Source organism: Mytilus galloprovincialis, chromosome 6, assembly GCF_965363235.1.
Source record: "Mytilus galloprovincialis chromosome 6, xbMytGall1.hap1.1, whole genome shotgun sequence".
Taxonomy (NCBI): Eukaryota; Metazoa; Mollusca; class Bivalvia; order Mytilida; family Mytilidae; genus Mytilus; species Mytilus galloprovincialis.
Genome location: NC_134843.1, coordinates 59,017,321 through 59,074,943, shown reverse-complemented (window position 1 = coordinate 59,074,943; position 57,623 = coordinate 59,017,321). Strand labels below are relative to the sequence as shown.

At 31.9% G+C, this 57,623-nt stretch overlaps 1 protein-coding gene across 2 annotated transcripts; it reads left to right on the top strand.

Moving 5' to 3' along the window:
* The first annotated feature begins 9,477 nt into the window (after positions 1–9,477).
* On the top strand, positions 9,478–41,883 carry LOC143079990 (immunoglobulin superfamily member 10-like). 2 transcript variants are annotated; one of them, XM_076255631.1, is made up of 19 exons: positions 9,478–9,599; positions 13,285–13,369; positions 16,359–16,682; positions 19,093–19,350; positions 20,241–20,495; positions 21,391–21,648; positions 23,684–23,938; positions 26,625–26,882; positions 29,123–29,383; positions 30,735–31,001; positions 31,243–31,533; positions 31,763–31,873; positions 34,209–34,278; positions 35,625–35,698; positions 36,879–36,915; positions 38,192–38,277; positions 38,740–38,776; positions 39,919–39,995; positions 40,591–41,883. In XM_076255631.1, the coding sequence occupies exons 2-19, from the start codon at positions 13,318–13,320 to the stop codon at positions 40,707–40,709; spliced, it is 3,090 nt and encodes a 1,029-aa protein (XP_076111746.1). In that variant the 5' UTR covers positions 9,478–9,599; positions 13,285–13,317; the 3' UTR covers positions 40,710–41,883. The 2 variants fall into 2 exon arrangements, with proteins under 2 accessions (XP_076111746.1, XP_076111745.1); XM_076255630.1 differs by having other exon boundaries at positions 35,610–35,698.
* Positions 41,884–57,623: the final 15,740 nt, after the last annotated feature.

Sequence of the window (57,623 nt, the reverse complement as noted above, 5' to 3'; positions counted from 1 at the left end):
AACACAAGTTGAGTAAAATGTCATTTATTCAGAAATTAATTTAAAATGCAACTTACATCTTAACAATTATAATAGTACTGCATAAATGACAATGACTTTAATAAGCAAAGGTGGCGTTGAACAAGTGCCACACCGTAACAAAATTAACATCATAAAAATGACAAAAATAAAAGTGAGTTGAAAAATTAACTCACCAACATATAGGTAGATACAAATTAATTCATGTTTAAAGAAAAATAAATGTCCTATATGATAACACTTAAAAGGGAGGGAAATGGGAGTGTTTTCAGGTAAAATAATCAAAAACGATCTTTTCTCTCTCCCAAAACAAAGGCGAATGACCGCATGTCCAAGCACATGTAGAAATTTGATATTAATTACCGATCTCAAGAACTGACCAATCACATAATGTAATTAGATGATCATGCATTGAACATGCTGCAGTCCTTGACCTCATGTTGATATACTTAAACAAAGAAATGCCTTCTTCTTCTTACACAAATGGCATTAATAAAATCAATATTATCGGAAATTCCAGCCAAAAAGTCTTTTATTTACAATGAATGTTAGCACTTGATTTCGGCCATTCAAACCCCGCCCATTTTTTAAAATCCATGGACTTCTTAAAAGGCGCGAATATCAGTTATACAATATTCATCGACAGTAATGGAGCGTCAAATATCGTTCCCAACGAAATATGATAATACAGAAAGATCAAGATGATCGTTATATGTGTGCGATGAAAATTAAGACATTACCCTGACACAAATATGTGAAGATTTTAATATATAGGAAAATACCCAATTATTGACAGTGATGATGACAGAATTTAACGGATTACAGTAAATTGAAAAATAATTTCACAAGGACAGTTTTATGAATGACGGTTTAAAGAATGATATTTGTCGGACTATAATTATACTGCATTTGAGATTTAAACATAAACAACATTGACGTTTCCTAGTTGAAAATTAAATTATGTTACTGTATAGTGTAAATATTTGTTTTATCAATCAATATTGTTAAGTTAAAAATATGAATACTTATCTTTTAAGATTTTGAATAAATCATATACCATTTAATTTATATCAAAAGCCAAAAACCATAATTGCTGTTTTATTTCTAGATTAATAAAATTCTACGAAAATTGGCCTAACATGTAAGTTTCGTTTTTTGTAACTCGACCTTTCCTTATCATTACGGTCTTCCATGACATTTTTTTTAAGTAGGAAAACTTTTGTCGAGTGGTAAGCTTCAGTCTAAATCTTTTTATACAAACTACATTAAAATTTCAAACATGTCACCCTAAACGTATAATTTTTATTAGGACTAATATATTATTGTCATAATAACAAAATATGAATGTAATTGATTATATATAATTCAACCTTTCGAATAAAAACAATATTTCTAGGCAAGAAGTCTCGTTAATAGAGGGGAGGAAATACACAAAAGATGTCGAAAGTTTGTAATTGACACGAAACTATGTATGCACATTTTATGATTTTGTAGAGCAGCAAGGACGCGTGTCGGGAGAAGAAAATAAATCTTGCCAACGCAGAATTAGAAGATAAAAGCTGATGTTCAGTTAGAAAACAGCTTTTGCTAAAAATCCCTTTTCAGGGCCAAACAAATATTCAAAAAAGAATCTTAATTGTTGTGACATCATAAAACTATGATATAATAGTGATCAAGGTCAATTCTAAAAAGCACAGTTGCTAAAAATAAACGATGGTATAACTAAATTAAACCATAGTTTGCTGTGGTATAATTGAAAATTACACCATTTTGGACCCTTATGATTTCAACATGATAAATTTTCCCTATAATAAACAAGTTCCAGGTAGAGTCTGATACCGATACAAATAGTATTATGTTTTCTGTTACTGAACTTATATGTACGTTCCGGATCTATCAGGTGCACCACCAAACAGTGTATTTGGGATGAGGTTTGCTATATACACGGGTCATAATCACACATAAACTTTGTCATAATACAGGGTTGACGCACTGTTTTAATCAATTGTTGGTCACAATGTAACCGGTAGCAGTATTTAAATCAGCATAACTTTATAAGATAAATAGGAATACTAAAAATCCAAACTTAAAATACAGCGTAGGAAAAGTTTCTAGTTATCCGGCATGACATCAAAACGACGAATCAAAGAGTTTTACTTTATGTATATGTAATATACATGTAGGACAGTCAATATTGAAAATAAAAAAAAATATACCATTCCAGGCCCCAATATTTAATAAGTTCAAGGTCGACGGCCATTGTTTCCCGTTGTAGTATTTAATTAGTTTGACTTTATATTAAGACAACAATATATACAAATACTAAAAATCCAGACTTAATAAAAGGCGAAGGTACAGTTATCAATTTGTTTGTCTTAAAAACGGCGAATTAAAGACTTCCCCTTTATATTTGACTAATAATACGAAAATGGCGTTCATTAAACATTCAACATTACAGGCCTTTTTTTAAAATATAACAACATAAATTTACCAGTTTGTAATAATTTCCAGGTCTACAGATTCAAACTGAAATATTTTAAAAGCAGAGAAAAGTGTGCATCTTATAATAAGCATGACTTTATCAGATACCATTAAAACATATTAAAATTCAGGCTAAATTTAAAGCTCATTAACAAATATTAGATACTTCAATTCCGTCACGGATCCACAATGTGGCGGTTGTGTTGTAGCATAATTTAAACTGATCGATATTACCTACAGCAGGAAGTTTAAATTCAAATTTACAATAAAAATGTACCCTGTTTTAAAAAAGCATCAACAGCGGTAAAAGATAACTATATACGAATAATTAAACCCAAAAATGACTGGGGGATTTACACATTCTCACTTGAGTCTTCTTCTGGTCGACAGTAAAATCCTTGCCAAAGTCAGTAGTTCATTGCACTGTGTGGAATTGACAAGTCGAACGCACGTCCACTCAGATTGTGATCTTGATATCAGATGCGTTGTGTAAATAGTGTTCCACGCTATGTCTACGTAAATAACCCTTGTTACAGCTCTGAAATGGGTTTCGTAGGTGGTATGTTGCAAAACAACAGATGTTTGCTTGTCCTAAATACTCTCATTTACCCTTCACAAGGGTATCTAGTGAATAGAAAAGGGGTCACCACAACTAATCTTCCGACCGGAGGTATAATCCTTTACAAAGTAGGGTGTCCGTTTGGCTGTGCGGGATATATCAAGGACACTGCAACGTCTAGTCAGAATGAAAACGTTACATTCGATGCCTTACGTACAGAGTGTCAATCTGTCTGAAGGTATAGAACCTTACAGGCAACCCAGGCAATTCGGACCTACTTATTCATTGTTTATGTGTTCTCGACCTAAACATGCAAACATTTTTTGCCACTGGACGACAAACAACCAACAACAATAAATCGTTTCAAACATGCATGAAATATTAGTCACTTGACGATAGTCAATCTAGAACCAAAAACCAATCAATAATATACGAAAACGGTGACATGACATCGTATTGACAATTATGTTGGCAATTAAAATGGCCTTTGTCGTCATTTATCAATTATCCACACATCCCAATTTCCAGTGTTCATATTTACAGTTAATCTTAAGGCGAAGTGTACGTAATTAAACTACACAATGGATTTTTTTAAAATTTTACATGTAGATTCTGCTTGTAAAAATAAATCGGAAAATAAAATAAAAAAAGGGGGTAACCGTTTTCGTTTTTGAGATACGAGCTGTTGAAGTAAACAGCATCATACACCAAAATTACAAAGGTTATATAGGGAAAATCGTGAAATTCGACAGGAATTGTTACATTTTTAAGATTTTCTATTATATTAGACAATCGATTTTTTTTAAATTTTATGAGACGATTCTAAAATGTCTGAGGAATCGATTGGTGCAAAGAAAGTCCTTAGCAACCGTGCTATTTTTCAAGCTATACCCTGTTAAAGTTGAATCTTGAGTGTAAAAAAACAAAAAACAACGACAACGTTATTGACGTCGCCGCAACAAGGTGCGACGCTTCATATCTAGTTGTGCTATACTTGTATGAAATATATACCGTTTTGTTTGAGTTCGTGTTGCTCGGTCTTTAGTTCTTTATGTTACGTTTTGTGTACTATTGTATTGTATTTGTCTATTATATTCGGGTGCGTGCGGAGATCGCCAAGCTAGAAAACGGTTGACATTTTCTTCAATATGAACTAGAACTATTTTCGACCTTGGTGCCTTATTTTTTTGTTAAAATCTAAATACTGCGACGTGTTTTCAAAATCTTTGTTCCCATAAAACTTTATTTCATCAAGGTCTCTTCTCAGAATGTCAGCCATCTGTCTGGCACAGGATAACAAATCAATATTTAAGTAAATATAAGTTGTGTGGTAATTCTTAGTACATTTGGGTAAATTAATCTTATCTTTGTGCCGCATAAGCATCTCTATAATTCAACACATCCCTGAGCCACGACATTATATATTTTATGCATTGCATGCGCTTCTTTTTATCACAATCCAGACCGGCTAGTAACCGTTGTATAACTTTACACGTCTGAAGACGAATATTTGCGTGAAACATTTTTGTATGAATTTTATTTCTGGAAATCAATCTGAAATCTACAACAGTCCATTTCCGAAAGTCGGGCTGGACCTTTACTTTTATGTGCATTCGGGATTTACACAAATTGGAACCCGAATAATTCAGTCGTATTATTCAGCTGATGTACGAATGCTACATTTCTCGTGTGGGAGAAAATCGGACATGGAAAGGGCTTTAATTATTCGAGTAACTCAAATTGAAACTCGGGAATATATTTCTAGCTGTTCGGAATTTGCTAAAACAAATGATTGTTTTTCGACATTACGGTATTGAATCAATACTATAGAGATACCAATTATTTCTTTTAGCAAATTCGAATACCAGTCAGTTTATAGGACTTCAGTTTGAAATAGGGGCGGCAATCCATTCATTTTATCCAATCAATTGGAAAGGGGAGGGGGGGTCAACATTGATAGTCAAAAAGCCTTGAAATATTCGATAAAAAACGTTGAATGTAAATTATATGAACTCCAAAGTCTCATATTATAAGACTAGTAAACCACAGGCTTCTCAATTCTTGTATGATCATGAACTAGGTGAAAACCTAGAGCTGACCGAGTGCGAGATCCTCATGGATAATCATCGAGGTCGTTAAACAGCCCTTGCAGTAAACTTTGGTTAAATTTAAAAAAAAAAATAGAAATGTAATAGTCTGAACACATTTCACCTCTCATTCCATCAAATATTAAATTGCAGTTACAATTATCACAAAACTTCCCTCACCTCTTTTCTTTAACCATAATAGAGGGAGGAGGGTAGGAGGGATCCTAATCCCTAAATCCCGGGCTAAAAAAACACGAAATCCGGCGAGGTCCCGAATTAAAAAAAATCCCGACTACCCGAAATTCGGAAATAGAATTCCCGGATCCCGAAAGGGTCAATCCCGAAATCCCGAGCTTAAAGACGCCCGATCCCGGAGTTCCGATAAAGATCCTACCCCCCCCCCCCCCCCCCCCCCCCCCCCGTAATTCTATATTCTATTTATTCATAATCTTGAATTGAGACTTGATACTTCAAAAGTACATTGATTCTCTAATTTTGAATGATGCACACAGGCACATTAAAAGAAACAGATTTCGCTATATATCTCTTCGAAATTGGAATTTGTAAAAGAAGAAATGACATGTTATATTTTATCTTACATGTGTACTTTCAATTTCAATATGGTTCTAAATTTAGATTTAGTTTTCCCATAAATTGCGGACGGAATAGAAGACACCTGTTTATTTTCTGCACATGTAGAAAAAGTTGAAAACTTGGAGTTGAATGAAATAATTTTTACTTATTTTAAGATAAATGTTAGAGTGGGACGATTTTTAAGTTACTGAGTAATTTTTGGGGCATAATTTGTTTATTTTTTGTTTGTTTTCCGTCTTTGTTCTTCCGACTGGTAAGTTTTGCACTAGTGGTCAAATTATTCTCTTGGTATCGTCTGATTTCTCATATGAATATAAATCATGTCCTTAAATTTTCAATTGCACAAAATACGAACATTTCAACGTCTTTTTTATTAAACAATTAAATTCACACGTCTTTCATTAATTATTTGTCACCTATTATAAAAGTTTACGTTGAGTACTGTGTTTTTCGTTCAAGACTACGGCTTTTTAAAACGATATTGTTGGGTCAATTCAGGTTTCATTTTAATTAATTTGATATCAATAGAAGAAAAATTGTTACATGTTTATTTGTTTATTTGTTTATAATTTTGTTGTGAGGCGTTTTTTTCTTTCTGTTGATATAAACACGAAATGCCTTCTCCTACGCGTCTAAAACAAAAAAAACAAAAAACAGTGTTTTTAAGGCAGGCTGCACACAGAACAACGTACAGAATGCTGTGATTTCTAATTGGAGTTATTTAGATAATTTCTATGAGGTTTAAGACAGCACAGACGTGCTTGTTGGATTCATTATAGACCGCAGAAAGTAGTTTTTCTTTCGTGTGTCCTTTCTTGGAGTAAGGGAGATAACTTGTGTAACTAACGACGAACGTTTTTAATCCCGTATTCCGCTAGAGGCGTGCAATTACGTACACTTCGCCTTAAATTAAAATCAAAATACTAAACTGCTATTCAATTTCTTCAATTCACGGTTGATATAATTACTTTTTAGTATATTCAACTGTGGTAAAGTTATCTAATACATACATATATATGTTGACATTTAGTGCATCTTTAAGGTAATGTAATATGATATACTAGTATATAACAAGTCTCTTAATAAAATTTACTGCAAACATGACAAAAATTGAAAAAATAAATAGCACAATAATACTGAACTCCGAAGAAAATTTAAAATGAAGGTCCCTAATCAAATGGCAAAATCAAAAGCTCAAACACATCAAACGAATGGATAACAACTGACTTGGTACAGACATTTTCCTATGTAGAAAATGATAGATTGAACCTGTTCAAATAGCTAATTAAATCTCTCACTTGTATGCCAGTTGCGCTATATTCCTTTATATTGACAGCGATGCGTTAAAAAAAAACAAACAGCTACAACAGGCAAAAATTTCAAAAAAAAATGTACAGCAGTCGACATGGTGTCATCTCAATCACCATCAAAACAAACAAATGTAAAAAAAGAAGCACAAAAAGGCATACATCAATTTTAACAACTTGATTTGCCTATTTATTATACGTTCTCTGTAAAATCTACCCATACAAAATTGCAAGTTGTTAAGTACTAGGACCGAATCCTTACCCTACATACATACATACAGATATATTTCCATATAAAAACCACACACTTTAACGTGACAAAAAAAAACTATAACAACTTCTTTTTTGTGGCTTAAGCGTTACTTTACCAAAGAAACCAAACATACAATGTATTATCGCTATTTTCAAAAAAATTACTTTGATCTTACTGACTGATTCTTTCCTTTCTCAGCACAATTTAGCAAAGTACTAGATTGATATAAATAAATTATCGCAATTAACTAAGGGCGCACGAGATCTTTGTCAATAAAATTAACAACGCCGTGATAGGTAAGATAGCGATAAACAGAATATCATTGAGCATCTTAACTCGATTGCTTTTCTCACACTCTCCGTACCAACTCAAATAAAGGCAACAGTAGTATGCCGCTGTTCAAAATTTATAAATCGATAGAGAAAAAACAAATCCGGGTTACAAACTAAAACTGAGGGAAACGTACCAAATATAAGAGAACTACGACACAACAGAGACACAACACCGAAATGTGAAAAACACACTCAAACGAACTTTAATGTAACAATGGCCATTTTCCTGACTTGGTACAGGGCATTTTGTGAAAAAATTATGGGTTGAACCTGGTTTTGTGGCATGCCAAACCTCCCGCTTTATACCTGCTTAAATAGCATATTTTGAGTAACAGAAAAAAATAGTGGGTTAAACCTGGTTTTGTGGCATGCCGAACCTCCCGCTTTATTCCTGCTTAAATAGTAAAAAAAAAATTTAAAAAATATGCTATGAAATATTGTTGAATTTGTACCAAATAGACTGCCAAGCGAGATAATCAATCTCGTTGACTCCAATGTAATTATAGCGGACAAATCAACGATCATGAGCAATTGAACTTAAACAAAAGTTGTACTATATACAAGAACCATTTCTGAAAATTATCGTCATATTGGCTGTAAGACGAACTATATGATTCCGTCATATGCTTTAGTATAGTATGAATACAACCTGTGTCGTATTAAAGAGCACAAAAGTCAGTATCTAAGAATTTTAAGCTTATCTTCCTTATTCATGCTTCTCAATCAACGAATAGTCGTGTGCTTTGTACAAAAGATCATCTGTACATCTTTACATTTATGAGAATAAGAATTGAATGTCCATGCTTTATGCCAAATTTGAAGGAAAACAATCAATTACAGTGGAGTCCCCAGTGTCCGAGCGGCCGGTGATATCGCGCATTACCGAATATTGACATATCAGCAATGTTTCACAAATAAAATCGTTCTTGTAAGAATTTTATTCTTCCGAAGGGACAGATAAAAAAAATGTTAAGTTCAAGAGTGAATTAAAATCTGCAATCCAATTATTAACCATTTGAAGTCAATTTCAATTAAAACAAACGCATTATGTTATAAAATTTGTTTCATTAATGTCACACTTTATCAGATTGAAATAATTTTGCTCTGCAGACTTGGCAGTCTATTTGGTACAAATTCAACAATATTTTATAGCATAAATTCTTTCTTTATTCAAAATATGCTATTTAAGCAGGTATGCGCGAAATCACTGGACATTTGAAAAACTCTCAAAACAGGTGTTTTCCATATTACACAATCTCTATAGGGGAACTATACATACAGAAGACTGTATGAAATAAAAGCATGTTATGAATTTGTTCACACAATATTATCCGATTATTTTTTTATTCAGTTTAATAAAGTGACGAATACAGCTTAATTCTGTAATACACATAGACTAGACTGTGGTTTCTTATGGTTTTTTTAACAGACGACATTCTAATACCCGTAGATAGGATTAAAACGAAATTAAGACTCTCCCTACTACCTGTATGTTCAATTTGATGCATATTATGTATTGTTGTGGTTTAAAAATAAACACAATGATGAAGATGTGGATCTGATAACAACTTTGTATTGTTTCCCCCTACAATATCCAAACATGATTTCCCCATCAATATTCTCACATGTGTTGGAAGAAAGTTGTAGAATGAATATTTATAGTATATTACATAAACTGTAGTTAATAGTGTTTGATAACAGATTTAAGATAATTAACTTTTATACCTAATAACTCAAGCATAACATACATGTTTAAAAGTCACAAGGAAGTGTTCACGTTTTGATGGTTTTAGAGGATTTCCTTTAAATATTATTTTGTCAGGTGATAAAACCGTGAACATTTACTGTCGTTTCTAGATTATCGGGCGTATAAGATAAAATAACGTATTTTATCTTTTTTCATCTCTTCAAGACAAGTATGTCAAAAAAAGAAACTTTGACATTTGACACACACTTTCTGGCATACCAGTGAGTATAGTTTTACCTTATATCTCTCTTTTCGTACTTTAACAATAATGAAAATGTGTCACAATTTTCAAGACGAAAAACACTTTTCTACTAATTGAATAAGACACAATGTATTTATACGGTTTTTTTTTTACAATTTTGCATTATTATATTTTTTCCGGACATGAAGTTAGCAATCCTTTCCTGGCATTTTTTTGGCATTAAATTTATGTATCATTATTTAATATAGTAGTTTTTTCTCTAGTAATATTCTTTGTTCAAAAAATGCTCAAATACTTCGACCATCAAAGCTATACATAATACAATGAATTTGGTTTTCAGTGCATTCCAACATTATCAAGGCTAAACTGCTGTTTAGATTTGGTTTGTAAGTAAACGAATCCTGCATCTTGCTCACACAAGTATTTGTTTCTGATATATTTGATAAGTTTGGGTTTTTTTTTCCGAATTTGTGCCAGCGAAATGTACATGATGTAGAAACGGAAGTGTGAAAATGTTAACGAAGCGGGATTTTATTTAAGAACCGTGTCCATCAAACCGCTGGGTTTTTTTTTTTCTTTACATATTACACAGTTATACAACTGATTTATTAGGAATTTGATGCGAATGTCATAAAACCCTAGTCGTATTAGGCACAACTTTTAGGAACTTTTGGTCCTCAATGCTCTTTCAACTTTGTAATCGTTTTGGCTATCGAACTCTTTTTATCTGAGCGTCACTGGTTAGTCTTGTGTGGACAAAACGCGCGTCTGGCGTATTAATATAAAAAAGAAGATGTGGTATGTTTGCAAATGAGACAACTGTCCACACGAGACCAAAATGACACAGAAATTAACAACTATAGGTCACTGTACGGCCTTCAACAATGAGCAAAGCCCATACCGCATAGACAGCTATAAAAGGCCCCGAAATGACAATGTAAAACAATTAAAAAAACCTGGCAACTTTTGTTAGCTATTATTTGTGTGTTTCTTTGTCCTATATGTTCTCCCAATTATTTTTATTGTAGTCCTGTTATGTAATGTTGTTATTTAATGTTATATTTAACGTTATATTTAACATTGCTTTAAAGCGGTAGGTTTGGTTAGCCACAAAACCAGTTTCAACCCAACATTTTTTTTTGAATGTCCTGTACCAAGTCAGGAAAATGGCCATTGTTATATTATAGTTTGATTATGTGTTTGTTACATTTTAATGTTGAGGCGATGTTCTCCTCTTATATTTGATTGTTTCCCTCAGTTTTAGTTTGTAAATAAAGGCAACAGTAGTATACCGCTGTTCGACATTCATAAAATCGATGTATGAATGTCGAACAGCGTTATACTACTGTTGCCTTTATTTAGCTAGCTATAAAACCAGGTTTTATCCTTCATTTTCTACATATGAAAACGCCTGTACCAAATCAGGAATATGATAGTTGCTTTTGACTTTTATTTGCCATTTGATTAGGGAATTACCCTTTTTTAATTTTCCTTGGAATTCACCACTATTGTGATTTTTCATGTTTTTTTCTTTTTTTAAAGAAAACCAATTCTAAAAAAATATGCTTATCGAGTCTGTTTTTTCTATCATCTCCATACAAACCGATATTGAAAATTATTTTACCAAGGCAATTTAATTAGTTATTGAAATCAACAAAAACAAATCGATTGTATTGGCATTAAACTTTTTAAGTATGGTTGTAGTGAAATAAATGTATACAACAAAAAAATCAATAAACCCGAACACCAAACACATAAGTGTAAATTTACGATATCCAATAGAAATGTTTACGAGACGTACAATGTATGCTCGCGTCAGTGTTAATGACATTTCAAAAAGATGCCAATAGTTCTAACATGTCTAAAGGAAGTAAGATTTTCTGTATAAAATACTATTTAATCATCAAGGAAATAAATAAAATATTGTTATCTGATTTTATATGAACAAGGATGAAGAAATAGATTTTGTCTGATATTCTGGATCGTCATGTATTTCAGAATTTTAAAGAGAAGAACTTTATTGATTCGGCCGATTTTGCAAATTTTTTTCTAGATTACTTTTAATGTAACGATCATTTTCTATTTCCAGACCATCTTCACTTCTGTGAAGTTTTGTAAAAGAAAACTCCAGAAATAAAAATCATTAAGCAAGGGATATCATATCATTTCAAGTGAGGGTGTTATTTTTTTCATACAGAAAGAGTTTGCTTTATTTTTTTTATATTTTCTTTTCTATAATTCTTTATATGTCATTTATTTTATTTGTAATTTCTTATTTTAAATGCTTTACATCCATTATATTCTTACAACTGGCCACCTTAGTTTTATTGTCCGGTAAGACGTTCTTGTCATTATGTATAGCAAGAATATATACAATGTGAATCAAGCGATTTCTAGAGTTCGAATTTCTATTTCACAAAAGATTGAAATAGTCCACAATTTTGTACGAAAATAACAATTGACATGTCCGTTGTGTCTTTTCTAAACATTGATGCATATTACAAGTTATCCGGATATAACACGTCAAACTTAATGATGTTTCGAACCGTGATCGAATTTGTGGAAATACGTCTTTGTTCGGCAGTACTCACAGAGCTTTTTTAATGTTTAAGAATGTGGGTCTGCCTTGCATAACATCGCTGTAAATCTTGACGTTTCGTGCTTTATTTAATATATGATATGAAAAGGAAGATGTGGTATGTTTGGCAAAGAGACACCTCTCCACAAAAGACTAAATGGAACAGAAATAACTAACTAAAGTTCACGCCTTTTACAACGAACAATGCCCTTATCGCAAATACAGATATAAAAAGCCTATATTTTTTAGAGACTGTGAAACAAAAGCATATTTTGTGCACAAAATAGTGAACAAAAATTAAAAATGTGATACAGCAACAAATTAAATGACATCCACTGAATTACAGGTTCCTTACATGGGACAGGAACATGGATGATTTGGCGGGGGTAAATTTAATATAAATGTTAAATGGCACCAAACCCTCCAGGGACAGTTGTGTAACAGTACAACATAAGAACAAACTATAAACATCAGTTGAAAAGGCTTCACTTATCAGATAGATACAAATAGAAATACATCTAACAAAAACATAGAATGGACTTTGACGGGTGCTTGGACACCGAAAAAAGAAAAATACCATAAGTATAGTTCATAAAGTACTCGCAGGTACTGACAGCTTATTCTAAGCCAATAACAACTACTAAATAATATCATGCATATCAAACTTTATCAATCAGTTCAAATCAACATCCGTCGGTTTTAGTGTAATGATGTCATAAACAATCGGAGAGACACATCACCTTGTGCAATGCCAATATACTGAAATCGACAGATTGTTGAGCAATGAATGTGCATATGGTTATAACAAACAAAAATAGTTTGGATTTTAATTTACTGAAAACAAAATTAATATTAAAAATAATGAAAATATACAAAGATCTTATTACAGTGTTGAATTCGTAATTTTTTATAATAAGTTAATTTAAGGATAGAAGAGTTTACCCGGATTGTTTCTGAGTTTCCGTACTCGGTAAACAATTACTTCGTATAAATGAGGATTATAAGCTATCACATGCTAGTATTTTAATAAATATGTTTTTTATTATGATTTATTTTAATAGTATTACTATTAATTAATTCATTGCGGTATAATTTTATCATAACTACTATCATTTTATTATTTCAGTATTTCAAAGCACTAGCTTTGTCAATATTAAGAATGGCTTGTGCTACATGTTTATTATCATCACTAATTGCTTGTATACTTATAGGTAAGTACATTTACAAGTTTAAAAGTATATCAAGTTAACGCATTTGTCTTGTCATTGATCGGGACAAAAATCTATAATTATCTGGGGTAAAACCGTGGATGCTAGAACAGAAATGTAAGTTCAAACATTTGCTGTTTCGTTGTCTAATATGATTTGTCAAATGTTCGAGTCCATGACATATAATTGAGTGAATGTTTATGAGGGCAATTTGAGCCGTATTTTTGCGGAATATGACCTTATTATAACATTGGCCTTCATTTGTATATAAGCATTTTTTTTCAACTATTTTTAACTTTAGAACTTGTTCAAAACTAGATACGTTTAATATAATAAATTAAATTTTGAAAACATGGACCCAAACACATGAACAGTTGACTGACATTTTACGTTTACCAAAAAAAAACAGATCATTAGCTTTACTAAGTCACATTTCTGTCATTTCTGTAAACCAAAAAAAAATTCTAATGCAATTTGTATGTAACAATTTTTTTCATTGGCTAAAAGTTGCCGTCAAATCTAAAGTTGACCAGGCGTAACTAAGGAGGGACAACCATATTGAAATGATTGAATCAACAAATGTTCGATTACTACTATACAATCCAAAATAAAACAAAACCTACCTCGAATTCGACGTTTCAAAGTTATTTTATCCGAATTTGAAGCGTACAGGTAATGTAATAACCTCCAGTTTGTAAGTTTTCATTTGTATGACGTCACGTTTACCCATGACGTCTTTGCGCCAAAATCATTCATGAAGTTTCGCGGATTTTTTTTTTATTTGTCAAATTTAGACATTTTTCCAAGTTTAACCTATTATTTCTTTCTGAAATGCATTAGAATCGGAATAACAGTACTGTAGTTGAAGAGTTGCCACCATCAATTTGACGGTGGCAACTCTTCAACTACAGTACTATTAATCCAGTCAGGATTCTACTTCGTCAAAATTATCTCCCCATTACGCCAGTTCATTTTCACACTCGTAGAAATGGAAGCCATTGTAGGGATGACGCGCTGCAAATTTTGCTCTCGGAAACCGATAAATTTATCCACATTGCACCATTACGATCCTTCTATGTCAGTTGTATTTTAAAAGACAAATGTATCAACTAGCTTATGAGCATCAGTTAATAATCTTGTCTGCATTGATTCAACTGAAAACTATTGTCTGATCGGTTGTCAGGTGGAATTTTCGAAAATTCATAAACATTTAAAAAAATTCTAATTAAATATTTCGTGGATGGGCAGTCTAGATTTTTTTAGTGGTTGAAGACTATAAACCCTAGTTTTCACACACAAAAAATTATAATTTTTCGAAGATGTGCATTTTCATCATCCAACTTGAAAGACTGTCGTCAAGTACTTTCAGTAAAAAAAATAGCTATTCGAACACACCTACTCTGTTTTTTGTGATTCATTAGATAGGTATTTCACTTGACCCATATATTTCATCTTTTAGTACTGTGATTTTTTTAAATTATAAAGTTAACCTGTAGCTTTGGCATATAAAAATGATAGAATCTGAAGCGAGACTATGTATGAAATATTCTTGCTTTCTCCGATATCAAGACAAAATATTCAACTCAAACAAGCCCTAACATAAAAAGGTGCACTCAATTTTCTCTTTTCGATACAATTATTACCCATTTTTTGGAATTTTTTTTTTAGTCACATAATGGAAGGGCAGACACGAAAATTACTGAACTATTAGATTGATATGTTTTCCGTCCGTGGTAAATTTTTTAAAAAAATCTGAGGTTATGCATTTTCTACATCCAACTTGAAAGATACCAATGTCGTCGACTTGATATCTAATTGTTATGCTTAACTATGTACTAAATAAATTGAAAACTTATGCAAATGGTGTTTTTAAAATAAAACACTTCTTAATTGAGAAGAAAATTGTAATTTTGTTTGTTTCTATTAACTTTTGAAATTTTTGTCACTATAGTAAACATTACAGTAAGCATTTATGGCCTTCTCTAACAAAGAGCTTCGATTCTTTTATTCTATTTCAACCGGGTTTCCGACTGAATCCTTTAATCAAAATCACCGTTATTTTGAAGTTAAAAAATGACACCGAATACATTTTTAATTTCAATTCTATATAATGATGTTTTACGTTTATATCAATCAAACACAAGCCACATATATTGTATATTAATTGATATTTTAAATCGTGTATCCTTTTCTTATATATGATAAAATACTTTTAATCAGTAAAGAGTGTCTATTATGCATGCATTTCAATTTGATAAAATCTAGTATAATACTCAGACTTCAGTCAAGTAAAACAAATCAACAACGCATAAATGATTTGCGTATCAATTAGTACTAAAGAAGAAGGTTACCATTAATCTAAATTTAACCGCATAATTGGCCTTCGTCGGTGATTTTATTGATCTACTTTAAAAGTTTTTTTCAAATGAGGAAGTTTTTACGTTTTATTAGGTGTTATTATATGTTATCCGTAGTATTCACCATATTCTTTCTTGTTCGTTATATTGAAGTTCTTTTCTGCATGTCAGTGTTGAGGACATCAGATATTTCTTTCTGTTGTATGTGTATGTTGTCTTTTGACTACGTTTCCCCCCCACCCCACCCCCCCCCCCCCCCGCAAAATTAGCTGAAAAATATTTAAAAGTGTCCTACATGTATAGTTATGTTATATTTCATATTGTGTTTATTTTTTTTCGGCTAATAATGACTGAATTTGTTACATTGATTTTCCCACAAATAGTTCAAAAAAATTGTTAATATTTTGTGTCATGATGTAACACACCATATCTTTATCCCACAGGGTGTCTCTTTCTATAGAAAGGTGCATACATTTGCGCCGATGGAATGGGTCCCTTTTTTTGATAAGTCAAATATATCAATTCGGTGCAATGTTATCGAGGAAACTAATTGACCAATTGTGATATATCAATGGGTCATAATTTTTCAGTTTATTGTGTAACCATCTTCATTTCAATCTTGATTTTTATTTCAGGACATGGAAATAGTATAAGATTATCAGTCACGCCAAATTATATATTAGGTGGCACCGCACTGGCTCTGAGCTGCAGTTTAGAAAAGAACGTTTTTGAACCATGGGTGACATTTCATAAAGACGCAATATTGATTGGCTTCATTCGAAATTGCACTGAAAATGGATTTACACCATGTTCATTAACAACTAAGTGTGATTGTGATTTAAACTCAAAAACTTATATATGGAACTACACGACGTCGAAAGAAAACGTGAATGCTGCTGCTACTTTTAACTGTACTATGGACGGTTCTCAAAGTGACGAAGTAACAGTACAAAAAGCTGGTAAACTTTAGTTATTTCGTATCATGGAGCTAACTGATAAAATGGTAAAATAATCTCAAGATTTCATTAAGAAAATCACTTAGTTGCACTCTTGACGTAATATGTTCCATACGGCCCTTATCCAAGGACGGGGAATGTTATGTAGTATGTATGAAATCAATCCCAACGAGTGTCTCGTCCCTAAATAAGTCACCCGAACTTGGAACAAATTACTTTATGAGTATTTTCAATTGATGGGTTGCTAAATATTATCAAGGAAGTGATTTATCAGCTAAAATATTCCAATATTGTGCGATAATCATCATAAGTTTTGGACGATAACAAGGCTGTGTATGTGTCAAATGTTATAAGACGTATTTGCGTCAAAATATCTATTGATTCTACTGGCTTTAACCGATTTTTTTTAATGAAAATAGTATGAGTCTGTATGGAAAATAAAGTTTAATTTGATTTCCCTAACAATTATATTGAATATAAAAAGTTTTCCAACTTAAACATTTCACATGACCGTTGATTTATAGAGTACACAATGGGGTTTATACAAGGTTTGTTTGTAAGGTCATCAAAGGAAATATTTAAGTTTCAACTTCCTGATCAACAATCAACAACTGTGTTATTGATGGGGTTGATGAATTTTTATCATATATTTTTTTTTATCTACTGTCTGTACACAGCGCGAAAGAGATGTAGCTTTAAATATTTCCGTCATTTGATATTAGTATTAATCTTCAAGTATGAGGAACTACAAATTATAAAACAATCACAAATCATCGAAATTCATAAAAAAATAGGTCACCTTGACTTCAATTTTATTCAGAATGATTTTTTTTCTCGCTGTGTTGAAAACCAGTTGCATAATTATGCATGTATACGCTTTGTGCTCGGCGACTAGATTAATTCAAATTCAGTTTTGTTTTGATCAAAATAAGAATAGTTATACAGCAGAACATATTAACAACTAAAACTAAATGATTATTTCTTTTTGGAAATAAAAACAAATTCATAACTGCTTTTTAATTATTTCATGATAAATTTACTTTATGAAAAAAGTTTAGGCATGCAACTTGTAACTTGACTTCACCTGTATAATAATGAGTCATGGACTTCTTTTGCATTGCATGAAACATGTTGAAAGTGGAAAAAACTGTTGACGCGAGGCAGAATAAGCATCAACCCTCATGCGCATCCACACTCAGTATAGAAAGACACAGTTCTGAATAGATTTACTGACAGCTAGTTCTAAGCCAATTACAAATACTTAACAAATCATGTATGTAAGACTGAATATATGGTCCCTGTGGTCTTCCTCGAACCTTGCAAAAGTGGTACGACTGTGCTGGATCATAAATATGATGGAAGGAATGGGATTGTTAATCCGATGTCTCGCGAAGTGAAGATGCACCGCTCTCTGCACTTGAAGAACCATTGTAGCATTTATTTAATAGATCATTAGATGGAAAACTTTCTACCTTTATCCAAAATATCCCTATTTTCGAGTGGCAGTGCGGTTTTTCCGACCGTCATGCTTGTATACCTTTAATGCACGACTTACCTTTAGGATTTTATAATATTTTTTTGTCTTAAACATGTATGAACTATAGCCCAGTAGAAGTAAAAGAAAGGAAATGTGAATCTAAGTATGTCATACACTGTATTACTAGCTTGTCAACACCGATATTGTGAATTGACCCCTGTAAGAAACAGTACACTCGACACCAACCTGTTCATCGATCACTTTGTTCTTAACCGAAGTTTCATCAGTTCTTTCCAAGGAAAACAGAATTGAACCTGCTACTTTAAAAAAAAGTTATCAAAATTAAAAAAAGACATAACATGAATGAAATTGATTTCAAAAATATTTCTATGAGACAGCATCTCAATGACACGTAAAACATTATTAAAAACAGTGATATGCCAACATACCTAATACTGTTCTTCTCATGCGTAGTAGAAAGAAAAAACAAGACGATTATAGTACATTTTGATAATATGAAAAATTGAATATTATGTAAAAAGAAGGAAATTACTTTAGCATACCTAATTCTGTATTCAATAAAATATAATAGTAGCCTATTGTTTTGTTTGTGGAGAAATTTAAATTTACTGAAAAAGACGTCACAGAGCAATGGACTCCTAAAAAAGAATGTCGTTGTCCAGGAATCTGCATTGTAGCCATATTTTAATTTCTAGTGAATTTCATGTGTATTAACAATAGTGGGAAGAAATGATTATTTTTTTTTTACAACAAATAATAATGAAATTGATTAAGAAATGTTAGACTTGAATAATTAAAAATCATAAGATAATTGCAACATTGTATGTAGTAAAATATAAACATGTTACAAATTATACTTACGCATATATAGTTCTCATGAAATCTTAATTACAGAAGTGTTTTTGTTTTCTTCAGAGTTGTCAGGTGTAACAATATCACCTGCTGCATCAGTTATTAATGCGACAGAGAATACAACTGTTGCCAATATCAGTTGCACAGCTTTATGTTGGCCAAAATGTAGTTTTATATGGACTGGGCCAAACGGGTTTATAAGCTATGGGAATGAATTAAGACTGAGCAACATCCAAAATTCTAATTCAGGATTATACCGATGTCGAGCAACAAATGTCGTAGGAACAAATGACAGTAGTTTTATTGAGATTAAAGTTCAACGTAAGTTTACTATTTTAAACTACTTATTTGTTTCAGTAATGAAAAACATGAACGATTAGGGTCCTGGCAGTTTTACTATATTACATTCAGATATATATATATATATATATATATATTTTCATGGCGTAAAAATATCTAACAATTATTGTTAAAATGTTGGTTTTTTTTTCTCAATTATTTTATGCTTAAGATGTATCTTTGGTACTTTTATGTCCATGCAATCATGGAAGAAGCATAAATGCAATCTTTGTAATAAACACGTTTCAGAAACTCAATATTGACTTAGACGTGAAGATATGGTGCCAACTGGTAATTTTATCATAAACTTTGAAGAGTTACATTATTCTGCACGATGCCCCACTTTGTCTATTGCATATCCCCTGTTGCCTCTGTTTCTAGAAGATAGGGAAATTTAGACCCGGTGGTAGCTAATATTCCTTTTTTAGAACTGCATCTCTATGAGGGAAAATTATCAAAATGTTTGTGTTTTATACATGTTATAGACAATTAATTTTATTTTACATTGACTAGAGATATAGTGGAGGGTTGAGATCTCACAAAACATGTTAAATCCTACCGCGGTTGTGCGTATGTTCCTAGTCAGGAGCCTCTGGTCTTCGATAGTATTGTATGTTGTTTATAATTTTAGATCATTTATAGGTTTCGGAGTTTAGTATATGACGTTCATTTTAACTACTACACATTTTCTTTTGAATAGGTCCCAGCTAACGACGACCTCCGGGTTCGTGATTTTCTGGCTGCGTTGAAGACAAATTGGTGGCCATCTTCTCTTTGGTTGGGTTGTTGTCTCTTTGACACATTCACCATTTTCATTCTCAATTTTATGACATTAATTGTATTATATTTAAAATAAATGCATTTTGTTACAGATAGCCCTGATAAGATATCACTTTTCCCATCAATTACAAATTACACAATGATAGAGGGTCGTTCCATAAACGTCACATGTTCAGCTGTATGTGAACCGGCGTGTTATTTTGAGTGGACTCACCCAAATGAAGCAAAGTACCAAGTTAGCACGTTACAAATAGAGTCAGTAAAACGGACTGAAAATGGAACTTACACATGCAGAGCATACAATATGCTCGGATACAAAGAATCAGCTATTGTGGTAACGATCAACTGTAAGTAAAAGTTCTCAGACAGTTCAACAAGGTTAGAGTTCACAAATTTGAGTCGCATCGCAAATGCTACACCATGAAACTTTCCCATGCAGATCAACTGTGTAGTCGATTAAGAATACATAATGGGTAAATATTTTCAGCTACCACTACATTGGTTGAATTCTTCAAGTTTTAGGTGCAACAACCTATTCTCCTTTGTCATTGTAATACGATCGATAATATAGGATAGCATTGTAGTCAGGAATATTGTCCCGATCATTGTATCAGATCACACGTGCATGCGAGTCGCTCGTGCAATTTGCTTACCTGTTTGCGAAATGACATTCCACAATATAAGCGCATATATTTAAACAACAATGACGATGATATTTCGTCTTTTTGGTGCAGCTCTGATACCTGCAGGAAGGACTTAAGCATGTCTACCATATTGCCACCCTTCATCTTCCTTGCATGAAAACATCGTCTTCCGCCGTTGCTTATTTTACAGAAGCAGTAGGGATAGAAACCCGATTAAAATGCTATATGTTCAACACATAAAAATTGATACAATGTATTTGGATATCTGAATAAAACACAGGAAGCAAATGTAAAAATATTGCATCGTTATTTTACAAGTCAACGTACGTGAAATACTTGATGCAATGTTAAGCATGTTAAACCAAGGAATACTGCACGCTAAAAAATGATTAAAAACAAATTCTCAGTTTCATCATATAATTTTTTGTTTATAGTAGCATTGTGTGATGAAATATGTCGGATTCATGGACCTCAGTGAAAGGGCTTGCTAAATGTTTTAGTTTTTTTGAGATGTTAACAATTTTAATCACAATATTCTTCATCAAAATGACCACAGATAAGTGAGTGTTACCATAATTTTGTATTATTGATATTACAGTTGGTCCTAAAGCAATTTTTCTATCACCTTCGAATTCCAATTACACTAAGAAAGAAGGAGATGTACTTGGTAGTATCATGTGTTCGGCTGATTGTAATCCCGCATGTAGTTTTACATGGACATATCCTGATGGCACAAAACATCATAATGCATCTTTGAATAGATATCAGTTACAAAAGAATCATGACGGAATGTACACGTGCAAGGGATTCAATGATATTGGATATAAAGAAAATACAATTTTGCTTACTGTTAATTGTAAGTAAATTTTTCAACATTCTCACAATAATAAACGTATATATCTTTTAAAAAGCTTTCATTCATAAACAGAGACAGGGAGTTCAGGAAGAAGCCCATTATAATATGTACGAATTTGGCTTGTCGTAAAAAAAATCATGTAAAACAGTGGAAACAATAACAGGAAGAATTTCAATTGTTATAAAGTCCTTAGAATATATTCTTATGATATACAAAAAAAAAGAATCAACATGGAATTTTAACTTATTTTTCAGTTTGACTTGTCATTTAAATATTTTCGAACTCTTAAAGTAGTTATCAAAGGTGCCAGGCTTATACTTTTTACGTCAGACGTGCGTTTCGACTAAATAAGACTTATAAGTGACGTTCATATCAAATTAGTGAGAGAGCCAAACAAGCATAAGGTTGAAGAGCATTGAGGACATAAATGCAAAACAATTGTGCCAAATATGGCTAAGGTAATAAATGCCTAGGATACGAAGATCCTTAGTTTGTCGAATAATCCATTCTTTTGCAAACAGCTAATTTGTAAGGATGATCGAATTAGGTCTTTTCACCTTTCCGTGGAAAGATCTTTTGATTTTGTTCTGATTGTTATTATTATTATTATTATTTTATTATTTTTTTCTTCCGCCTATTTCTTTTTTTTTCTTGCGTTGTATTGCTGTTTCATAAGATGTCGCTTAGATATTTGGAATATGATATCGTATAATTTATACGCTTTCAAAACCGTGTAACAAAGTACTTTACGTTGTAAACACTATTATTCTTGTGGCCACTTTTCCTTCGCAAACGTAAAAGATTACGGTTTATTTTTTTACCAAATTGCTCGTTACATCTTCAGGATTTGGATATTCATTTTACCTGAAGCTTTCCGGAGACTCCATACGAGAGTTATTTCCCTTTATGCATTTGGTATAAGTAATATGCATTTCTAACTGGTAAACCATAAGTGATATAGACCTAGGGTCTATTGATTTAAGGTCCTTGGTCCAAAAAATTGATTCTTCATTTATAGACACTAAAATTCCATATGTACCTCGCAAATAAATTTTCCTTTTGGCTTATTTTCACTTATTTTCAAATACTGTATAACATATCGACAAATTATTTTCTTAATTGTTAGTCGCGACATGATGTTACTTATACATTTTGGTTGAAAGGATGCGTAGACATGCAATGAATATGTGTTTTCACCCCTTTTATATTTAGAATTATACGTAAAGTGATATAACTCATTAACCATACATAGTAAAGACCTAGGGTCAATTGATTTGGTGTCCTTGGTTTGTGACCTTGAAATTTAGGTCAAGGTAATAGGTTTATAGGACGTTCTAAGTTTTGTACTTTGCTTTAAATTAATTTGTATACATCATAAGGCCATAGGAAATGACATTTTAGACTATTTTTTTATATTCTATTATCGAAATATATCTGTAGTGGTGGAAAGACCTTCAATTGTTCTCTGAACAATTGGTTTTTAATTATCATTGATATTCATGTCAACCCCGAAGTGTTGACTACTGGACTAGTTAGTGATACATTAGGGGACGAAACGTCCAACAGCAGTAAACTATTGGCGTAAAAGGTTCAACAAATTCAAATAAATAATGTCATCTGAATAGTAAGCATCTCGTCACAAAACTGGGTTTGCGAACTTTCTTTGTTTACTTTTAGTGCAACTGATTAGAACTTGAGAGGTATTCTAATAATACATCATTATGTAGTACGCTCATATTAAATAGATTTTTCCTGGTTAATTGATCTCTCAGTCACATTTGAATCTTTTTGTATTTAATTTAATTTACCCTGTTACATGTAAGAAACAAGCGTAGATTCAATATTTAAAATATTATAATATGTATTAGATATTATTCACTATAAAATTCATTTCAACTTTTAAATGATGGCCAACAAGCGTATTATGTTATACCGCTGTCGTTCGTACGTCTGTCTGTCGTCGACATGTCGGACAATAACTCAAATTAATATATATAATTAAATGATTTTTTTTAATAAATGCATTTTGTTACAGATAGTCCTGATAAAATATCACTTTTACCATCAATTACCAATTACACAAAGACAGAGGGTGATTCAATTAGCGTAAAATGTTCAGCTGTATGTGAACCGGCGTGTGATTTTGAGTGGACTTACCCAAATGGAACAAAGCACAACATTAAAATTTTACAAGTCCAATCATTACAACAGACTGATGATGGAACTTACACATGCAGAGCATATAATATGCTCGGATATAAAGAGACAGCTATTGTGGTAACGATAAACTGTAAGTTAAACTTCTCATTAACTTAAAACAAATGTTTGGAATGCAATAATAAACTAAAGTAAGACTTAAAATTTGAGTCACATCCCAAATGCTACATGATGAAACTTTCCCATGCATTGCAACTGTTTAGTAGATGAAGAAAAACTATTTCCAGATACCCTTACATCCGTTTAATTCTTTTTAATTTTAGGAGCAACAACCACTCCCCTTTTTTCAATGTAATGCTATCGATAATAATATACATGATAAAGGTTGGCATTTAAGTTCAGGAATATTTTTCCAAGCAATGGATTAGATTGTACTAGCATGCGAGTCACATTATTCAGTATAAGCGCAATTGCTCTATAATAATGTTTTATCAAATATCAAACATTTATCAATTATCAGATCTGATAGATGCACGGAGGACTTAGTGATTGTGTCCACAATTTTACTAACCTTCCATATTCGTGCATGGGAACATTGTTTTCATCGTTCCTTATTTTAGTAGGGTTCGAAAATCGATCAATATGCTATAGTTTCATCTATTAAAAAAGGCACCACTGATACGTGAATTCATATAATGACCAAATCATAAAATATTGCATCAATAGTTTACAAGGCAAACTATTTGATATGTTTAATGCTGTTCAGAATTAAATGCTTCTTTTTGTAAATTTATTGGTGTGTAAAAGGGTTCACCGAAGTATATTCCGGATGTATCGCGGAACCGATTCGTTCTAAAATGTACACACGTAATTGCTTTTTTAATTTAGCTGTGCACTTTATTGTAGAAGCTCGTGTCATCATGAATGTTACATTTCATTTGGTAATGAATGTTGATTTCAGATTGACGCGAGCTTGCTGTTAGCGAATCAAAATAACGTATTTTAAAGAAACATACATGTAATGTAATTATATTATAACCAACAATACTGCACGTTAATATTGTGGTAATCAAATTGTCTTATTACAATGTATGTGTGTTCCCTGGAATTGTTAAACAGTCTCACCACAGGATATTTCAATAAAAGTGAGAAAAGTTAAAATACTTGTATTATGAAAGGCAACAGTATTTATCTTTAAGTACGTGTGTCTTGTAAAAAGTAAAATCACAAAAATACTGAACTTAGAGGAAAATCAATTCGGAAAGTCCATATTTATCACATGGGAAAATCAATTAACAAAACGCATCAAAAACAAATGGACAAGAACTGTCATATTCAAGACTTGGTACAGACATTTTCAAATGTAGAAAATGGTGGAGTAAACCTGGTTTTATAGCGGTAACCCTCTCACTTTGATGACAATCTCATCAAATTCCGTTATATTTACATTGATGCGTTAACTAAACAGACACAATAAAAAAAAATAGTCAAAATATGGGTACATCAGTCATCATCGTATAACAATTTTAAAAGGAACAATTTAACAGAACACAAATCATCTATCTAAAAACACATTCATTGATTTGTGTGTCTGACGTCAGAAAATTTTATACGTCATATAAATTTGTCGTTCAATGTGCATACAAACAATTTTAATACATAGGCAATGTTAGCATACAGGGTTAAAAAATCAAAAGTATGTAAGAATAAATTTCAGAAACAGACTGAGATTCAAAATAGTCCAAAAGCTATATATCGAATTTATAAGAATCCACAAATAGTGAATTCCACTACGTAATTGAATGATTTTTGACGTTTATGGTTCAACGTATTTTGTAATTCATAATAGAAATATATCATAGTGACATAAACTAGAACAATAACATACTGACGGGATCTTTTAAAGTACAGAGTCATGTTATAAGAACCAAAGAAATACAAAAAGTCGCATATACAAAGCACGCCACCAAAAAATGAAAGACAATACAAACACATTGACGAGATGTATAAGTACCGAGCCACGTCAAACGGATATCACATAACACCATTCAACAGTAAAAGTAATATTGATAATAGAACAAGGACAAGTGAAAGAACTATAAAACACGTTGTTAAGATGATAAACAATATCAGTACGCAGAATCTATACATCAAGACCATCTGTATTATTTGTGAAGTTGATACGAAATATTTATCAACAAGGTCTTGGTACCTTCTGATGAACTTTTTAGAAAAAGGACGAGACGTTCTTTGACATATCCCTGGTTCATTAACTTTCTACTCAGACACTGCTGACGTTTTACAAAGTCTGAGTAGGAGCTGCAAGCTCTTGAAATATCGAATACTAGTAAGTTGGGAAATATATATCCCATATGCAGGTGAAGTTCGTATATTGCTACTAACATGACTAAGGTGGGGGAAATTTATAATTTCAAAAATTAAAATCGTCTCGTTTGTCATAAATTCTTGTACTGAGATGACTGTGTAAGTCAAATTCGAGATATAAGTCTAATGTAGTCATTTTTATATTATATTAAACGTTGCCATAAAATCGAGAGGTTTGGTATGCCACAAAACCAGGTTCAACCCACCATTTTTTCTTAAATGTCCTGAACCAAGTCAGTAATATGGCCATTGCTATATTACAGTTCGTTTCTGTGTGTGTTACATTTTAACGTTGTGTTCCTGTTGTGTCGAAGTTCTCCTCTTATATTTGATGCGTTACCCTAAGTTTTAGTTTGTAACCCGGATTTGTTTTTTCCTCAATCGATTTATGAATTTCAAACAGCGGTATACTACTGGTATTGTTGATATTTCAGATGATCCAAAAGCAATTTTTCTATCACCTTCGGATTCCAATTACACAAAGAAAGTAGGAGATACACTTGGTAGTATCGTGTGTTCGGCTGATTGTAATCCCGCATGTAGTTTTACATGGACATATCCTGATGGCACAAAACATTATAATCCATCTTTAACAAGATATCAGATACAAAAGAATCATGAAGGAATATACAAGTGTAGAGGATTCAATGATGTCGGATTTAAAGAAGAAAGTATAACAGTTACGATAAATTGCAAGTAAAATTTTTAACGTATATATATTTAAAAAAGATTGTATTCATATACAAAGACGGTGAGTCTAGGAAGTAGCCCACTATAATTTGTACTGATTTGGCTCGTCATCAACAAAATCAGTTAGAACAAAAACAGGTAGAATTTCATTTGTTATATGAGTCCTATATAAATTTAATTTGCTTTTATCTTTTATTTTGCCTTGTCATTAAGATATTTTCGAACTCTTAAAGTAGTTATCAAAGCTACAAGGCTTATAATTTATAATATATGAATATCTTGTTGATAAATATTCCGTATATTCTTCACAATTAAGAAATACATGATGGTCTTGATGTATAGATTCTGCGTATTAGCGTTGTTTATCATCTGAACAACGTGGTATATTGCTCGTTTTTGTTCTATTATTAACATTACTTTTACTGTTTGGTCTGTTTTCTGTGATATCCATTTAAAGTGTCTCGGTACACCCCGTCAATGTGTTGTTTGTATTATCGACCTTTCTTGATGTGGCTCTGTACTTTTAAAGATCCCATCAATATGTAATTGTTCTATTACTCGCGTAGTGGTATTAACTATATGTGGAGTATTAAAAATTCTTAAGAACTTTTGGATAATTTTAAGTCTCGGTCTTTTTCTGAAATCAGTTCTAACAAAACTTTTGATTTTTCAATCCTGTATAACATCATTCCCCATGTGAAATTATCATTTTGAAAATACTTTGAACGATAAAATCATTCTATATTAATTCCTGTGTGACGTTTACAGCGGTATACTATTGTTGCCTTTATTTACATTCTGACGTCAAACAATCGTCTCTACTAGAGTGAATGAAGTCACAGGATTCAAATATTTCAATCCTTTATTGGTTGATTGAAAATACATAATTATATAAATAAAGGCAACAGTAGTATACCGCTGTTCAAAACTCATAAATCTATGGACAAAAACAAAATCGGTGTAATAAGTAAGCAATGCACTTTGTATTTTCTATTGTGTATGTAAATTTTGTATATTTAAAATACTTGTAACAAGGACATATAGTATCAATAGATACATATTATAAGCAAATATTTACTCACCATATCTTTGAAACATAAATCCTTTTTGGGAAACACAATCTTAAATCTAACTATTATTTAAGAACTACACACTTCCTTTAAGTTTATGTTTAACGAAAAACACGTGCCATAAGATCACTTGACCAGAAATTTAATGTAATAGAAATTAACAAAAAAAACCGGTTTGAAGTGCTATAGAATTGAAACTGCTTATAAATAAATACAGGTAGCTCCTTTGAGAGAAAAAAAAACGTTAAAATGAATACTTTTTTCAGATGATTCCATTTGGTGTGATGAAAAATATATAGATAGATTATGTTACATCTACATTTGTACAAAGACAGATGATACTTATAAAGATAGATGTTAGATGATTATTTAAAATGGGAGTTTTTTTCTCATTTGTTTTCCGACAAATGAGCCTGTAAAAATCGGGGGCCCATTAGTTGCTTCCCTGTGTAACTTGGGGGTTCATGTAACAGGTGATTATTGATAAAATATGTTTAAAATTAAAAAAAAAAGATAGCAATGCATGTGGTAGTTAAATTCGATGGATGCTTTTTGTGATTCTTTGTTAAATATTTGCTTGTTATTGTTCTAGTTGATATTGTGACACAGTGATGACTGCTGTACCCCATATTTTGAAAATTTAACGTATTATGTCTGTTTTGATCACGCTTCGTTGTAAATATAATAGAATTTGATGCGACTGTCATACAAGTGAGAGGTTTAGCGCTATAAAACTAAGTTTAACCCACCATTTTCTAAATTTGAAAAGTCAGGAATATGACAGTTATTTTCCATTAGTTTGATGTGTTTTGTCATTTGATTAAGGACTTTCCGTTTTGAATTTTCCTGTGAGTTCAGTATTTTTGTGATTTTACTTTTTACTAGTATTTAAACATTTTCAACATGCCAAAGAAGAAGAAATCATCTTCAAAAACTTTTTAGATAAAATCGAACAGACGCTTTCTCGATAAGATATATTTGATATAATCTCATTAATTTTGATTTCTTCTTAGGTTGTAACTTTCTATTTATTAACATTACATTTTTTTACATTCATATTTTACTGTCTTTCATCACAAATTATTACTTTCATATACTGGCTCATAATTTGAAATTGTCTGAATAAACTATAATAGCATGAAAACAGTTTAAAATAAAGTCAGTTATTTCAGATGATCCAGGGAACAGCATTTTCTTCTCACCGTCAAGTACAAGTTATACAAAAGTGGAAGGAGATTTGCTAGGGAACATTACATGTTCAGCGAATTGCAAACCGTCGTGTATGTTCGAATGGACATATCCAAATGGAACAAAGTACTTGAGTAGCACGTTAAAAATTGGCCGACTAAATAGGACAGATGCTGGTATATACAAATGTAAAGGATACAACCTCATCGGTTATTCAGAGAAAACCATAACGGTTGCAGTAAATTGTAAGTTGTGTTATTCTAAAAAGTCCTAGACTAGTATAATGATTGAGTACAAGGTCAAGCTGCCTATAAATCCAGGTTCAAGTGTCAATTTTCTACATAAGAATATAACCGTATGTTTCAAGTAGGGAATATGACAGCTGTTTTTCATTCGTTTGATGTGTCTGAGAAGTTGATTTCTCCACTAGATAAATGACTGTTTGGTATTTAGGTGAACACTATTGTTACTGTCAATGTTATAACTACCACTGTACGGATATCTGTGTATGTGGATGATCGGTTCCCGGGTAAAACACTTACACAATAGCCTTATTTTCATTATTTATATATAAAAGTTGAACATTTAAAAAAAGGAATTAACTCGTTCATGCAAAGATCTGATTCGGGTATGCTTTACGTCCTTATAGTATTATCAGCTCTGCAAAGGTTGTGTACGTTTTTTACCTTGAGCATCACTGAAAAGATGTAATATGATTTGTGAAATACACATCTGTTGCAGAACAGACACATTGGTACCGTTAATCTTGTAACTACTATCGGGTTTGTTAGTGAACTGTAAATTTCAGAGAGTATCACCAGCCCAATTGCTATTACTATGGTACTGATACGCCTGGCACGCAAAAAAAGGTTATTTGTTGATTGATTTACTTAGTTATTATGTTTTTTGTTTTTGTTATATGTCACAAACCGTAACGTGTATATGGCAATAAAATATTAAATTGAATTGCTGATTGAAAATATTTATCGTAAATTTTAAATTGTGAATTATAGAGAATATATTAATCTAACCAAAACTAAATTAGATTAAGGTTACCAACTATCCATTAATTGTGGACACACTTAAACTTTTAAGTAAGATTTAGATATAGTTGCCGTCACAATCAACAGGTTTTAAGTAACGAATATCACTGATAAATTACTATCATCATGTCCAAATTACGATGATCTCATGGTACAGTTACGATTGACATATCAAACAATTTCTGGAGTGATCATCGTCCGTGAATTTACAATTGTTTATATTTTTGTAACGAGTCCATATCTGATATTAAACACACACACACACACACACACACACACTCACAAAATTAAACCGTACAGATCAAACTGTAGGCTGGGTAATTCTCGATAACACCACGTATACACGGTGAAATTAGGGGGAAACGATTTAACCAACTTCTATCTCCGCCATATTGGGATCGTGGTAACTGCAGTAACCACGAACAGTTTAACATCAGTGATTATACTGAGATCAAAACATAACCTCTATTCTTTAACAATCAGTACACTAAATTAAAACTTTATGTCTTTTCACATTTAAGTCCAGGGGTATAATCATTTCAATTCTTTGTAGATCCACCAGAATCGATACGATTGTCACCAACCAACACACCCTTTATAGTTCGTGAATTTACTACTGTTCGTGTGACATGTGAAGCTGACTGTAGACCTACTTGCAGTTACCAATGGACTGGTCAAAATACCTGGACGTCAGCTAACAAATATTTAACGCTTACATCAATAAGGAGAACTGCAACTGGTTCCTATATATGTAGAGCTCGGAATATCATAATATCATCATACCGTTATGCTGAAACGTCTGTATCAATTATTGTGCATAGTAAGTATATCGTTCATTTATCTGGTATAAAAAAAATTGTGTCAAACTCATTTCTAATGTTTGTCACTCATTGAATTATTTCTAATTTTTATATTTTGGTCATAGTCGTCATATGGTAAGGTAATTTGGTCTACTTTTCTTTCATCAAATGTGCAAATACATTTGTTAAAGCAATGCATTATGTAGTAATCAATGCATCTCCCATTTCAATTCTCAATTTTATATTATCATTACTTTGCAGCATTACCTACGAAGGCAGCAAAGATAACTGCGATTTGCACTGGATCTACAGCAGTTTCGATTGCCTGGATTGGTGATATGACCGTATTTCCTAGGCAGAACTACGAATTGCATTACAGAACGAGTAGTAAACCATCGAAAACTCTTAGTATTTCTAATTCTACAAATCAACGAAACATTTATCTCATACATGTACAAAATTTTAATCCATTGACAAAGTACATGTTTAAAATAGTAGCAGATAACTATTTGGGACATGTTGATTCGGAAGAGGTTAGCTGTACAACTCTTGGTATGTACAATACAAGATAAGTGATTTATAGAATTCCAAACGGTGTCGGAACGATAAAAAAAAAATAATGTGGATGTTTAAGGACATGTGTTTAAAAAGATAAATATTTAAAAGATACAAAAGTCAAAAGTTTTGAGAAAAAAGACTGTTACCGCGTTTGTGTTAGTTTAATCTAGAAATTAATCTTCCAAGTCATCGTTATATTGTATTCATATATGTTATTTAATAGCATCTGAAGCGGTAGATTCCGAAGTGAATGGCGCTTTAATTGGAGGAGTAATTTTGATAAGTCTTGCTGTGTTGATGTTTGCTGTAATGATAACTCTGATACTCTTGTACAGTAAGTGGCATACTTTAGAAATAAGTCACATTCATTTAGAAATATTAAACTTTACAAAATCTATATTTCAAAAACAATATGCGACTGTCTGAGGCAAAAGGTTTTGCTTGGGAATTGTTTTGACGTCACTTACAGGACTCAAATTGTAACAACATGTGGTAGTTAAAACTGAACAAGTTATCATGAAAATACTGTTCTTTATATAAATATATGAGTGTCTTTTGTTGGTGGCCTTATTCACGATTTTAAGTAGCTAACGTAACTTAACAAATATTGTCCTAATCAAGACATAGTAAAAAAAAACATGAATTCACAGGCAAATAATCTAGAGAACACATCGAATATCAGCAAACGCGTTATGAACTTTAGGCAAATTTTTTCGCATGTTAACTCAACTGTGTGACTTAAATTCTCATTCAGAATTAGTTTTGATGAAGAAAGTCAGACTTCTGGTGATGGTATGCGATGAAGAAGTGCTCAAAATTTTCATGCGAAAATATATTTCATATTAGGGTTGCTTTTTATTGCATTTGAATTATTTCTACAGTTTGAAGTACATTTGTAACATTTTTTATGTAACAATTTTCTTTAATTGCTAGGTGAATTATCCAATTAGCACCATTGACATGTTTGAAGATCATTAATCTGCGATAATTGATCACTCTTTCTCGTGTAATAAGTGGAAACTTCTAATTACACGGGTTTAGCAATTATACTGTTAACCTTGCAATTTCCATCAATAGATACAATGTGTTACTTAGCATTGACGAATCAGCTTATATAAAAAGCAATAATTTCATGTAATGAAAGACAAACAAGTTAAAGAACATCAACACCTTATCTTACAAGGCCCCACAAATCATTATAAAACAACATTGTCTTCTCTATAGTCGGGTTGTTGTCTCTTTGACAGATTCTCCTTTTCCATTCTCAATTTTATGTATATGTGCTTATTCTAAAGAATTTGTTGTTTCTGATAGTTTTCAAATGTTTCACTCGTTTTAGTTTTTATAAACTGAAATCCACGAATTCCAGAAGCATGTAATTTTTGTTCATACAAAAAAAAATTTAAAGCACGAATTATTTTTACACAACGCAATGCATAGGAATATCATACTCTCGGGAATTATACACAATAATTAACTGTATCGGTCAGACGACTTTTATGGTATCAAAAGACCTGAGAACTTAAAATCAAGTCACAAGTTATTTGAATCAGACAAGTTGTGATTGTGACCGTACAACTAGTGACGATTTTATTCGTTGTTCCACATAGCCTTGTTGCAAAAATTGTTTTGTAATAAGCACATAATTGTTCATGAAATCAGTTAAATGGAAATATACTCGACCGAAACGAAACGTATGTTACTGCTAGGTAGTTGGAACTTGATAGTTGCTTTTCTGGAATCAGCATTAATGAAGAAGAGTTTAAAAGCGTCAATCAGTGTAAACTTCAAAGAAAATATCAAGACTCAACATGCGTATAGAGGTCCTTCTTTTTTCATTGTGTCATCAATACATCAAAAAATGAAGAACTAAAAACATAATATGCATTTTTCTTAGTGTCTTTGATATTTTTTTAATACTGACTGATCGATAAGAAATAATTGTATGTTGTCGACCAAGATGGCAAAATCTACAATGATATTGGTTCGGTGTACTGTAAACCAACTTATTTTCGCGAATACTTTATTTCTCGTTTGACCCTTTCCAGTCAATTCCGTGGCTATTTAATTTCGCGATTTTCTAATTTATTAAGTGTTAAGATCCGAGTTTTGCATATTCCCGACTATTTATTTTCACGTTATTTTTCTACTCGCGAAAATCGCGAAAATAAATCGCTCAAGAAAACAAGTTGGTTTACAGTATTTATTTTTGGAAATAAAAGATAAAAACATGACCTTCAACAAGAAATTTAAATATACGTTTGAGGTTTTCCGTTTAAATTGTTTAAAAACATGTGTGTAAAATGAGAGAAATAATAACACACGATAATTTCGGAAAATGATCTATATATACATCCCGTGTTAAAGAAAAACATCTCGACAGCTGTACTGATAAATATGTTGTTTTGATATATCTTAATATTCTTTTTTTAAGCTATCAAATTATTTCAAAGATTGTACCTCGTTCTGAAGTTAAAAAGACATTAGCGATCAGGTTTCACGGGCAATAAATCTGTGTAATGAAACATGAAAACAAAACGTGTACACTGTAACCACGATTATTTTACGACCCAGAAAAATATAATTCTGTTTTTGTTTCACGCCTTTAAATATAGTTGTATGCTTTACACACTTAAAATATTTAATTTCTCGTATGCATTAACCTTTAGGATTTAGACGTAATACTGAAGGCACACAGAGACAAAGTTGTATTCATGAATGTTTTACAAAACTATTTAGGTGAGTAGATTGAAGTTGTTACGTAACCATGCAATAACCAGATGTATTGAAAGTTTCCAGAACCTAGGTTCCCGAACCTCCACATATGAAATATGTGGTAAGAACGACCAAACTTAAACGACCAATTATTTTAAGTTCAACTTTGCCTGAGTAAGTTGGAACCTTAGTTTGTCATGTCCCATATATGGGCATTATGTTTTCTGGTCTGTGCGTCCCGTTTCAGGTTAAAGTTTTTGGTCGAGGTAGTTTTTGATGAAGTTGAAGTCCAATCTACTTGAAACTTAGTATACATGTTCCTTATGATATGATCTTTCTAATTTTAATGCCAAATTTGAGTATTTAGTCCATTTTTACGGTCCACTGAACATAGAAAATGACAATGCGGATGGGGAATCCGTGTACTTCGGACACATTCTTGTTATTCATGTTTGATTTTTCAACAACAAAGAATTTTAGCAAACTATGTTATATATCATGTCGATACCAAAGCACCGACTAAAACATGTACATAGCTAGCGATACTTGCGATGATTAACAGTCTAACAACAATTGCATAAAATTGAGAATGGAAATGGGAAATGTGTCATTGAGAGAACAACCAGACGAAAAGTAAAAACAGCCGATAGCCACCAATCGGACATCAACACAGCGAGAAAATCCCGCACCCGAAGGAGTGCATTAGCTGACCACTCCACAAAATGTGTACTAGTTCAGTGATAACAACAGCCAATGAAAGTAAACTCCAAAGCGTCTAAAAGAACTTTAAAAAAAAATCATACAAGACTAACAAAGCCATTGTGTATAATTGAATATAATGATTAAAGATATAGTGCAAACAAAATGTGGTTTTTGATCTAGTGTAGTTATCAATTCTCTTCACCCAAAAGTTAAACTCATGTTTGTACTATCTGTAAATGACAAGATTGAATGCAGATATCTCCTTAAGTATTGTACAATACATTTGAAATATTAAACTCCAACACTCGACTCCTCTGAAAAAGACGTTCAAGCAAAATACATGTTCCTAAAGTCAATAGTCAGTGCAGGCAAAACAATTGTGGATAAAGTGCCAGAGATCATCAATACCAATTTGGTTGTAGAGACGGTTTAATTTGCCATGCATGGGAGCAAATTAGGGCAATATGAAGAAACATCCATGATCTATCTAAATCTTTTTTTAAATGAAATCGACGTATACAAAATAAAAAAAATCACCCTAGGTTTGTAAAAAGATATACAATTAATAATTACTCAGATTTTAATCATATGGTTAGTACATTACACTGTTAATCTGTATTTTACACTGACAATATTTCTATATGCATGTGTAGTTCCTTATTTTATAGATCATCAAAGGATAATGAAGGAATCTATGAAAACACACAACCCGCGTCTGAGTGTGGTAATCTTGAATCTAACGGTATTTACAATAAACAAATATATGATTAAATTGTGTTCAGCATATTTCAATTTGTATATTTGTATATATGAAAGTTATTTAAACAGAAACCGTCCAACACAACCATATACATATGGAGGAGACATAGTGTTTTCAAAAATATCACAGGTCTTGAACTGCAGGACAATGAATTTAACATAGAAACACGATATCAATTCAATTAAAAAAAAACATAGATATTAATATAATTAAGACTTTATAAAGGACAAACACTAATGAAGTGTTTTTTAATGTAGGCAAATGCATATTTGACAAGGTCAAATTACTTCTTAGGTTATAGATTGCATTTAATTTGAAAATCATAGTTCTATCCATCCCCTTGTTAAATTATTTAATAAACTTAGAAATTCTAGTTTTGTGTATTACTATTCCTATGAAAAATAATAATATAGAAAGTTTTTATACTAGAGGCAAATGATACCAAAGGAACATTCTAACTCATATATCTTAAATAAACTGATAAAGAATAGCTCAAAGAAAAAGACTAACAACCAAACAGTTAACAAAACACAAAATAGAAAACTAAGGACTGAGCGACACGAACTCCAACAATACCTGGAGGTTATCTAGGGTGCTCCGAAAGGGTTAGTAGATCTTAATCCACACTTGAGTTATGAATAATTAGTTCATCTTTATGATGTAAAAATTGAATACAAATCCGTTTAATCATCCCGTTGTTAATTATTGAAAAAAACTATAAATACGGAGAAATAAAGATATCTAAAATTGATAGGTTGCCTTCCACTGTCTAATGCTCTTCACTGATGAGTCTTTTGTAGACGAAACGCGAGTTTGGCGTAAATATATTTTTTTTTATCCTGGTATCTATGATGAGTTTATTTGCACAAAGTCTTACGGTTCAAAGCGCCGGATCCTGGCTATAATCATATTCTAACCAATGTTCCGTGATTCAAACTGCTTCTGATTGTCGCTCCAAGACCAATCACTACACTTAAATAATCACAGAAAGGCAAGACAGTGTAACATACCGTAAAATCCGAAATTGTAGGCATGGGCTAAGATCCTTTAGTATCTAAATGCACTTTGCATTGTACAACATCCTAAAAGGAGATAATGAAAAGAATTGTAACGCATTCTTGTTTGATTTTTTTTTCTTCTAAATGACAACTTACATTTTCAGGAAAAAAAGACTCAAAGGTAGCAGCTAAAAACAAAACGTAAGGATTGTCAAAGTTTTACCGCTAGTATGATTATTTCGTGTTTTCGAGGTCATCTCGACAGTTGAAATGCGCATCTGGTGCAAGAAAATTGGTACCGTTAATTTTATTACTAGATGTAGTCTAGACTTTAATACACACGTAACGGAGCTAAATATTATCGACCTGATGCCCTGTATTTTTTTTATTTTGGAATTTTTGATAATTTGGATAAAAGTTTTACATTGCTTTAAACCTAATATGAGAATTTGAGACAAATCGATGAACATGTATTTCACAGCTAACGCCCTTTAAATTATTCGTTTTGGATTTGAGAAAAATAGGATTTATTCAAATCATTTTCGAATTCCCTTTTGATTGCTTTCGAAAATCACACCTGCATTTTTTTTTCGAAATTATGTACATATATTACTATAATTGAACAGGTTAATAAAGATTAACATTTTTGTGCAGAAAAATCATTTTTTGGTTGGTTTAACTGGGGTTTTAATTACATACTAACATACTGTACCTTAAATGACACCTTTGCCATAGGTTTAAAACAAATTTGTTACAAACAAAGTAGTAACCTTAAAGATATTTTAGGCACGTGATTAATTGAAAAATTGTAAAGGCATCATGTAGAAAAATGTTGTGGTAAAACTTTGTTTCATAGCTCTGGAGAGTATCATTCTATGGCCGATTTGTTATGTGTAATTATATAATCTAATACGATGTGCTTCTTTGGTTTCATAAGTTTCTCGATATATCTATACTTGGAATTTTGAGGAAAATCATGTTTCATATTCTATTCTATTGCATCAACTGCACATGAGTTTCAATGGGTTAACCTGGCGGCTCACTCCTTAGTTGCAACATTTCAACTGTGGGTATGACAGTAATAATAGCCAATGGAAATGTTTGGGTTGACAATCATAAAGATTTAACACATTTTTTTCTAGTGTTTTTATAGAAGTAATGCATGAAAGCCTTATATTTATTTGAAATTTGTAGCTTTTATTTAACAGTTGGTAATATTGAATATTCATACGCAATCTAACCTTCACGTCAGGTTTTTGAATTATCTTCATTGTTTTATTAGAATCGCAGTTATTCATTTTCACATAACCTTGGCCGTTATGTTTGTAAATTTTATCTCTTGAACACGCTCGAATTAGAATCAAATATAACAGCCTAGATATTGCGAAAAATTCAAACAAACCTATGGCTTGCAAGAATTATTTCAATTTAATTACAGGGCTTGATATACTCCTTTTGTAAATATTTATAATTTCAGCGAGAACACCTATGAACCTATTCAAAGAGGGAAATCTGACCGACAACAATACACCAAGATACAAGCACCAGCTGTTAAAACTGCAGGTACTTAAAATGTTACCAATTCATATTGCAAATACCTATTTGTTTCCAAATCTTTAAATGCTCGTCAAATATGCTACAAAAACATTTTTTTATTATCATTTTATCATAATATATGTAGTTTATGGACTCGCATCATACAAATTTGCGAAAACTCCGAAGGATTCCCAAAAGACACAGACTTACAGTTTTAAAGCGCAGGTTCCAAGCTTTTATCATGTTTTAACCCATGTTCCTTGTTTCGAAATCCTTCTGATTACCCCTCCAATACCAACCTCTGCCCTTAAATAATCAGAAAGGCAAGACGGTGTAACTTATCGTAAAAGCCAAAATTGTATTCATGGGCTAAGATCTTTTAAAATATAAATACACTATGCATTGAACAACATCCTAAAAGAGATAATTTTAAGAACTGTAACACATTCTTGTTTGGATTTTTTTCTAAATGACTACTTACATTTTCAGGCAAAAAAGACTCAGGGGTAGCACCTAAAAATAATAGGTAAGGATTGTGGAGGTTTCACCGCTAGTATATTTTACCATAAGTGACATAGATAATGCGTTCATTTTATATTATACATAAATAAATAAATTTGGTGTATTTATTGTCTTCTGATTGGTTAAAAGTATTAGTTTTATTTTCAATGTTGTCAATTTGTATGGCGATACGCCCACTCTGACGTTGTGTATTCATATGCCATGTGTGTACGTTGTTTTTGTTTAATATATAAATAGTATAAAAAGTTCTGTTAGCCTTATTTTTGATAGAAATTTATTTACAATGAATGGCTATTATCTATTTTGAATTTATTGACCCATAAAATTAATTTTTGACTCTTTACATTGAATAATCCGCGAAGATGCATCATAAACCACAACAGTTTTAAAGATGATTACAGTTGAAGTTAACAAATAGAAAAAAAAGATATACATAGGCTTTTTAACAAAATGTGTTTACTCGCCTGTAAAACGGTCACTAGCTACCAGATGCGAAATTTAGATTATGATTTTATTTTGTTTAAATATTATTGAAAGTGAAATGGTGAAATAAAAATTCCCTATTATCGGCCAGTATGGTTCAATTATGTCAAAATAGGCTATGAAAAATCGTTGATGACTTATTCACTTGCAACAGGTTGATAAAGATTAACATTTTTGTGCAGAAAAATATTTTTGTTGGTTTTACTGTGGTTTTAATTACCTGTTATAACTAACATATTGTACCTAAAGTGATACCTTTGCAAGTAAGTTTAATATAAATGTGTTACAAACAAAGTAGAAACCTTAAAAAATATTTCCAGCAGATGATTAATTGAAAAAAATATAAAGACATCATGTAGAGAAAACACGTTGTGGTAAAACTTTGGTTAATAGCTCTGGTTAGTATCTCTCTAGGGCCGCTTTGTCATGTGTAATGTTGTAGTATAATTCGATGTGCTTCTTAGGCTTTGTTAGCAACGGCATGATTAGTTTCTCGATATATCTATACTTTTAATTTTGAGGTAGATGTTGTTTCATTTTCTACTCTATTGCATCAATTGCACATGAATTTCAATAGGTCAATCTCGCGGATCACCCCTTAGTCTAGATTAATATTTCAGTTTAATTGTTATACACTAATTTTGCAAATATTTATAATTTCAGCGAGAACACCTATGAACCTATTCAAAGTTTGAAACCATACACCACGAAACCAACTGTTCCAAATGTTAAAGCTGCAGGTACTTAAAATGTTTTCAATTCATATTGAAAATACACATTTGTTCAAAATCTTTATATGCTCGACAAATACGCTACCAAAACTTGTTTTCATCATTTAATATCATGATTATATGTATACTAGTATGTATGTTAGGTCAGTTCTAAAAAAAAAAACATTTCAAAAAGGATGAACATCTTATCAATATATGTGTCTCAATTTCTAGAGTCCATTTTGATTACAGATATATAAGCTATTTATACTTAATTACAAGCCCTCTGTGACTAGTTTGTTGTCCATGTTGTAGCAATTTAATAATAGTACGAAAGAAACCCATAACAGTTGAAAAAAGACAGATAATAACATTTGCAAAAGACAACAAAGAGAAGATAGATCTGGATATCACACTATTTTAGTTTCGCGAACCCGTCACTCAAAACTCAGATGGCAGTACGACTGCCTTTAAAATGTATTTAAAGTTATTTTAATAAACAGTTTCTTTCGTGCGAGGTTAACTTAAGAATGCTAAAATGGCTTAAAATTGTCGAAGTATACAGTTGGTTATTTTCATCAGACAAATTTTGAATGTGGAATAATTTCTAGTTTTATAATTTCAGATCTTAGAAAACCACTAAATCCTCAGTATGTAAACATTGAAGGGAAGACAAAGACTAATCCAGACGAAAAAATAGCCTTGCGGCCTATTGTTAAACTAAGACCGATACGAAAAACTTGAGAAAAGAAATGTTTATCTGCTTTTTACATGTTAAAGGAATCGGAAAAAAACAAGATATAATCTTACACATTTGTACATTTAAATACTATTAAAATGTTCGTTGATACATTCATAAATTATAAGGAAACTCAGGTTTCAACTTCCACAGGCCAAGTTGAACTTAGACGGACATAGTTTTTTGTTATGCTCTTTGGTAATATAGATGTTCAACTGTTTCGGTTTCTGTACATGATTTGCTTTCAAATGTTCGGCTTTTAGTGTTCTTGACAAGAATATATTCAGAAGAGCGCGTCGGACGCATGGCATTAAAAACGTGATGTTTTATATTTTGTTATGTTCCTGTTGCAAAAAGGAAACCTTGGCTTTTTCCATCCATTATTGATTTTGTAGGTATCATCTTCTAAATTGATTGATGACATTCCAACTTCTATTGTATTGATTTAAAACGTTTGTTTAATAAGTTGATGTACATATTGTATTTTGAAACATCTAAATTTTTTGTTGTCAATTTATTCGTGGTTTTATACTACTTTGTTAAGAATACATAAAAAAAGAAAGTGTATGTTACTTATCTATTTTGCACCATCATTATATATGACATGAAGGGAGAATATTTAGCACACAAATTAATATGACCATTGCTTACCAAAATCATTGTTATTTCATTTGTTGTTTTTTTTAAATAATAAATCAAGAAATACTTACCTTGTTAAGGATGTTCGCTCGTCTAGTTTTGCCAGATATTTGGAATCCTCTGGTTTTATCAATGTAATTTCATAACAAAATTTTGCATATTAACCCCTTCTATTCTTTCCAGACTTTGATTGCATTTAGTTCAAAATGTTATCTTTCATTTTATTTTCAAATCTTTGTTATTTTTTCATCGTTTTATAATGAAAAATGATACCAATGTTAAACTCATGAACAGTCTTGAAAGAAAAGATATTTATAGAGTAGGCTTATGAAGTTATGTTAATTTTGTATAGGCTGACAATTAAAAAGATGATAATAATTTAAAGTTTACAGCTAATTAAATTTGTTGTTGCATTTCAAAATGGTTTGTAGTTATCCATTGTGAGAATGATGTATTCTGTACATGTACCAGAGTATAGAAACTAAACATCTGATGATTCAAGCAATAAAGATAGGCTGTGTTGAAGACCCCAACGTCGTATTTGGTTGTTTTCTGCTCATTGGTCGGGTTAGCATTGTTGTCTCTTTGACACATTTCCCATTTCCATTCTCAATCATATTTCAATAGAAAATGTGCTACTCGGAATAACATAAAAAATGTGGTGCACACTGTTAATTAACCCGCTACGCGCGTTATTTGGTGTGCACCAAATTTTTTATGTTATTTCTTCATAGAAAGAAAAAATATAAGTCATTCTTTAAATGTTTATACGTCTTTGTGACAGACGCAACTACTTATTCATATACTAGCTGACAAAATTTCCTTCAAGGCTCTTTCACAACATAAGCAAATTACAATGTACATATAATATCTGGATTTTCCTATTATCATACACAGTGAAACATTTCCAATGATAGTTCAGGCAATTTATTTTATCTGTTTACATGCATCGCATAGCGTTAAGCTGGGATCACACATTCACAATTTTTATTACCGTCCTTGACCGGACCATTCCCGATTAAAATTTGTCAAAGTCTGATCAAGATACTGTGTAATCGTGGATGGAAATTCAAACTTTAATTAAAATTTGTAAAAAAAAAATTTAATCACAACAATAATCAGATATTGTTCAGGAAGCGTCGATATTCAACCGTTTCCAAGCATATTTGTCCCGATATTACCTTTCTCAATCCGATTTGTATCTTTCACGTGGTAGTATTCGACCGAGTCTGCCACGACTGCGTCCCGATTCTATCGAATGTGTTCCGACGATGACGGAAGTTATCCGTTAGAAAATTTTCGCCATATTCAAAACAATCAGGTACTGTCGGAACGTAAATGTAATCCTATCATGGTCCGCTAAATCGCATTGCAAACGGCTTTGTCTGGTCTCAGTCGTATTGCTTTCTGTAATTTTCGGGACTCTGACGTGGGTATCATTGACGAATTTCGTATTAATAACTGTTCCGGGACGGTTTCGGCAAAGACGGTTCGCAATCGATAAGATCTGGCTGCAATATGGACTCAATCGGCAGAAAAACAGCATTGAAAAATTTCTCCAGATCATTCCTGTTCCACAAGACACCGTCCAGAAAACACAGAACACTGTTAGATTTTGATCCGATACAGCAGAATCTGTCATGACATAGTCACAGTTGTAATCCGACTAGACAATACCGGCTGAGTTTCCCCGAATGTTAAGCTTTACTAGACGCACCTAACTGTCGGGGTGCTTCGCCGAACTATCAGGACCATTAGTTTAAACAATTATATTTTATTCAAAAAGTGCATGAAATATATTTATACAATATAAATACAGGGGTTCGGAAACAAGAAAAACTCTCCCTTTAAAAAAAATGACAAAATTAGGAACATGGTATAAGAAACTCGTATAATCTAATTTTCAATATGTAAATGTTTCGAAAATAAGATAACACTAAATCAAAGTTTCTACATCTAAATCGACATCGACATAAAGATAATTGTTACGGACCAAACCTCCCTGTTTCTAAAATAAATCTTTGAAAGACTTTAAAAATATTTTCGTTTTCCTAATCACTGATGATTTCACTACCTGATAACAATGTTTGTACATTATATATTGGTAGTGTAGAAATGGTTTGTGTCCTATTGAGTCTATAATTATGACATTCTAGCAGATAGTGTTTGCTGCTCTCAACTTTTACAGAGGCTGGAAAGAACAATATTTTTCTAGAAAAGGTGTTCATTTAAGCCACTGCAGTTCAACCGGAGTCTGGCGTGAAGTATTTAGCAATTTCTACAATTAGTATTAAAATATGTAGGGACTTTCTTAGTATCTCTTATTATATTTATCAGGACCATTCTCGACCCGTAGGAATCTGTTACTAATTGAGGACAGTAATCCGATTTTTTTCCCTTTTCGTGTCTTATCGCTGTCTGATCTCAAACGAGAGCAATCATCGGCAATGTGTGAACGCAGCATTATGCACATACCTTGTTTATTTGAGTTTACAGTATCGGCATTGATAATTGTTAATGTTGTAAGTGTATTTTGGAATGTGTAACATCATTGGTCTTTGATCTCTGGTGAATATTTAAAGTAAACAGTAAAAATAAGAAATGTTTAAAACCTCTTACAATAACGAAAACATTAGCCACTTAATGGTATATTTAAGTCCAATTGTCAGACATTGTAGTCTGGGTCGGAAATAGTCATTTTAAGGGGGGTTCCAACCATGTGTCCCCATTCAAATGCATTATAAACTTTTTTTAAAAGGGAAGATTCCAACCCCGGGAAGCACTGACTTTAACTTCCAATGATGTATGTTTGTATATATTTTCAAAATTCTTATGTATCCTGTATAAGGGCCTTATTGACAGGTTATTTCATTGTTGTCATATGAGCTATAAGGTAAAAGAACATATACTTGGTAAACCGTATAATGTTAGAGGGTGGTGAAAGAGGGTTATAAACACGAGACACGCAAAAAACGTTACACGAAAAATAAAAATCGGGAAAAACGAAACACGAAAAATAAGATCGTAAATATTAAGGAAACATTTACTAGAAGTTATTAGTTAGCTGTTCTTTAAGATCATTCAGTCATTATAAATGGACATGAAGTCCCTGTGGTCACTTTTAGGGTTCGCTAGTTGCATCTAATTTGGAGACAAAAACATTATTCATAGTAATTTGATGGACTTTATTGCGTACCATACATATACCATATAATTGCAAAAGTAGAATGGTAACAAAGTTAATGTACATCAAGTTTTAATATATTTCACTAGTCTCACTTTGAATAAGTCCCAGGGTTTTTTTTTCTTTTCATTCAATGCCGTAAAAGCATGCACGAGAAATTAAGAGCACCGATACAAAACACGAAAAATAAATAGGTGGAAACACGTAGCACGCACCTCGAGCCAAACACGAGAAAACGAGAAATAAAAACTCAAAACACTATAACACGTGAAATAAAATGACAGAAAACGTTGCACGAAAAGAACCCTTTAACAACCTCATGTCAGGTACATCACCATCTGCGACATTAGGTAAAAAAAGATGTAATTGATTGCATATTATTTTTTTTCTAATAAAAAATGTTAAATGATTTTTATATCTTGTTTTATCTAATAAACTGTTACTGATGTACATGTAAAAATGATGTATTCAACTGAAGACGATTATATGAATTACCAATCCTAAGTCCTTACTCCTAGACCGAAACGTAAAACGATTTGTCAGGTAAGTTCATTTTTATCTAAATGTTGAAAGCGCATTCCGTTAAAGTTAAAGTTAAAGTCCTATTTACAAAAAAATAAATAATTAATGTTTCTGTAGATTGCATATACATGTAGTATATAAGTCTAATGAAAAATGAAATGTTATGTCTTAAATTTTAATATTGATGGGGATAATTCCCAAATGATATGAAGAGGAAATATATTATACCTAGGTTTAAGTTGAAGATATATTATATAAAAGTAAAAAAAGTTATATGATTGCCAATGAAAATCTCTCCGCCAGAGACCATATGACAAAGAAAGTTAGCAATTAAAGGTCGTCAAAACATTGAGCAAAACGGAAAAAAGAAGCGTGTGACATATGCATATGTCCGTTGTCCTTGACCTCATTTTCATGGTTCAGCGATTGCTTAAAAGATTTATTTTTTTCACTTTATAAATAAATTGGGAAAATAATCATTATAAATTTGATATATGGGTTCCTTGTAAGGTATAAATGTCCTGTCCAACAGGAAACACACGACCTTAGACAAATTCTATTAGTGAACAGAAATCAGTAAATTAGATAATTCAAAATTAATAAAATAAATCCACACAAGAGAAACAATTGACTTTAATTTGGTGAGTCCATTTCAGCGACAGACGTATGAATCGTTGATTCTAGAAAAAAAGAATTCACCGTAGATAAAAAGGCTGACGTCACGACAATGGTTTAAGTTACACGTTTACGGGTCCGTTTTTCGTATGCTGTTAGCAGTGCAAGTCAACTATATTTCTTGTATTAATTGTGTACGGAGTGATTGTAAGGTGCACATGTTCATGATACAAGTCTGTTAGTGGTGTATGTAATGATTGTATGGTGTAAATGTAAGTGCAGCATATTTCATAAGACCTTGATCTGATTTTCATGGTTCGTTGGTCAATTATAATTGTTCTGTGTTTGGCACTTTAAGCATTAGTTCAACTTTATTTTTTGTTTGGAATGACTGAAAAGTGTACAATACATGTCTATCGTGTAGAAACGTGTCACACCAGTCTTACTTTATTTTCCTTGTTCATTGGTCAATGTTAAGTTTCAGAAGTAATGTCGTTTTTGAAGATACTATTAGCAAAACGCCAACTTTACTTGTTGGTGTATGTAACGATTGTGTTTGGCAGGGTTTGTCTGACCTTGACCTCGTTTAAATGTAAGTTTTCCTGGTTAAGTCTTTATATAATAAGGTTGATTATACTAGTACTTAAAATATGGAATGATGGAAGATGTACATGTTTTCGGTACATATTTTCTTACCTTGACCTTATTGTCATTTGATGTGAACATTTCTGTCTTGTATGCTTTGTCTGATGAAAGATATACATGTCTGTCTGACACAGATCTTCTGACCTTGATCTCATTTTCATGGTGCGTTTGTCATTATTAAATTGCTTCTTGTATACTATATACAAGCAATCAGTCAACTATATTTGGTGTCCCGTGAATTTCAAATTAATAGGCTGTGAATCCTTACGGAATTTAAACACCATATATTTTTATTTTTTTTAGGATTAAAATTTACAAGCCATTATTTTGACCAATTAATTAAAGTTTCTAAATCCACATGTATTTCCTTTATGTATCTATAATAGTTCCAATCGAAGAATGCATAAGTGAAGTACCATCGGCAAAAAGTCTTCCTTAACATTAAATTACATCTGCTATGTCATTTATAAACCTAAGAACTAATAAGGGCCAAAGTACTGAGCATTGGAGCCCACTTGCTTTTAATATTCCAAAAGTGGATTCTGATTTTTTTAAAGCACTTTCTGTTTCATATTACGTTAATAATTTTCAATCCAACCAAATGTTTCGCCTTTTATGTCATAAGTTTTGAATTTTGCCAATAGACCTTTATGCCAAAGTCAGTCTAATATGACTTCAAAGTATCAACAACAAAAGAATCATACAAATAATTTCTTTAACTTCAATAGCTAAACAATTTATGTTATAAAATCTCAATCATATTTTTAAATTTTGAATGACCAGGAACGAAACCTGACTGGGAATTTGGCAATATTATAGCATGTGTTCAAAAATGAAAAAAAAAAGTATATACTGTTCAAAAAAATTAAATACAAATTGTAAGACGAAGTAAAATATAAAAAATTAATTTCAAATCATTGTGATTAAGATACAGATCCGGTATCAAGAACTTTAAACGAAGCGTTGACACGGAGATGGATAAAGCCACTTACATTAAGACATTCAGTCGTAGTACTAATGTACTATGTACACGCGCTGGCGCCAGGCAAGGTAAGCTTAAAATATGACACCATCAAGAAGTATAAAATAAAATTTTATTTTTTTCATTTTTTTTAAAACATCAGCAATCAATTATTTACAAATTACGCACAAATAAAAAAAAAAAAAGAATTGCATGATGATCTAGTGTTTAACCAAACTACAAAATAAAACTCATTTATATAGTATAATTTGAATAGATAATTAATGTGTTGCCAATAGTCTACTTGTTTTTAAGTGTGGTAGCATGAATAAGAATAATTTTCTGACTAAATAACTCCAAAACAAGGAATAACTGAGCGGGCAAGCTTATTATTCTTCAGCGTATGGTATACAAATAGAAAATTGAAAATTTAGTGTAAACAAGGGTAGAGGGAGGTCCCATCATCTATTAATTAATTATAACCTTAGTAGTAAAATTAACAATATTTTTCAAAGTATATAACTTCATCAAAAACAAGGTATTACAACTAAGGCAAGCTTCGAAGTCTTCAGCGTATGGTTTTTAAAAAATAGAAAATTGAATAGTCAGTGCAACCAGGGGAGAGAATACGCTAAGTAAAGTTACAGGGGTCCCACCATTGGTTACAAGAGCGCAATTATTCGTAATGCATTTTCCATAGGATACCACTAGTGTTCCGTATTTTTTTCTCGAAGACTACACAAACTAGGGAAAAACAGGTGGCAGTTCCTGTTACTAGAAATGCCAGTGTTGCATTACAACCAAAAAAAAATATAGGGTCATGCGGCTCAATTTGACTTAAAATGCAGTTGAAAAAGATCGTCTACTTTTTTCGCTTAATGAAAAAGGCATATTTTTAATGGCTCCGACGTGCAGAAATTGAAGATATTTTCTATACTTCGTAAAATGTGAATATGATTTTCGGCAATTTTTAAACCTAATTGGATAAGCTTTCGATTAAATGTAATTCCAATCCTGTATCAACCAATCAGAAGACGTATAGGATTCTATTCTGAGTACCATCTTGGGGTAAAAAACTTGCCGTTAAAATGTAAAAAACTTGCCGTTAAAATGTAACAAATAATTGCGCTCTTGTAACCCATTCTATAATTATCACCTTTCATGTCTGCCAAACTTTCAGACAAATAACATGTGTCAAATTAGTGCGGTCACTGACTGATAGAGGACGCTGAATTATTCGAGTTACATATTTATTGATTTAATTTTCGGTAAAAATTGCGCTATTAATATGTCAAATATTGATCGCAAAGTAAATGACAAACGGAAAAATCTTGGATTAGGTCGCGAAAACAAAATCGACATACCCTTGAAAATGCATTCCACAGCAACACAAAGAAAACAAAATCGACAAAACTTTTATAGCAACTTTGCAAAAACAAAATTGACATGGCTTTTGTAGAAACTATACGCGAAATAAAAATTAAAATGCTTTTTATGGTAACATTTTGAAAACAAAATCGACATGCCATTTATGGTAACATCGCAGAAAACCATATCAAAATTCTGTATAGCTACATGTATATCGCGAAAACTGTCTTGAATGTATTTGGATGCTTATAAATTGTCTGCCAATGCAACACCGAACAGTATCGTATGGCCTTGAACTGTAGCAGATTTCCACGAGTGCTGCCTATATTCTTACGAAATAAATTATATGTCGTTATTAAATATTCGAAAGAAACCAACAGATATAAATTTAGGAATTCGATATACCAGATAAAAGATAACCCAAATTCATTGAAATCACTCGTAATATTTCCAATGACTCCTGGGGCCGTGTCAATGACAGTATCCTAGGATATGTCCTAAGATAGGTCTTAGGACATTATTTAGGATGGTCTTAGGGCGTGTCTGAGACATGTCTTAGGATGTAAAACAAAGCTATCTTAGGACAGTCCTAACTACGATGGTCCTAGGACCATCCTCACGCATTTTTTTAATTGAAAAAAATATATAAGATTTCAATGACAGATATTTAATTGTATTTCACTATATGTGTAAAGGAAGAAAGGATGATTCGATCTTTTATGAAAAACAATTTATGCAAAATGAAAGTTCTAACGTAATACTAGTAGATACGTTATTGTATAATACACTATAAAAAAAAAATATAAACTTGAATTGCATACCACAATAAAACTAAATAGACACACAACTTTGTTAAATGAGATATTCGTGCTAAGATTTAATGTTAGTATGTAAATTGTTTTATCTTTTGGTCCACTCGATTTCACGGGCGTATTGCATTTCCGCTAATTTTTTCAAAGTTCCAATACTACGTTTTTAAAATGGATTAAAAGCAATTTTAGTTTATATAAAGTAAAGCATTTCACCAAATGACTATTCCGCAATATCTTAATAGATATGTACATCATGTAAGTTCTAGCACACCCACACAACGGTCTTGTAATATGCTTATTTTTCAAAAAACTGAAACTAACGCTTTCAGCCATTCAGTAAAACAATATATTCAGTTCATATTCTGTCCAATCCATGACGCTTCTTTAACGATATCTGAAAATATACAACAGAGAGAAGAAAATATTCTCAAGGGTGGGATAGGGTGGGTTTTGTGTTCCTTCAGTTCAAATCACGCAATGAACAATTCACGAAAAGCATGCAATTTTATACCAAATAAAAGCGGGAAAACCGCTTATGAAATTATGTAGGTAAATGAAAGACGCTCAAGTCCTTCAAAATTAAAGAAAAGATAACTCTTACTAGTTTAGCAGACGATAATCTTAATTTATTAAATTGATTTAAATTAATAATGCTTAATGATTAAATCTTAATATAATCAAAATGACTACGAGCATGTTTTGTGCTTCGAACAATTTTCTTACACAAACATCAGATGTCCATACAAGCTATTCTTTAATTACAATCTGAATTAGCACGTTCATGCAATATACTATATATCCTATGGTTTAATACACACTATTTATTTAAATTATGTAATCTGTTTTAATTCTATATTACATTTTAATCGAATTTAAAAAAAAAATATATTGAATTGTAAAATTTACAGCAGTCTAAAGGCCGTGTTCACACCAAACTCCGTGTACAGTAAACTTGTTTACAATTAGTTTAATAGACTGGACATTGGTTTCACATTAAATTTGTTCACATCTATACACCTTGTTTAATTACCTGTACATAAGATTTGTTCACATTTGTAAACTCTATGTCATTTAAATGTTCATTACATAGAATCGAATGAAACGTTTTCGGACAACTTTTCTAGCAGTAAGTGAACGACCATTTGACTCTAAATAGGGGGAATGGAAATATTCCGAACCCCAGTTGGATAAAGAAAACTGGTTCTACAGATTATAAAAAATATTATGAATCCAGAGTTTCCCCATACATTAAAGTTTTAAATGTTGAAGAATTGATTACCAGTATCGAAAAAAAAACCGGAATAAAACGTTTGAGCGGAAAAATTCTGACTCAGATAAATAAACAAAATCCCCCCCCCCTTTTTTTTTTAAGTTAAGTGGTTGCTTCTTTATGAAAGCCATTTTGATGATTTGCAGTAGTTAAAAGATACTAAAGATGTCTCGATTAAGTATTAGAAAACGTAGGCTGCAACAGCGTGCTAACAGACGAAGAAGAAGGATTGATATATTAGGGATCACTATATTTCTATCTTTTCTGTTTGTTCAAATGGTATTTCTTCTCCAAGAAGTATGAATGAATGAATGAAATTCTTTATTTTACGAAGGTAACACATTTAACAATTACATGTTAATCTTCCATGAGGCCTTCAAAACTATTAATACAAATAGAAAACAAAAAAACAAAAAAAATACATACAAAATAAAATACATAATACAGTTAAATATAGCAGCTTAAATATTGAATAAGACCATTATGCATTCAGTAGAAGAAGAAAAAAATACATTAGTTTCATGCATCTTTATTCTGTTCAGTTAGAAAATAGTTTGAACAGTTGGTCTTAAATGTATCTAAATTATCTATTTCTTTAATATTATTTGGTAAATTATTCCAGGTAATAAGACCAGAATATTTAAATGTTCTTTTTAAAAATTTAAATCAGAATTAGGTCTTGGTACATGAAGAAGTCCTGATGTTGTCGACCTCAGACAATAATTATAAAGATCAGCACAAGCAGTAAATTTAATAGATAGATAATCAGGTATTTGGCAATGGGAGGGGGTAATGTTTTTTTTTTTTTACTTTTTAAGTGTAATTTCACGAATCCGAGATACAAGACAAACAATACATTTACCTCACACTTTTTAAGTAATGTATTTATGAGTGAATCGTTGTTTGAGTAAAGACCAGTGGCAAATATTTCTGTGTAAGTCATTTTGATTCGGAAAGACCTTAATTTTCAAATGAATTATGTGTTCGGCAATGATGCTGCTTTGAGTCTTGATAATAAATTTTATTTCTAAACAAAACAAATAAATATATCAAGTTTAGACAAATATTTCTGTAAAGAACTTTATAAATAATTGCTATAAATATCAATTTTATTCAAAAATCGTTTCTTCCTTAAATATGCACGGTGAAACTAATGTTTTAAATGCCTAGTTACCGTATCACCATGGTGATACGGTCTGATTAGTCAGAGGCTAAACGTCAGGTTCGGGTAAATCTGTTAACGGTATTTCTGTTATTTCATTGGTTATAAATACTATCTAATGGCTGCTTCGTGGCTGTTTCCGGAATGATTCTGGGGGAAATGAAGGTCATTTTAACGTCTGATTGGCTATTAATGAGTGGCATGCATTATATGTTCTACGCGTCCGTAAGTGGGTTCGGATTGAAATCATGATACTAGGTTATAGGTACATATTATGATAAAGTGTTCATTTGCTATAGTTATTAGTTATGATGATAACTCACGTCAAACTGACAATTTGGTGCAGATTATATAATCATGTGACAATGTGATGATTTAATCTTGAAATTATGTTGCTATTTTGATAAGAAACTGTACATTTATGTATTATTGCTATTCTCTAAAAATAGGACAGTAATGTGTATAATTTACACTTTAAACTTCGTATTAAAACGGTTAAATGATTGAGATACTTTTGTGTTAGATTTCTTCGTCAGCTTAGAATACACAAAACGTATGCTCTATGTATAAAAATAATAACCATTTATTTTTCATTGCTTGGACATATTGATTATAGAAAATATTAAAATCACGGAATTTACCGAATTCCAACACTTTGATCGCTTCATTGATTTCTGGTGTAAATAAACAAACCCGACGCTACTGATTAGAAGAATACAAAAATTACAAGGTGAGCAATATGGTTTCTTATGTGCAAAGAAGCCTACACCAAGCATCACGGTATTGTTATTGGCAAGGGTTTCAGTGCACTATAGGATACTATAGTGTCAGCTGTTGCAAATTATATAATTTAGCTTTATATTTGACAATGACCCCCAAGGCAATCATTTATACGATCCTTCAAACCAAAAAAACTTGCAACACAGTGAACTCCGAAAAAGATGTTTGCATGTGGGGTAGACAGTTTGATGATCTTTGATGTACTCGTACATGATGTTTTATTCTTGGGAGTTGTCAGGAGTCTGATTTAGAAGGGGGCCAGGGGGCATGCCATCCTTTTCTGGGAAATTTGGTGGGCATGAACTTATGAAAATTTCTGGATCCGCCACTGGTTGTTGTACCAAAATAGTCCCAGTATGGACACAGTGGTGATCAGCAGTCATTATAAAAAAGAAGATGTGGTATGATTGCCAATGAGACAACTGTCTACAAGTGACCAAAATGACACAGACATTTTAAAACAACTATAGGTCACCGTACAGCCTTCAACAATGATCAAAGCCTATACAACATAGTCAGCTATAAAAGGCCCTGATATGACATGTAAAACAATTCAAACCAGAAAACCAACGGCCTTATTTATATAAAAAAATGAACGAAAAACAAATATGTAACACATAAATGTAAACAAACGACAACCACTGAATTACAGGCTCCTGACTTGGGACTGACACATACATAAATAATGTGGCGGGGTAAAACATTGTAGCGGGATTCCGATCCTCCCCCTAACCTTGGACAGTGGTACATGTATAACAGTACAACAAAAGAACGACCTATAAAAATCAGTCAAAAAAGGCTTAACTCATCAGATTGCCCATTGATATATCAAAAGCACTGAAAACTCTATTTGATATGTCTGATTTCAATTTATTCACATCATCAGGTCTTACACTTAGTATATTTTTTCGTGATGAACATTACTATTTGGTTGATTATGTAGGGAAGCACTGAAGCATGAGTGGAGAAGTCACCCCCCCCCCCCCCCCCGCTATTGTCCCAGCTGACCTAAGAATCTGTCCCTCTTTAACCATTAACGTCATACAACAATTACTTTTCCATTGTGGCATCATATATTTTGTATTAAAACATCAAAATTTCACATGAAATATTTGTGCTGTACATGTACAGTTTGTAATGGCGGACATATACATATTGTAGCAATAAGGTGTATTCAAAGCAGATAAAGCAAAATAATTAATAATAAATCAACTCAATGGAAAGAAGGATACTGGTAAGTCAATTGTTTTTTTTCGCACAGCATCTGCATATAGTGATGAGATATGAATCAGGAGATCAATCACTGGTTTTAGAAGTCAAGAATTTTTATATTTTACTTATTTGGGTAGATACATGTAACACAACATTTATCTTGACATAATACCTCAGTGTTCTTCATGAAAACTATCACACTGATTTTAAATCATTATAGGAAAGCACCGTGTATAAGCAAATATTTCAGGAGGCAAAGAGTCTTTTATAGGCTGACTGCAATAGTCTGTATATTATCTGAAAAAGCTTAGTTCTTCTCAACTTTCTTATTATTTCAAACATTTTAATAGATGTCTCCCAAATTTGGTGTATTTCTATTAGCTTTTTTCAAAGTCATTTTCATTTATTTTTCAACCCGGCCCAGAAATATGTGGTTACCTTTAATATAGCTGATTTAGAGAAAGGCGACCTGGGTCACCTCTAACAAAGGCTATATTTATTGTCCATGCCTCTTTTTTTTCATAATTCATCTTACATGTACATCTCCTTTGAATTTGTTTGCCTATTTGTTCTATGGTCTATCTATGCATATCTATCTTTATACCACATTTTCATGGTCCCCCAAAAATGTTTAAAATGTTTACATTTTACTTTTTTCTAGCTTCTCTCATGTGATAGCCGTACCTTTTTGGTCACTATTTATGTGTTGCGTTTAAATATAAATTGTAACACTTTACAGTGACTGAACAGGTAAAACAAATACTTCTCAAGAAACAGAAAAAAGAAGACTACTTGGAACAGCACCAGACTACATGTATGTATGAATAAAAACTCAAATCGGAATAGCATGGAGGATATTATATGTGATTGTGAATAAGCAAGGAAAGCTTTTAATAATAGTGCCTATTTTTTAATTTACTAGATTTTTCATTCATTATCTGTGCAAATTTCAACATAATTTGTCATAAATTCTTATCTAACTTTACTCAAACTTTCAGTGGTGGATCCAGAAATTTTCATAAGCGGGAGACCACTGACTGCCTACAAAGGGACCAACTCCAGTCATGCTTGAGTGATTCCCTATAAAAACAACAAAACTCCACCTCTGACTTTAATTTAATATGACAAGTGTTTCATTCACCAAAATACTGGTGCGTTTCTGTGATGAATATCATGCACAATTTTATAAATGAGAGGGAAAAGAAGATCCACATGACAATTGCAAACTGCCCCATTTTTTTTTTATCACAACCATTCAACTGATCATGCTGATACTGACATTACCAGAGAGTACACATCAAATGAAAAATCACAAATAACTGATACATATTATCAGATATTACAGAATTAAATATGTTTTAAATTCATTACAAAAAAATGTGTTCTCAATCTTGTAGATAGATATTACAGGATCTCATATACATGTAAATACCAAAGACAACTGTCTATCCAAGTCACAATTTATAAAAGTAAACTATTAAAGGTTGTAGTTTGGTCTTCAACGCAAAGCTCGGTTCACACTAAACAGCAATTTTATATAGTCCATATCAATCATGACAATGGCGTTTGGGGTTAAACATGTTTTCGTAGGTAAATAATATTGCCATGGAACTTTTTTCATGAGAGTGTTATAGTCTATAGAGTATTACTTCCTGTTTGGTAGAATAGTGAAATAGAAGTCAATACGTTCTTGCTCAATCCTATGTCGCTTTGAAGGTGTCATGATTGTCATCCTCAGCTTAAGCAATGTGTTACTGTAATTTGAATTTTAAAATGACTGAGCGACGTTTTTCGAAGCACTGGTCAACTCCACCATAGCGAATCACATAACTTTGACAATCAGTAAATTCCAGCGAAAAATGTCTATATAAGTAACGAATTGTCGCATAAAAATTAAATAATAGAGTACACAGGAAATGGCAAAGTTCACATAGTCTAGTATGATTAATCATTTAAAAAAAAAAAAAAAACACAAAAAAAACGAGCAAATGGGGGGGGGATGGGGTGTACGCCCTCTACGTCCCCCTCTGGATTCGCCACTGCCTTCTGTTGTTGTCCATTTTGTCAAATAGTAATCCTCAAAAGTACGTGTAGGTTATATGCTATTTTTATCAAGTTGATTATAGACACAGAATACAATTTATTATAATATCATTCCCCATTTCCATTCTCAATGTTATAAAGTCTCCTACCATTATAACACGGGTCCACCAATAATACAACAAAAATGACAAATTAGTAGAAAAAAAGCGCTATGTTTTCATATTGCTTGAAGTGCAATATTCCAATAAAAATAAACTACTCACAAACCACTGATCTCAATATAATCAGCTAAAATACGGCAAGCTTTTTAGAAAAGCTATTACTTGTTGTGTGTACACTTAATCTACACAAGGCCTACATCGAGTATCGACTGCATGTAGACAAAACATGATTTACACTACACTACATGTAAACATTGAGTTTTATCAATGAGAACGTAATTTTGTTTAGTTTACGTGTGAGTTACACTTACACAACACCGAGTTTAGGTCAATGTGAACACGGCCTAAATCATCGCATTATACAAATTTATAATTTTCAAAAGTTTAAATTTCAAATTTTGTAATACGCTTTGAAATGTATTGTCTAAACACGTGCCATTTGAAATAGACCACATCTGTTTTTGGAAGAAATATTTGATTTGGTGATCAGTGTATATAAAGTGCGAATCCAGTCAGTTCATTTTCACTGTTGTATGCGAGTATGTTCATTGTAGAATAAAGGATCATGGGAAAACTTTATTTGTTTACGTTTTGAAAATACCAAAATAATTGATTTGAAACTAAATTTTAACATATTTTCATTATGATGTGTCTTTTTAATGTAAAATAACAGTATTAAAGTTCAAATATGTGTTATAAAAGCAACATAACATAGAATATCAGTTATTAAAAACGACCCATTTTCACTATAGATGCGTTTAATTATCACTGTATGACATTCATTTCTGATGTAGAATTTTCGAAAATGCGATGAATTTTTATTGTAGATTAATGAAATAATTAGACTTGCAACAAATGAAAAACTTATTTGATTACTTTAATATTTATATCTATTTATAACTTGTATATGTCTGTAGAAACTGGCTGGCCATTTATACGTTTTCCCACAGTATTGACATATGTGAACTGTAAACTGAAATGTTTCCCCGCAATGTTTTTTTTCCGGTTCGTATATTGCTATGATGTCGTTATCGTCTGCGTCGTCCGAAGACCCATTTGGTTTCCGGACAACTTTAATTTAAGTGAATGGATTTATATAAATTTTAAAGAAGGTTCGATACCACAAAAGGAAGGTTGGGATAATGTTGAGGATGATGGTTCCAACCGTTTACGAAAAAGGGGCATAAAAGAAGCATGTTTTTAGTGTCAGGATAATTACTTGTGTATAAGAATTTTGATTGTTCTGAAATTGTACCACAGTGTTCAATACCACAAGCAGAATGTTAGGATTCATTTTGGGGTTATGGTACTAACAGTTTAGGAAAAAAGGGACAAAAAACAATCATGTTTGTAGTTTCCGGATAATTACTTGTGTGTACGTTTTTGGATCTTTTTCGCATTATCACAAAGGGAAGACTGGGATTTGGTTCGGGGATAATTGCCCCAAACATGCAGAAATTAGGGGCAAAAGAAATGGCAAAACAAACATTTTTCTAGTTTCCAGACAATATCTTGTGTTCAAGTGTATGGACCTCTCTAAAATGG

Bases quoted from the DNA above. Each gene is read 5' to 3' on its own strand.
- LOC143079990 (XM_076255630.1), top strand. From the start codon at position 13,318: ATGGCTTGTGCTACATGTTTATTATCATCACTAATTGCTTGTATACTT. The intron at 13,370-16,358 runs GTAAGTACATTT...TTTTTATTTCAG, and splicing joins AATTGCTTGTATACTTATAG to GACATGGAAATAGTATAAGA. The intron at 21,649-23,683 runs GTAAGTAAATTT...ATTTTGTTACAG, and splicing joins AATTTTGCTTACTGTTAATT to ATAGTCCTGATAAAATATCA.